This window comes from Thalia democratica, chromosome 4 (assembly GCF_965202585.1).
Source record: "Thalia democratica chromosome 4, ktThaDemo2.hap1.1, whole genome shotgun sequence".
In the NCBI taxonomy this organism is placed as follows: domain Eukaryota; kingdom Metazoa; phylum Chordata; class Thaliacea; order Salpida; family Salpidae; genus Thalia; species Thalia democratica.
The window spans coordinates 63,668,248-63,740,336 of record NC_139168.1 but is presented as its reverse complement, the minus strand read 5'-3'; the positions used below and the strand labels follow the sequence as shown (position 1 = coordinate 63,740,336).

Here is a 72,089-nt window from a genome sequence, read left to right as displayed (position 1 = left end):
ATTAACGAATATCATGTGTTTAGAAATAACTTAGAAAGTTTTTTATCATAAGTCTTGTTGTAAAGAAAAGCAAATGTTGTTGTTTAAGTTAATAAAGTATATACATATATCAAAAATCTTTTCGAGCTTAAATAACAAAAAAATTCTTAAATTTAAAACTATTTTGAAACAGCTTTTTAAAATTCAAAAATTCCTATTATTTTAAATTAAACTTGATTCTTATATTTATTCAGTACCATTTTTTTAATAAAAGCAAACTTTGTGTTCACACTTATCAACAATATTCTATACAAAGCACGCGGAACAAGGGTGCCCATCATCAACAGAACGCTCATCACTCACGCTTTCCCAAACAGCTCCGTCATCGACCAGCGTTTCGTTTTCAGCGAAACTCAAAGCCCTGACTTCGCTGCAAACTTCGCAATCGTCGTTGTAGTAAGAGTTGGCCAAGTAAACTTTGCCGCCTTTGCAGCTCGTATATTCCATCATGTTCCTTCTGTTCGGCGGGGACAAGGGCAGTATGTTGGCGTTGAAGTAGAAAAGGTCGTGTTTCAAATCGAACACCAGCACGAATTTGCCGAAACCGAAAGTTTTCACGTCGTAGCAGGTGGTTCTGATGAACAGCTTTTCTCGCTTTTCGCTGTAAAACATCTTTTCAAAGCTCAACATTTGTATCTTGCCCAGCTTCAAGACGTCCCAGTCAAGCCTCACGTTTTCAGCAGACAGTTTTCGGTTTTTCAGGACACGAAACGATTTGACGCAAATTACTAGCAAGTAAGTGTTATCAAACGTGTTCGAATTGGTCCAACTTTCCGATGTGTCGTAGAAAACGTAAAGTTTATCGTCGTGGCAATGTGAAACGCGAACGTTTATTTTACTCAAGCTCTGCGATTGGGTTGTTGTTGCTAAACTAAAAGTCTTAGCTTTACAAACTTTCAAACAGCCTTCTTTCCTGCGAAACAACGACAAGTGTAAAACAAGTTCATCATTCTCTGTTGCCTGGCTAAAAATGTAACAATGTTTAGCGTAAGTACAAATTGATGACGTAGCACTCAATTTGTCAAGCGCAACCTCGTATGCGTTTCCTGACAAAAGATCGTACTGAAGCAAAACAGTGTTTGACAAGTCCTTTTCTGAAGCTGTGAAACAAAGCATGTTATCAAAGCAGTGTAGTGGGCCAAACTTTTGTAAATCATTTTTTAGTGTTTTAAGCGCGTGAACGGATTCAGAGATTCTCGATTTGACTTTCAAGCACCACGCCTTTGTTGTGCTCTTTTGCTGCAAGAAATAAAAACCCGAAACCGACGGGTTGCCACTTTCTTTGAAAATCAAAGCTGTCTCTTTAAACTCTTTATCCAAGTAAGAGCGTTTTGCAATGAGGTCTAACTGTGACTGCAGAGTATTTCGGTTTAGGTTGAGGGTGAAATGGTCAAGACAAAGTTGTTGCAGGCAGTCTATTTGTAAAAACACTGCAAGGTGATACGTTTCAAATATCGAGTTGATATCAAGGGTAATTGTGTCATTACTAACTAGTTGCATCACATTGTTAAAGACTTCTTCTGACTCCGGAAAGTAAGCATCGATAAAGTCAGATTTATAATCTCCGTAGCACTCTTTAAACATTGCTTTAAAATAACCAGATTTCTGAAGCAGCTTTTGCCTATCAACTATAGCTTTTAGATGTTCATTATGATAAAATACAAAAGTGTTTTCTTTTTGGCGAACTCTTAAAATCATTTTTTAAATGCAAACTCTGTGATAAATTAATAGTTAAGTTTGTTCGTGTGACTTATTAGAATATACTAAAGCTATTACGAAATACAATTTTTAAATTTTTAAGTGGTTTTTACAAAAGGTTTATGTTAATAAAAGTTAAGTTGAAACATTAGAAGAAAAATCTTATCATGTATTCAACTATGGCACAATTAAGTACACTTAGTTACCATAAACCAGATAAGATTCGTTCAAAAAATTAGCTTAATTTTGTTTTTACTCTAAAAGACAATGATTAAATGAGGATAAAAAGGAAAATAATAATTCATTTATTTAAGCTTATGTGTAAAAATTTTGCTGAAGTAAAAAAAACTTATTTAACTAAACTTTAATATATTATTTTAAATTACTTCTGTACCTTTTTTTTTTAGTATTATCTTATTTGTTCTAAATATATCTTTTTTACTAAATACAACAGTCAAAATAAACCAAAAAAATTAAAGATAAGTGATTTCCAACCTATTATTAAACTTTAAATTTCTACGCTTTATACCACAAACTAAGTAAAAACTAAAATTTACAGTTAGTTTTTTTAGAGATATCTAAAGTTTAAAACTAAAAACTGTTCATATTGAACTTTTACTGAAATTCCAGTAATTTCTAATAGAAATTTTAATCGTTAGCTTTTGTAGTTTAAAACTAAAAACTGTTCATATTGAACTTTTACTGAAATTCCAGTAATTTCTAATAGAAATTTTAATCGTTAGCTTATAACTCAAAAAATAATTAGTTTTGATTTTATATAGCAAAAGTAACAAAAATATACTACTAAACAACTATAATTGTATCATTTTGTAAAAATGTTTTATATGTTTTAATAATAGTTTTCGATTAAAATCTTTAATAATCCTTTGTACATTTTTCATTGTATTAACAATTAAAAAAGTTTTTACTGTTCTTGGAACTTAAAAACACTTAGCATACTGTTTATACAAAGTTTAAAATAATTAACTACTGTGGTTTTAGTTTACATTAATTGATGATTATAACTAAACTGTAATTATAATTTATAAGGTTTACTGTTATTTTAAACTTTAAAATTTTTACTATGATATTTATTTTTGATACATTTATCAGTCTACATACAACAAATAATTTCATCGTTTAAAAAATAATTACCAATGCTATAATACACTTAATAACTGTTTTTAATTACTTATAGACTTTAAAGCCTTTAATGAATTTAAAAAAGTTTACTTGAATTGAAGTACTAAGATCAAGTTGATTTAGTATCCGAGTGTACAAACATTATTACGAGCGTATAAATATTGACTTGTTTATATATATATATATAAACATTTTGGTACAACAAAACTGTAAGTAACGCGAAATTTTTAAGTCATGAGTAACTGTGAAGTGGTTTGTGTTTGCGAAACAGTTTATTAATCAAGTAAGTTTCTTTCGTTTCGCAAACAAAATACGCCGGAGCGTTTTTATAATTGTAAAGATTCTGATTAATTTAGTGTACGTCGGGCGCTAACAGACTTACGTTTGGAATGTTAGGCTGTAAACCGGGACCTTCATATAGCTATTTAAAAACAGTTGGAGAAAATTTTCGACGTTAAGAAAGCTAACAGGTTGTAAAAGTTGATTTAGTTGGCAAGCTTATTACTTTTAAGTATTAGTACTTATTCGTAAATCAAAAAAAGGTAAAAATTTTATTTCGTTCAAATCATGAAATGAGTCTTTAAAAAATACTTAGCTATTTTTTAACCTCTGTCCTTCAAATGGGGATTGGTCGTGGTCAAGTTAGGGGGTTATTAGTTTGGGTTTTTTCGCGTGTCTGAGGTCGTGTTATTCTCTTATTATTATCTAACAACGAAAATCATTATTTAAACCTTTGATAAGAATATTATTGAAACAAATAACTGGGGAATTTATCGGAAGTTTTTTAGCTACTGATTTCATTAAAAAACAAAATATTTTTTTTTACATTTACGTATATAACTTTAAATTTTTTTTTGCCTGAAATTTTTATCTTTAAAAAGACCAGAAAAATTAAGTTAAAGTGTCCCATACTACGTTGTTTACAATTGACTTGATTCCGATTATAATGTTAAAGCTGAAAAATGGCAACTTGTTAGCCACATTACTGAACTGCTTGAACATTTTTACATAGTTACGCAGCAGTGTAGTAGAAACATCGCATTAGCTTCAAGTGTATTTCCGCATATAGAAATACTGATTTGTTTAATCTACATGCGAATTGTCCACCAGGTCAAAGGGATTCTACAACTTTAGTAACCTTGGCAGAAAATATAGAAGAGGCTTTCGAAAGAAGGTTGTATGCTACAAATAAAAGCTCATACTTAAACCTTCATGATAATAGCTTGTTGTTAGTCACAGCAGCTGTTGATCAACTTTACATTTTCCCTTCTTATCTCAAACAGGAGGTTATTAAGAAGTAAAAAAGCATAGTTATCGTGAATTTAATCAAAATAGTCACTTTCCTCTAGTAGTCACTTTCTTTAATCATCCTAAAACTTAAATGGTGTTCCAAATGATTTTGATCGTTCTAGTCCACGTTAGCAACAGAAACAATTACAGCCACTCACGAAAGCGAGCAACAAAGTTCAGTTGATCAAGAGATTCAGACAGATGCTATAGAATTTTTTTATTGCCGTAGAGAATTTACTTTAATAAATTAACGAAGCTGAAGTCTTATATAAGTGAAGGTTAAACATGAAAAGTTATCCAAAGATCTTCTACTTTTGAATGGAAGTATTTGTTGGCGCCTCAATTCTCTGTTCATTCTGAAAGGTCGTTCTCTGAAGCTGGTAAGTTGTCCGAGCAAAAGCAAAATTGATTGCTTCAAAAAACTGGCGATTTTTTTTAATTTCTTTGCCACATCTTTAAAAAGCTAGAATAGGTTTCTTTGTAGCTGAACAGCGTAAATATGAGTGAATTTATTTAATAAATTACTACATATATAAACAATTGCTAATGAAGTTACTTTTCATCTTTTAATTCAAAAATTTGTTTATAAAAGTTTAATTTAAGCTTATCGCATAAAAAGTTAACTAATGTTCGCTATTTCTAAAGCATTTTATCATTTAATTTCTTTTTATTTTATATCATACAAGGTACAAAACTAAAGTTTAATAGTTTAAGTAGCTTTAAATCATGTTTTAAATTCAATCTGAGGTTTCGTTAAGATAGAATTTTTTGTCTTGTTTTTACGACTCTTTACTTTTTTTTTGTTAGTGTTTGAAATGAAATATTTTAACAATAACATTGTGTATTTTTTTAAGATACAAGATTAGTTTCACTAAACTAGTGATAATATATCAGTTTTTATTTCTAATTTTGTTCTCTTTTAACACTACATAAAGCTTGAATATTTTTACCCGGATCTGGATAAAAATAAATTATGATAAAGTTAAAATTTCAGCTAAGTTTCGACATCTAAATAATATAATAAGTAACAGTAGTAAGAACCTGTATGTATTCTTTTATTAGTACTAATGTTGCTTTAAATTCCTGCGGACAACATTCAGTTCGGGTCCGCTCATGACAGGGGCGTGTCCGGACTTTTTTCAGCGCAATTTTTTGTTCAGTTATAGAACATTTCGTGTAGCAGCTTCAAATAATACATTTTAGAAAATTACATAAATGTCTAAAATTTCAGTTGTGCATAAAAATGTTTAAACTTTTTATGTTTGAAAATACCAGTAAAACAGAGTACAAAACCTTTATAAGTTTTCAAGTTCTTTTACTTTTAGTAAATTCCTTCAAATATAAACATATGTCTCGTTTTTATTGACAATGCAAAAAGATTGTATTACCTTGCAAATGCTAACATGAATAACGAAACATTTTTATACAAAAGAAAATAAAGACGAAGAACTAATCAAAATTATTAATTAAGTTGTCTTAATATTAGAAAAACATATTCAATGAAATGTATGTATACTGTTTAGTCAAACAGCTCCAGTTTAGATAATTTAGCTAAAAATCAAATTTAAATCAACAAATTGTGTTTTTAAAACTAATAGCAACCGTGACAAGTATTTTACAACTAAATTGAAAAAAGCAAACTGTAAAACTACTGTTTTTCATAGTTGTAAAAATGAAAACGGTATGAGAGTTGGCCAAAAGTTTCCAAAGTTAAAAATGAAACTTTTAGAGTTGTTAAATTATTCAAAAAATTTTGTTTGGCCGATTTTGATCGGAAAGCTTCCTTTATCAAAAAGTGCAATTTTTGTAGTTATAAAATTTTTATATAGATCAGGGTTTCACAAAGTGAGCCATATGGCTCCCTTGGGACCATTTCAAAGAAATAGGGGGCTAAAAGCTGCAAATGGACCTAAAGAAGCCGTGAGTAGTAAAAGTGTATATAAGGGTAACTTTTTGAGATACCTTGTCGGAGGAGTACATATAATTTTTATTTTTTCAAAGGTTGCCTCAAGAAAAAAAGTTTAGGAAACCCTGATAGAGACCGTAAATTTTTTTTATCAACAAAACTAAAAACTACGTCATTTTAGACGAAGTTCTTTTAGAAAACGGAACCTAACTTTACTTGATATCAAAAGTATAACATACAAAAGTGAATTTTTAGCAAAAAGTTTTAGAAAAAAAACATATTCAATCGCTTTTTTTTCAGGGGTCGCACAGGAAATTAGTCAAAACACGCTACTGGTTCATCATCATATATTTTTTTTAAATCATACTAAAAACACTAAGAGTTAGTACATTTCAAAACTTCGTATTAAATGCTCATTCTAAAACTTTGATTTTTACGTTTTATTGTTAAAAAAGTAAAATTTTTAAGTTTTGTAGCTCTTTTTTGTTGAAAACAGTATTTTAACTTAACTTTAAATTATTGACTATATGGAGTGTTTGGTCAATTTTTTTTTATAAAAACTACAACACTGTTCCCACAAGAAATGGTGACTATTGCTTTTGACAGTTTGCAAGTTTAAGCAAAATATTTATAGCTAGCCAATATAAAAAATTCAAATGTTTTCAACTATTGTCTTAACAACTTAACTCTCGAGAGATAATATCAGTTATACAGCAAAAAGTTGAATGTTTTAACGTGTTTTTTTTATGAATAATATGAAGTTTTAAGCTTAGTTTTTGAATTTTTTTTTAGCTTTTACGAAACAGTATATAGTCAAGGTTTACTAAAAGCTTAGATATTTTTGTAGTTTTATAAATTAAATCAAATAATTCGTACTTTTTACAGTTGTATAAAACTCAGCAATAAGTTAGCTTAAAATAAAATATGAAAATAAAGTAGTATTGGAAACCAAGTTAATAAACAATTCATATAAATTATAATGGAAAAATTGTTTTCTTATTAAAATTTAAGTAAATATGTAATAAAAACTATGATTTATCATTAATCCAAATGAAAAAAGTATTTTCTTTTAATTATTGGCTGCAATTACTGTGTATTTTGAATTTAAAATATTCTACTGTTTTTATTATGCTGATAGCTAAATTTTTAGATGTTTCAAACTAACCATTTTTAGGCGAGTAATAATTCTATGCTTTTCATTTTATGGTATTTAAATTATAACAAGTTAAGGTTTTTTTAAACATAAGTACACACTACACATATACCCTTTTTCAGAAAGTATACTACTTAATTTTAAACTAATTTGTTCTAAAGTAATAAGTTTATAAATATATATATTCAACATTAAAAAATGTATTGTTAATCATGGTTTTATTAAACCTAGTAACCATAAAAAACAACTGAAGTTAAAAATTTACTAATTAAAATTTTTTTCTGCAGTTGTAGGTTTTTTGACTGCAAATTTTCTGCAAAAATTATCCCTTGTACTAGTAAATCTAATGAAATACTTCTCTGATTTAAACATTACCAGTCAAGCTACTTTAGAATACGAAATGTTAACAAACTATATTAGAATTAGTTAGATATTGCTAGCTTAGAGTAGTGATAAGTCTTCACTGGTTTTACAGAAGTTAATAAACATAGACTAGCTTTCACTTTTTTAGTAGATATGCAAATGTTTTCTCTCTCTGAGTACATGCATTTTTTTAGATTAATTAAAAGCGTTTATAGCTATTATTTTCTAACTAGTAGTATTGAGTTAATTGATTTAAGTTAAGTTTTTTGTTTCAGTCTAAGGTTTTCATTCTAGAGTCAATTATGTTTTATATTTGTATTGAACCTATGTCATATCTAAATCAGTAAAACCTTTAATATTAAAAGTTTTTAAAACTTGTAAATTTTATTCTTGAAGAATTATTGAATATATATTTAATAAAGTTCTAAAAAACTTTGAAGTTTTACATAAATAAATTCTGTAACATACTTATCAAATTAAAGTACTGAGTACAACAAAGTTATAAATAAAATAGGAAAATAAGTGCACATACTTATAGTAGTAAAGTAAATAAATCAAGCTAATAGTTTTGAATTTAAAGTGATCAATAAAAAAACTAGTTTCAGCGCTCCTACCATTTACCAGATAAAATTTAAACAGATACTAGTTACAAACACATAACGACCATGGTCAAGCTCGAGTTTTTGTACATCATCTACATAGACAAGCGGTGGGTGCTCATGTCCACGAGGAGCGATCAGGAAATGAGTGGGGATCACGAGCTGCTGAAAATGGAAGGCAAAAGCGAAGGAGTGGTCAGCTTTCTCAAAAACAAGCACGCAACCAGGCTCAATCTCATAAACAACTGCTTGCAATACGAGGGCGCGAGGTTGTACGTTGCTGATCCCAGCCACTCCGACATGCATTATGCGGTTGCTGCTGATTTGACTGATTTGAGGGAGTTAGAGCTGAACGCCACTGCTGGAGAGGTTGTTGAGAGAAGCGATATTGCGTTTCTAACGACAACAAAGCCTCTGGTGATTCTGAAGTTATCTCATGCTTCAGCACAAAATTTCAGAGAATTTGAAAAGGTTATCTAAACTAGTTGTTGTTAATCGTTATTTCTTCGTGTTTCTTTGATTATAGTTATACGATTGTTTTTGACCCTTATTAGTTGACAGGTACTATTTGTTCTTATACTTTGATATAGACAAGCCACCCGCTAGCTACTGAGTTTGGTTTAAATACTAATATTTAGTCCAGTTTTTGTTTAATTTTGTGATGTGTAATTATTGAGTTTGTTTTAGTATATAAACTTGTTCAATAAATTTCCACAAGATACAGCCGTTATTTTCAGTTCTTACTTTGATTTTGCTAAATAGTGACATTCAAATTTTTGTAATTTAAGTAATGTATAAAAAAAGTGTTGAATATTATGGTAAACAACATATCTTGAATAAAAATAAAATTGCATAGTTGATACATCATTACATAGATGGTTAAAAACCTATATTATATATGTTGTTCCGCCTGTTTTCTTACAAGTAAGAATAGTTAATTGATGTGAAGAAAATTTTAACGAATAAGCCACGGTCTATTTTTATCAAATTACTAGGGCTACAACCGACTTTTTTATTTTAAAAAATTTAGCGATACAAAATAGTACGCTATGTGATCTTAAAAGCTCTTTTTAACATTATTAGCATACATTTTGTATTTTTTATATGGTAACTTCCTACGAGATTAAAATAAAACCACTCTAATTATATGAAAAACTATTTTTTATAGTTATGAAGTAACCATTTTTAGTAATAATTCTATGCTTCTAATTCTACGGTATCTAAATTGTAATAAATTAAAGAAATATCAATTTTGTAATAGTTTAAACTTATAATTTTAATTAAAAAAAAGTAAAACAATTTTGAAACATTTTTGAAATATTTCTTTATTTCAGTTTGAAAAAAATCACATTATATAAAAACCTAATATTATATGATTGTTGTATCAAGTGATATTATTTATTTTAAAAAAACTGCTGCTCGAGTTCAACTAAGACAAGGAAAAGTTCTAGGCCTGCGACTTATAAAACCCTCCAGACATTTGGTCTACAGATTTGCACAGAGTATAAAAACTATGATAAGTTATTTTCTTATACTCTCAAGAAAATTAAGTACTTATTGAAGGCGCTTAAAACCATGTTTTTTGCATAAGCGTTCTTACTTATTCATCATACATATAGTTTACCTTTGCTCGTGAACCTATTTCGGTTCGATTAATATTTTTGCTTTTCTCCTACGAGAATTTAAAAGATAAACACTTTTGTATGAAATTAGATTATTGACTACTCTCACACCACCTCAGTTCAGCTTAGATTGTTATCTTATAAGCTCAGGTCAGTCTGAACTTTTTTTCTAATCATCTCAATTAAGCTTTTTTGTTAATTTATGACATACATGTTATGGATAAGTATATATGGTGTTTTTAGTGGAGAGGCCTAGTTTATAAAATAACATGTAGCTATATAAAACTAGTGATGTACCGGACCCACAATTTCGGGTCCGGCCGGACCCGGATCCGGACTTTTTTTTCAAGTTAGAATCCGGCCGGAACCGGACCCGGACATTTTTTTCAAATTAGAATCCGGCCGGAACCGGATCCGGACTTTTTTTTCAATTTAAAATCCGGCCGGATCCGGATCCGGACTTTTTTTTCAAATTAGAATCCGGCCGGATCCGGATATCAGACAAAATGGCAATATCCGGCCGGACCCGGACCCGGATAGTTAGTCCGCTACATCACTAGTATAAACTAGCCTGAGTCAGAATGAGGTTTTTAAAAACTGAAAAAAAAAAAACTATAATATATTAATAAGTAGAACAGCTAGCCACAAGGTTTACAAATTTAGGTGTTATATACAATAAAAAATCTGAAATCAAGTTCTTGAACAAAATACACTAGAAAATTACTAAATATTGAAATCTGGATCAGCTACTCATTGAAAATTTAAAAGAAAACTAGCCTGAGTTTTTATAAAAAACTAAACTAGCCTGAGGCAATCCAAGAGTTTCTAAAATTCCCAAAAATTTTCAAACTAGCAGGGTTGCCACTGTTTAAGTCAATAAAACTAGCTAGAGTGAGTATAAACAAGCCTGAATCAGAATGAGGTTTTTAAAAACTGAAAAAATACTTTAATCTAATAATCAGTAGAGCAGCTAACAAAGGTTGACAGTTTGGTAGTAAAGTTGTGGACTGATTGTGGTACACTTAACTTATTAGCAATACTCATCATAATTAAATCCTTCCTTATTTAATTAACATCTAACAAATACTAAATTCTAACTGAGACTACTTTCTATAATCAGACACGACAGTTTTGAGTGATGAATCTTTTATATAAAACACAACAAGAAATACTAGCATATACAAAATTATTAATTACTATGGTAAGACTTTAAAAACTGAAAGCTATTTAAATCTATATCAAAAGACTTGAAACAATAAACTAAAAATTAAATAAAAATTTATAGTAAAGAAGAAACTGTAAAATTTTTGATAAATTATTCAACTATAAACCTGGCTTAAATATTTAAACAATTAAACGCCAGTTGAAAAATTCATTTTCAAAACAAAACACTACTTACAATAAGCATTCACAAAAAAGTTCAAGATAATTTGTTGCTTCAAGCTTCACACCAAACTAACTAACTGCTTACATACAAACTGCCTGTCATGTTCTGATGTTTTGTTGCATCAGTATTTAGTTTGAAACTTTTCGTCATATGATTCTCATTGGCTCGTACATTCAACCGTATTAACTCTAAATATTCTCTGAGCTCAACTTTAAACAATAAATAATGCAAGTATTCATTCCATAGTTTTCAATTTGTGTTGCATTTATGAAATGTTTATTTCTTAGTTTAAATGTAAACAAATGTAAATTAGTCCCGTGTACAAAATGAGCCAATCACGGTAGGTGTTAAATTTTAATTCACGAAAATGACTCTTATTAATCTACAAAGGGTTTGTTTTTGAAAAAAATACTTTTCAGTATGCTCCTTTACTAACTAGATCCGGGTCCGGCCGGATCTCTGTTAGGATCCGGCCGGACCCGGATCCGGACTTTTTTTTCAAATTAGAATCCGGCCGGAACCGGATCCGGACTTTTTTTTCAAATTAGAGTCCGGCCGGATCCGGATATCAGACAAAAATGGCAATATCCGGCCGGACCCGGACCCGGATAGTGAGTCCGGTACATCACTATATAAAACAACTTTGTTTGGTTAATATGACTTTCAGCAACCAAATATGTGTTATTTATTTTTTGTCTTAATGTGTAGTGAATGACTTGTGTTTAAATTTTTTTTTTCTGTTTATTTCATTTTTATTTATAACGTTATTTTGTCTTTTTTGGACCCTTATTTGTTATTGCGCCATAAGAGCCAAAATCGATATTAAGAGAGCAATACCGTCAACTAAAGAAAACCCTGTTTAAATATTTTGTTTCATTTGTTTATAAAAAACATGGATTTTGAAAAACAATAGTTTATATATTTAATGTTAAACAAACTACTACACAATAAACATTTTGTAGTCGTAATATCCAAAAAAAATTAAAATTAACTTTTTTATCAAAAGTTTTGCTCTAAAAAGCAGAATAAAAAATCCGAACTTAAAAAAAAAAATATTAATTTATCACCAACAGAAAACACCATTATAAGATATGGAAAATGCATAATAGTAATGTTATACCTAATGTAAAATCAAATCAAGCCGTATCCGGTTTACTTTGTTTACTAAAAGTCCTTTCATTCTGAATATCAAGAAAAATTTTTATTGTTTGTTTGTTCGAAATAAATTTTAATTTTAGTGCATGTGTATTGCTAGCTTTACATATAAGACTAAAATTCGGCTTAGGAAGCCAAATTTAGAAGTCTAAATAAACTTTTCAGTCAGCGACATGATTACAAGCTACAAAGCTACAAATTCATAAAAAGCTTTTTCCAGCTTTTTTCTAGCTAAAGTTTACGAAAAAAAAATATTGTTTTTCGATTAAACGGTGCTGTCTAGTTTATGTTCAATTCATTTCTTTATTACTTTATAAACTTTTAAATTTTAAAGCAAAACTTTTTTTAAATTTATTTTCTTGCAAAAGAAATTTTATTAGTAAATCTAGTCTGTTCCTCATATTAGGCTGCCGAGTGCTTAGTCCTACCAAGGCTAGACAAAATATTTGAAAATTTCAATTTATTCTAAATTTTGTAAGTTTAACGTTAAGTTTAATTTAATATGGTATAGTTTTTTTGTTTGTAAAAACACCGTATTTATTTTAAAATCAAATATTATCATCGAAGCTGTTTAAGCTGAGTTGATTTACAAAATCAACAATAAATAGTTGATAAGAATGGCAGTTTTATTTACACACAAAAATTAAAAAGTAAAGCATCACTCAGTTTAGTTATAAAAAGTGCTAAATAGCAAAACAATGATATTATTTATGTTACTATAAAATATTAATCTATTAAATTTTAAAAATAGCATTTAAGGAACATGCTTCAAAATGTTTTATGAAGAAAGTTTCGTAAAAATCTCTTAAAATTGTCTTTTAGTTTTTGTAGTTTAATGTTTTTTAGTACAAAGTATTGTATTTTTTATTTGTATTTTTAAAACCTTTGATTTTTATTCTCAAAATATAAAGAAATAAGAGGTTTTTATAATTGTTGTAAAACATTTGAGTAAAAAAAATAGTAAGATTTTGTAACTAGTTATAATTACTGAAAAAAATGTTTCTAGTTTTAAAATATATGTAACTTTTTTTTTTACTACACTTAGCTATCAACTTATAATTAAGTGAACTTGTTACCATGTTGAAGTACTTTTTATTTTAAACACCTTTGTTTTGTTTAATCATGTGTTTGGTATACATTAGTTTTTTTAGGAATTTTTCCTTAATGTTTTTATTTTTATAATTATTTTTTTATTTAAAGAAAATATTAACATAGATTGGTGGTCAAAGAAAATACTGCAGGCAAAATTACAAAAAAAAATTACTTTAGTATTTACATTATACTTTTGTTTTATTTACGGTAGAAAATGATTGTTTTCTAACAAACCAACTGTTTTTTTTTTGCACAAGCAATGTGAAATTTTGATTTATTGCTTCGCCAAATCAAAACAGAATGTGAATTGGGCTGGAAATTGTTTAGCAAGGTTAAAAACACAGACAAAATTTTACAGTCTGTCACACATCATGCGTTGTTTTTCACTCGATTTCGGTCTGTTCTTGTCTTCAAGCAACGTTCTTGACTGCATCAGTTGCAAATAAGTATAGCTTTACAAAATACTCTAATTTTCATCAAAATCGTTCTTTTTTTTGGCAAACGTTCAAGCTGCGAATCAAGTCAAAACTGAAAGTTCAAGCTTGAGACAAAATTTTATTTATTTTTTGACTCACTAATTTCAATTTTGAGATTCAAAGGCGTGATTTTAGGGTATAAAAACAGAGTGCATCTGCCAGCCTTCAAAAGAAAGATAAATCGATGATTTGTCGCGAAAATAATCGAGTTTCGTGTTTTGTAAACTTCGTTTGCAGCTGACTTTTCACTGCAAGCGTTTGTGCATGGCCTTTCGAAAAAGGCAAACTTTTCTGTTTGTAAATTAATTGACAGCTTCACATTGTCGTCGGGTTTTGTAGTTAACCTTCAAGAGGAAAAGTTTTAAAGTAGTAAAAGTCTAATGCAGACAACACAAGTAGCTGACTTATATGTAAAAAAAGTTTTCAACAAAATTTTATTAATTTAAAACAAGATTTATTAAACCTATATAGTAAGAGTAAAAAAGAATAGCTTTGTTTTTTATTAAATTTCTATCAGATTTTTCTGCTTCTATTTGTCCTAACAATGTTTTTAAGTTTACTATGTGAAAAAAAAATAATAACATTAATTTATACGTGATAAAAATATACTGTATTATATGGATGAAAAAAATAATAAATTTAGTTAATAAGTGTGTCACATGTTTTACTTTATAATTGATAATTATTTTCTAATTAAAATTGTTTCTTTACAGTGTATATTCATGATTGAGAAGTAAACAGATCTGTACTTGCGATAAAAATATTTTTGTTTTAAATTAAAGATTTTGCAAATTGATTTTTACAACTCAAAAGTAATAGTTAGGTGAAGGCGTTTATAAATACATCGATATCATAGATAAATAACCAAAATTCAAAGTACTTCAATGAAGTATTTCCGTAGCAAAAAGACTTTGGCGTTTGACAGGCAAACTTTATATCTGCAAGTCGCGCGCTTTTTAACTCAACTGTGTCAAATACGTATGTAATTTTAAGAAGAAATCAGTAAGTCGAAACTATTATGACACTTATAAAAAGTTGTTGATTCAAAAAACAAAATAAGTTTGTTCGAAATTTTAAGTAAGAGAAAAAAATATATGCTAAAATATTGTTTTTTTCGTTGTTTTCTTTTAAGTCGAAAAACTAGGTTTAGATAAAGTTTTGAGCTTAAATACATATTGAAAATTCAAAACTTTGTTATAGTTGATGATTGCATTAGTATTTTTTAATTTGAAACCCTACCAACTTTTACAGATAAAACTCTACAATTGTTCTTTTTAAATAAGTAAAGCAGAAAATGTATAATACTAAAACTAAAATCAACAAACTAAAGCTAAAAATGGTATATTCTTTATTTACTTGATCATAACTTATGACAAAAACGCTTAATAAACTTAAACAAAGTAAGATTTTATTTTCCCAAGTAAATACTGAAAAATTATTTATTAAAACTTTAATTTTTTTTTTTCAAATTTTTTCAAATTAAAAATAAATCGAAACCATACTAAATTATTTGAAGTTAGTAATTATATAATTATGTGTACTATATAAGTTTTAAATGTTCAAGGAAATACAATACATATTAAAAAACGTTGTGGGTTGAAAATAAACTAGATACAAAAATAAGTATACTTATGTATAAATACATAGATTAAATAAGTGCTAAAAACTTCTAACTTCTTTCATTGAATATGTTTTGTATTTATGATGAAAGTATTTTTTTTTGGAGTTTCTGCTTTCATTTGTAAACTTTAGTGGCCTCTAATATGTTTGTAGCTAATTAAAGATCAAAATTTCCTAGATACGCACTGCCGGTTAGGTACGCACTCACTTTTTAGATGTGTGCATAGTGCGTACCTAGTTGGAAGGTTACTATATACTGTTAAGATTTTTAAAAATTCCAGTTTCTTATATTCTTTAACAAGTTTTATTTTTTTTAAGATTTAGCAAATAAAATAAAAAATTAAAAACAAGTGGCAAACAAATGAGACTGGAAGCGATGCAGGAGTCGCAGCTGATTGTTTTCTGCGGGGTCCGGGGAGTTGGCAAGCGAACCCTGATGAAGCGGCTGAGGTGCGACGGTGGCAACGATTACGTCATAATGCCCCTGCACACCTCCGCCCCGCCCCAAACTGCGACCTCTCGCGGCGGGTTCTTTTTCGTGCACCACACGAAAGGAGAAATGCAAGAGGTCGTTTTTTTTTTTTATGCATGGTTTTTTCTTTCTGTTCAAATTTTAAATAGAAGTTTTTGTTTAAAAAAACATATAAATCTATTTTTAAATTTTAAAGGAGTAAAGAAAAATTTGAACAAAAAAAATTTCATGTTTATATTTACTTTTAGTATAAACTAGTTCTAGTGAGCTAAAAAAGTTTAACTGCTTTTAAGGAAAAGAATTAAATACTTTAATTTAAAAAGTTTAAGTATGTCTTGTATAAACATTAGGTTTAAGTAGAAATTTGCAACACCGCGCTAATATAATTTTTATTTTTCTACAGATTATGAAAGATGGTGACGAATTTTTGGCAAGTTGGAATTATGAAGGTCATTTGTACGCGGTGAACAGACATTTGCTAGCTTCATATCTAACATCTTGTAAAGTTTAATTGTTTTATTAAATTTAAAATTTGGAAAAAAATAAATTTAAACTTTTAATCATAAAAATAATAAGCTTTTTTTAAGTTATTTTGAAAACTTTTATAGGACATTTACAGCTACCAATACTTATACTAGTATATCAATAATAAAGCTAGTTTTGTGTCTCAATTTTTCATTTTCTTAATTCTAAAATAACTTACCTAAAAAACACTATTTTTCATATTATACTATATTTAAATTAATTTAATCAATTTAATAAAAAAAAAATTAAAATTTTGCAATAAAAGTTCAGAAAAGTTTCAACAAAAACCACAAAAACTACCAAAAAATCTAAACAAATCATTTAATTAACAAATAGAACATAAAACAAAATTTCATCAAAAAGGTTTGTCTTTTTGCTATCGACGGTGTTGAGGGGGTTTACCGGCTTCGAGAAAGTCGCATCAGGGCCACATTCGTCTACGTCTCGCCCCCCTCCACGGACACCTACCTCCGCCGCCTCCGCTTTTCAGGCATCTACCAACCCGTCGCTATGGAAGCGAAACTTCGGGAGGCGGTTGCCATGGAGGAATTGTACAATGACGAGGAGGACTGGTTCAGGTTGAAGGTGGTGAACAGGAGGATTCAGGAAGCCTACCTGAAAGTGAAAGGGGTGGTGGTGAAGAGCAGATCGTCCAGCATCGCGTTGCCGGTTACCATGGAAACTAGGAAGTTACACCAACATCATCATTCAGGAGAGTATTTAGATATTTGCCCTAATAAACATTAACTGTTTATAAATTTAAGATTTTTACAAAAATAAATTATATTTTTTGTTTTTTTTGCAATAGTTCTAACTTATTTTATTACTATGTTTGTTTTTTAAAAAACGACAAATTTTTTAGATTTTATTTATTTTTCATCGTAATCAAGCCATTTGATATAGAAATGTGTATAAAAAATTATTATTTCACATCTTTATATTTTTTAGTTTTGAGTTGATCAATATAATAATTTTAAAAGTGTAAAGCTTTTTTCAGTTTATTCACAGTTAACTATTGTTCTTTACAAGTTCAAAAAATGTAGTTAATTTTTATCATTTTTATATATTTTTTTAAATATTTCAATGCTATTGTTTGTAATGAAATTATAATTTCTTTTTAATTTTACGCTCGTAGAACTTAAAAATATATCTTATTTTTATCTATTTTAGTTAAATAAAAACACTAAGACTTAATTTATATATTTCTATGTTTTACAATATAAATTTTCAAAATTAAATAATTTTCATTTATTTGGGTTCTTAAAAGGTTTTTTTATTAATTCAATATGCATCACAAAAAAATAATTTTGCTTAAATGAGTAAAGAGAAAGTGAACATGTAAAACGTATCAATTAAACCAATGATTAAAAACTATAGTTTGTAATAAAAATATGTAACTTCCTAGCTTTTTTGTACTATTTATTTTTTATCAATAAAACAAATAAATTTTTATATCATAATACAATTCTTTAAAACTTTGAAGTTAAAATTATGTTCATTTGATTAGTAACTAGTTAAAAGTTATTATTATCTTTTGTATTTTACATTAAGTGAAATAAACTAAACTTAATGTCTCTGAATAAATCAAATAAAAACTTTTTTTGATTAATAAAATATAATACTAACATATGGCGAGTAGTAAAATGAGTAATTTAAATTTTTTTGGTATATTCTACCTAGCTAGAGTTAAGTTATTGTATAAATTGTGAATATTAAACTTGTATTAAAACTAATTTTACATTAGAATAAAATAAACTTAAGTGTCAAGATGAAGAGTAAAATTTGCACCTTAAATATACTGTTTTCTTAATAGTTTACCGATATTAGCACATATAACTGTTCCCAAAACTAAAAAATAGTTTACAAATTTACCAAGTTAGCAAAAAGGTATCTTTTGGCACCACCATCTTCTGTTTATTGTGAAATATTATTTTTAGAAGCTGGTAACTTGTACGAACAAATGCGGAATTGATTGCTTCCTAAAACCGTCGAAAAACTTTTATTTTTTCATCAAAATTTGAAAAAACAAGAATATGTTTCTTTGTAGCTTAATAGCGTTTATATGATTAAATGTTATATACTAAATTACTTACTTTTGTATTTCTAAACAGTTGCTAAAGTTATTGCTCGTAAAAGTCTAATGTAGAGCCTATCATAAAAAAAGTTCGTTATTTTTTTAAAGCATTTTAACATTTAGTTTAATTTTCTTTTATGTCATACAAGAACAAAATTCAAAATTAGTCGTATAAGTAGTTTGATATTTTACATTAAAACTGAGATTTCTTACAGGTTGATTTTTGTTATTCTACAACGTTCTTTCCCCTAGTGTTCAAATAAAAAATTTAGACAATAACACTGTGTTTTTTAAGAAAGTATTTGTATTAAACAATTTTTACGAAGTAATTTATAATGATTAAATTTTATTAGTTTGGTCTCTATTGAAATTGCATAAAACTTAAAACATTTAGTATCCGGATACGGAACTGGAACCGGCCGGATCTTAAACTAAAAAGTAGGTCCGAAACCGGATTTGGCCGAATCTTAATTTGAAACATTAGTTTAATCTTGAATTAGAAAAAATATCCGAAATCGGAATCGACTGGAACTTAAATAGCGGATCTGGTAGATCACTAGTGTTAAATTAGTCATCTACTGGATCCTGGCTGAAAAATAAGATCCAGATCCTAGCTGAGATTTGGCCAGACCCGGATTCAGTCTTTAGTGAAAAGACTTTGCTCTCAGTGATCAGTTTTTATACTTTGTTTTTAATTAAAAAACTTACATAAAAAGTTTTAATGCTCTGTGCCTTTTAAATGTGTAAAGAAATCAATTAAGGTTGTTGTTTTCGATTGTTTCAGAAGTAGTTATATATAACTTATAAGCATTTATTTGAAAGAATGATGAGTTATACGTAATGAAAATATAGATCAAGGACTTGTGTAAATAAAAAAAGAACGTATAGTATTAAGAATATTATTAATATTAAGAAACGTTGTTTTTTTTTTATTTACTGATTTTATTAGACACAAAAGTAATATAAATAGTTTTTAATTTCAAGTAAATAATCTTAAAATTAAATTTGATCTGAAAATTTTTACTTTGAAAAGACTAAACAAATGAAAGAAAGTGTCAATCCAGTTTTACGTTGCTAATAGTAAATTTCATTTTAATTTTAGTACTGCTGAAAAATGGAAACTTGTTAGTCTCATTTTTGAACTGCTCGAACCTTTTTATAAAATAACGCAGCAGTGTATTGAAAACAACGCATTGCTGTCAAGTGTATGTGCGCATGCTGAACTTTTTTTTAATGTTAAAGTGAATAGTCCAGCAGGTCAAAAAGATTTTACAAATTAAGCAACCTTGGAAGAAAATAAAGTGAGACTTACTAAAGAATCTATGTTGTCTACTACAAATAACAGCACACACTTAAACCTCTATGAAAACAGCTTGTTTTTAGTCACAACAGCTGTTTATCTGCGTCATCGAATTTACTTTTCCCCTCCTAATCTCAAACAGCTAGTGGCTGCTGAAATTAGAAGTAAAAAAAACATAGTTATCATGAGACTGGTCAAAGTTTTCATTTTCCTTTAGTATCGCTTAATAATCCTAAAACTCAATTATTTACATAAGACGTTCTCAATGAATTTTTGTCGTTCCACTACACGTTTCAAATTGAAAACAGCCACTCACGAAAGATAGCAACAAGATTCAGTTGATCAAGAGATTGAGACAAAAATTAAATAAAGTTGTTTGCTAAAAAAAGTTTATTTTAACAAACTAAAGAAGTAAATAAGTAAAGTTTTATTTTTTTAGAAGTCAAATAAGAAAATATAACCATGTCTCGCCATGTTTTCAAGGAAGTATCTTTCAGTACTTCCATCTCCTGATTATTCTGAAAGGTTATTTCCTGAAGCTAAAATAGATTTTTTTGTGTTTTTAAATTCGAAATCTTAAACACTTAAGTTTTATTTATTTCTTTTAAACTTAATTCAAAAACGTTTGATATAAATAAGAATCTATTTTCTGACAATTTAGTTTACTAATCAAATGTTATTTTTTTTTGCAGTCATTTAATAATTTATTCATTAAGCAGTTGGATAGCTTTAATTGTTGACAAAAATATGTTTTAGCGTATTTTTATCAATGTTTCTTATAAAGAATTTTAAAGTAATGTCTGTATTAAAGCTTTTTCAGCTATAAGTTTATTTCTACTTTAAAGATATATTTTACTGTTGTAACATTTACAACTTGTAAAAAAAATAGTTTAAATTTTTATTTATATACTTCTTAATATTTTTTTTTTAGCTTATAGTTTTTAATTGTTGCAGTCTCTATTTGAGCTGTTTTTTACATAAATTACTAAAAAATAACATGACTGAGTTTCTTTTTTTCAAAGAAATAATTGCAATTATAATTTTTTTTAATCATGTTAACTTATATTTAAATTAGTTGTTTCAAGTAGGTTAGTTTTAATATTTAAGAATTTTTTTAATGTCTTTGTTACTGTTGTTTTTTTTAAGAATGTAAAATTTGACTGCCTTTTTTTCCTCCTTTAGTTTTTATTCTAACATGTGGTGTATGACTTGATGACCGAGAAAAAATTTCTTACACCAGTAGTTCAAATTTATTTTTAGCATTTCCGTTTTGTTTAGTAAATTTTATTAGTTATAGTATATATAGCCGTAATTCTAGGCCATAAAAAAACCCAAATTTTTTATTTTCTAGAAGATTTATGCACTCTTTTTACAATCTGTAAAACAGACTGTTGAAATAAAATGTAAGTGTAAGAAAAAAAGAGTTCAAGGTTTTTGTTATAATAAGACATTTTCAATGAAATTACGGCTTATTATAATTTGAGCTCTACTGTCCTTACTCACAACTGCATCAAAAGTACTACTATAAACATAGCATGTAAACATTTTAAATTGATTTTTTTACAGCAACAATTAGGCCTACAATTCAGTTTGTCATCTTGCCGATTTAAAATTGATGGTGAAATTATTTTTAAAGTTACATATCTGTGCTCTTGTCAAGTTAAAAGATGAATTTCGAGCATAAAGTGTTTTGTTTTAAATTTTCAGCATGAGTAGTTTTGTTTTAAATACAATACAAGCTATTTCCTCTACCACAAAGATAATCAAGCTTCTCAGCAAAGATAATTAGTTTGTTTTAATTACTGCCTGAATATTGTGTAAAATAAATATCTAATATATTAGTTTTTTAACTTTAGCGCAGAATATTATACATTTAACAGTACTATTCAGAAATAAAGTATCTCATTCAAGTCAGTAAAAAACTAACAGAATTATAAATTTAACAAAATGTAGCTTTTTGGACGGAATATAGTCTTTATCCTAACAAATTTCAATTCTATTTTTTTAATTTTTCTATTTTGTATAAAAATCTATGTGAGATACTATACAAATTAAAAAATTTCAATTTTGTTTTAAAATTAAAAAAACTTTTACTTAACAGACAATTGCAATTGATAAGTTCTTTAAAACTTTCAAAAGCAAACAAACCTGTGTACCTGTTTTTGTTCATATATTTGTTTTTTAATCAATTTTTTAAGTTTTAATTTACATTGTGATTAGAAAGAAAGAAAGAAGAAAGAAAAAAGTGAACGCTCACAACTATGGTCAATAGATTGGTGTGGAGAAAGACTTTTCGGTCATCAAGCCTCACATCATATATGTGTAAATAACTTTGATAAGTTTTATTTAAAACTTTGATAAAATCTAATTTTAAATAAATGTATGATTTTTTTTTAAACTTAAACTAATCAGAGAAATTTATTCTTAAATTTATTCTTAAACAAAAAAAATGGTATGCACTCTTTTTTAAATCCATACTGCCAATATTAACCATATCATAGTCTACCATGGGACCACACTGTCCCCTCCCAAAGATTTTGATTTTTATGATCATGTACGTTCACATTTTTCTTGTTGCCCTCTCTACAAAAGCAACAATGAAAAAGGCAATAAAAAGGTCAATAAAAGGGAGAAGTGATGAAAATGCTATAACTAACATTTTTTTTTTAAACTAAATGTTTTTAAAAATAAAACCAAAAATAAGAAAAAACTTAATAACTGCTTAAGTTAATAAAAAATAGTTAATAAATCTCACTTAAGAATAAAGATAAACAAAATAAGTTTCAACTATACCTGTTCAAAAACCCTGTTACTCTAAAACAAATTCAACAATTTTTTTAATATTTTTTTTTTTAAATAATAAATAAATAAAAATAAAAATCATACTTAAATACAAACTCACATGAAAAAAAAAAGTTAAGTTAGTAAATAAAAACTGCTTGTTCAAAAACTATATCTAAGACCAAATCAACTCTGCTCACACCCAGCCAACACAGCTGCCATTGCTTTTAAAGAAAAAAAAATAGAGAGTAAAACCTGATAACTAAGAAATCATTTTATGTGATACTATTTAAAACAGAAAATTAAAATTGACTTTTGTCTGATTGATTTTATGTTGACTTTTGATTTTAATAAAAACAAATTGTACAGTAATCTTCCTTTACTGTACCAACATATGTTTCTGTTTGTTAACAAATCAACACACTTCAACTGGGTTGTTAATGGAAAGAAAAATCAAAGAAGACTTTTGATTTTATTGACTTTTGTCTGTACTACTTAACATGTTAGTTTACTAGGATTGTAATACGTTTACATTTTAGATTTGCCATATTTGAGATGACCAAACTGGTCTGATGCAAATTAGTTTCCCTAGATCAAAAATTTGTTAAAGAGTATTTATGTTTTTTATGTTTACTACACAGTTTTTTCTTTTAATTATTAATGATTATAAAACTGATCTTACTATATGTAGTTGAACTGTTTATTTAATAATAAAAAAGGCACTCAAAGTATTTGGCCTTAGGACCTGGTGCACAAAGAACCTTTTAGTTATTGAGTTTCACACCACAGGATACCTTTTAACGTCTTGTCCAGGACATAAGGTATAAGTATTTTTTATAATCAAAAATAATTAAAATATAATGTAATGCTTATTTAGTCGGCTAATAAAGATTTGCCTAAAAATTATACCAAATAAAGTTTTAATAGCTAAATCATATTGTTCAAAAGCTGTATGATTTATGCAATTTTCTAGTATAATAATTAAAACATACGCAACTTTACAGTCATTGAATAGCTAATAGCAGTGGATATTCACCTTAACAATTAGTTATCAAGTCAGTATTTAAACTAAATTGACAATCTATATTAATCTTTTCTTTTACCAATTTTAAGTGTGCTAAATTAAAAAACTGTACATTTGTTATTATGAACAGAGAATAACTTTTGCCTCCTGAAAAAAAGAATTAATTGAACAAAAATAATCAGATTTATTAAGAATTTATTAACTTTTTTTTGACATAAATTCATGTATTTAAAATACAAGATTAATGGGATATCACAAAAATCTGTTGAAATTTGAGGAATGAAAATATTATAATACTACTACTATTACAAAAAGATAATATGCAATAAAGTGTATTTTGAAAGTATAATTTTGTTTAACTTTTTAGTTTTACTTGTTGTATAAGTTACTTTTTTAAACAATGTAATCTTGCACTAAGAGCAGCTAAAAGTTTAATAAAATATATCTTATACTCAAAACTTTTAAAAAACTTTTACATTTTGAAAAAGAGCTGTTTAAAGCTGTTGTGTTTACAGCCTAATTATGTTTTTAAAATAACTATTTGATTATTTTCATTGATATTTGATATATATAAACTGTTATCAAAACAAGTTATTCAAAAGAATACAAAGTAAAATATCATCAGTCTATCTAATCAAAAAAAGTTTGTATAATTTTTCTAGATAAAAAGTTTTTAGTAACAAAATTAAAAAAAAATGGCTTCCACTAGTAGAGAAGCATATTTAGAAGTTCCAACAGGTTTGTTTGAGCCGTTTTACAGTTTTTTTTAATAAAAAAGTCCTAAAGATGTTTTAAAAAAATATTTAGCAAGTTAAAATTTATGGAGTAAAGTATGTCAAATAAAATGATACTTTCTTTTAAACTATAAACAAGATTTTAAATATTCTTGATATTGAGATGTTTAACAAATAATAACATATGAAATTATGTGTTTATAGATATTAATACTATTTGTTACTAGTTTTAGGAAATAATGTATTTTTATGAATTTTATTGTTTACATAATAATTTTAGTTGGGAGAGCATCACAAATTCATTCACAACTTCCAAGGTATTTTTAACAAATAGTGTTTATTATTATTATTTCGTAATTTTTTTTATTTGTCTATTAATTTAGATATTAGATTTTATCTACCACCTAAATATATTTTTATCATTTTTCTTAATACAAATATTTAGTTTATATTAGTTCTTTGAATAAATAGTCATTTCTACTCCACTTTTTTCACTATATTTTTTCATGTATTTTATCATACTTTGTGTTTTATAGTTTTAAAAATGATTGAGAAATTATTGTTTTTTAAATTATACAGTAACAGTATAAGTTTCTTCACATATGTATACTAAACTCTATATTTTTTCCAATGGAAGTATAGAAACACAATTGGAAGAGTTATTAAAACAACTAAACAATTTATTATTATATTTTTAATTTATCATCTTATTTTTTTGTGTTTTATCTGTAACTTTTTAGTATAAAAGCAATGCATGCTTTTGGAGGAACAACTTTAGCAAGGAAAAGAAAAAAGTATAACAAGCAAATGACAGGAGAAGTAAATAGTGCTCTTGATAGAGATGAAAACATTTTGGTTTGTTTATTATTATTTTTGTGTTCGCACATAGGATTAGGAGCTTTTGATGTATTTTGGGTTATGTTTTATTCGATACTCTATTTTAAAACTTAATAGATGCCATCTGGAAACACAGAAAATAAAGAAGCAGATTTATTAAACACCTTGGATATTAAAGATGTTGAAACGATTAAATCTCTGCCTTGCACTATGAAAGAAAAACGAAAAATAAGGTTAAAATAAAGATTTAATTTTTTTTTTTAATAATTTTGAAACGATAAAAACTCTGCTTTGCACTATGAAGGAAAAGCAAACAATAAGGTTAAAACGTAGATTAAAAAATTTTTTTAATAATTTTTTAAACAACAGTTTTTTTTTAGAAAGTATTTACACCAAAAAGGAATGGATAGTACACAGCCTGGAAAAAAGAAAACAAAAAAGAAGCCCTCAGTAAGTTAAAATTGATTTTCAATCAACAACTGACAAGTAGTGTGTTATAAACTTTAAGTAGTTTTACAAATTATTTATTTTCCCCATTCTTATAATTTTTAGTTATTATTACAAAAACAGTTATATCAAAATAAGTTTTTAAGTTTTCTGCTGTTTGTAGTGAATTTAATTTGTAAAAATAAAAACATTGTGTAATTAAATACTATTTGTATTTGAAGTTTTGTACATAGGAGACAAGTTAGTCAAACAAAGTGCACTAAATAAGTTTTTACTTTCTATTCACATATCCTTTGAGATCTATAATGGAAAGTATATACTTTTGCAATTTTTACAATAGTTTGTAATAATATAATGTTAATATTTTGTTTGTAGAAAAACAGTTGATTTTAAAATAAACTTATACAATATGATTTTAAACAATTTAGTTGCAGATATAAAGTAAGTAGCACTAAACGTTTGTATATTTGTGTTGGTTATAAGTGTAGGTTCTAGCTTTTATACTTTAATATGTGGTTATTAAACAAAAGTTTATTTGAGTAATTTTACACAATGATATACATTTACAAATATGCAATAGTTCCCAGTTCTGAAGATTAAAAGTATATTTTAGCTTTTATGTTTATAGATAAATACTCTTATCAAAAAAATTAGTAAAATTTATTTGGCTCGTTAAAATGTGTGACGTCAACTTTAACAATAAACTAATAACTTTATTTTTTTTTTTCATAGCCCCTAATTTAGTGGTAATTAGTATACTTTATTTTAGTCTCAAGTGCGAAAATTTAATGATTCTAGTTTGGAGTTTTTATATGGATTAAGGTTGTGGGAAAAATCTATTTATGAGATTGAAGGTTGGTTAAGCATTTCTTAAATTTTTTTTTATGTTTTAAAGTTAATTTAGTTTTTAATTGTGTACCTTTTATAATCCAGCTATTTATTTATTTCTAACTACAACTTTTCTATCTAGATGATTAATTTAAAGCATATTTGCTTACAAAATAACTAACTTCTGTTTTTGTAAAGTCTTACAAATCTTATATATCACTAAACTGGCGTGTTAAAAAACTAGGCTGTTTTCTTGGTTTTATTACAAACATACACGTCTGAATTTGAATGAAGTGTAGAATGTAGAGTTTTATATTCTTCTTAAAGGCAGGTTTGGCAGCGCGGTGCGAAGTTACTTTGCCTTTCTTAGGTTTCTCTTCTACGTCAACCTGTTGGTGTTTGTCATTGTATTTTCGTTTATTGTTGTTCCTTCAATTGTTCAAACTGAATTCGGTTTTCAGCAGGACACCAATGAAACTGGTTGGTTTTAAAAGATGTGACAACTTGGTTTGATAGTAACTAACTATGTAAGAAATGTTTTGAATTTGTTTTATACTATGTTTTACATGAAAGAATTTGTACTTTTTATTTTTAACTTAAGTTTTTAGTTTTTTTAAGTTCAAGGTTTCTTAACTCTATGTTTGTAGTTTAAAATATTAAAACTGCTTAATTTTTTTTCATAACCTTAATTTAATACTCAAATCAGTGCTTTCCAAAGTTTGCACTTTTTAACTATGGGTGTGCGTAGAAGTTTATTTACTTAGTACAATAGATTTCATATGTAGCAAAATATTTATAACAACTATTTTTTTTGTTTTAAATTTTTTTGAAAAGTATTTTCATTAGTTTTTAATAATATACAGTAGATTTGTGCTATCAAAGCAGGTAAAATGAAGTTAAAGTAGTTTTTGAAATGAAAAAATGCATACAAAATAATCAACTGTGCACTGTGCCTAGATTATTTTTATTGATAATTTACTGTATATGCTTTTGTAAAGTGGGAGAAAAACTGATATAAAATAATATTTTTACTGTGGAATAATTTTGTATTGCTTATTTTTATAGTTGCTTATGTTGGCAAAGTTTTAAGTGTTTACCCATATTTTATAGTGAAATAATCATATTTGTTTACCAACACACATCAGCTCAAACTTTTTATTAGACTGTGATTACGACCCATATGATCCAAATGAAATAAATTCTTTTGTTCAATACATTATTTGGTGGTTTACTGGTCAGGTAAATTCTTATTTTATGTATACCTTTCTTAATATTGTTTAAACTTATAAAAAATCAAAAAAAAATTAAAAAAATTGTTGTTTACATGCTGTTAAAGTAAACAAAAAATTCTGAACTTTTTAATGAAGCATTGTAAAAAGATTAAAACCATTTTTAAAAAACCATTTTATAAACTTCTTAAAAACCCAAATTTAGATATTAACAAATCTAAGATAAATTTTAACAACTGTTCCAGGGATTCATGGAGAAAACATACTTGTTCATGGGATTCTACAAGAACAGTGACCAGATACAGATAAGCGAGGACAATTACGTGAATTACAGCATACCACTCGCGTACGTGTTCATCGCCTTCTTCTACTTCATTGTCAGCCTCATCGCGCTCGTATCCAGGTTTTAAGCAAGTTGTTAGTTTTGCCAAACAAGGGCATAGGGAGGGCGGGGAGTAAAACAATTTTTTTTACATGTTAATCTTACTTTAAAGATCTTTCACTTGGCTAACAGTGACTTTTTACCGTTTTGTAAAATTCCAATTAGTTTTTGAGATATGAGGTTGGTTACCAAATCCAAAAAAGCTCAATAGGTTCATAATGGACCAAAGTAAAAGTGCAAAAAAAGACTATGTCATTAAAAATTTATCTTCCCTACAGTTTTTTAGCAACCTTTCTGAAAGTTTATCAGTTCAATTCTAACTAAACAATAAACATTTAATTTTTTTTTATAGTTTATAAATAAATTTTTCTATTAACGAAAGGAACAATTCCTGAAAAGTTGAGGCTAGTTGAACAAAAAAATGAAGAAGAAGATAAACTTATACTAAATTTTTCAAAATTCCGATAAATTCAGTAATGAAAACTTTTCCTTTATACGCTTGTATTGGAAACTTTTCACACAACTGATAGTATTTCGAAAATGGAGAAATATCTTTTTATTCTGTGAAAAGTATCTTATACTATATATAGTTAGAGCATTTATATAAGGTAATCTTAATTTTTATTAAAAAATAGTCTTGGACCTCCGTATGCCCTCAAGAAATTAGTTTTGGATTACTAATATTTTCTTTTTTCAGCGTTGTTTTGTTGGATTTTGTTTTAACTTTCAAAGTAAAATATATGTTGAAGGTATATTGTACGGCTTGCTTTCTTTGAATTTTATAACAATTGCTAGTGTTTGTTTAAAAGTGCCCGGAAATAAGAAATATAATTTTTCTATACTAATTGTGTATAAACTAATTATGGTGTGAAATTAAAACATAAAAGCTTTTATATAGTTTTTGTTTTTAACTTGTTTTTGTTTAATTTTTTTTGCTTATAATTTTAAAGTATACCGAATTTAACTAATTATTTTTAATAGATCCATTGTATTTTGTATGTGAATAAAATAGTTTTATTTTCATAAACTGCTTTTTTCCGCTACAATTATGTCAACTTTTCAATTTTTAACTTTTATGTTTAAACACAGTTGAAAAATACTCGTTTAATAACGTATACAGTAAAAGGTTTACTGATTGCAAAAATAACACTAAAATAAACGCAATAAAATCGCCACAAACTTGACAGGGCGTCGCGAGGCTTGCGTGAGTCGGTGGTGACGGACGAGAACAGGTTCTATTCTTACTGCAACAAGGTGTTTGCCGGGTGGGATTACTGCATTGTGGACGGCGGCGCCGCCCTCATCAAGCATCAAAGCTTGTTCAACGAAATGAGGGTTCGAATGTTTTAATAGTTGAATGTGTTTTTAGTATAAGGTTAAGACTAGTTTGTACTAGTTGGTTCACTCTCTCAAGTGACTACAGTTGTAGTGGTAAGAAAAATCGGGGAAACTTTATTTTTGTTATGATTGACTAATTAAACAAGTCTAACTTAAAAACAACTATTTTTGCTGCTAAGTTGTAAATAACTTTCTAATTATTTGTTTTATTTAGTTGTTTTCTTTTTTGAGATTTTTCAACATGTGGTTTGTGGTTGTTAAAAAAATAGTTTTATCTATTTCACAGTAATGCAAACAACAAAAAATTAGACAAAGTTTAAAATTATATATAAATTTTTTCTGATAATTTTTTTTTTGAAATTATAAAATTGTAACATCTAACAACATACCTTAGTTAATCATAATTAATTATTCAGGCAGACATAGCAGACGAGAAGTTGCGTGAGTCGCAAGCCAACAGGAGCACGCAGCAGAAAGTGAGGTTGTACCTGAAGAGGTTCTTCATCAACATCATATGCTTGCTAGTACTAGCCGGCTCCTTCACTGCCATCTTCTTCACTGCTGATTTCGCCGTTAAAGTTTGTTTCGTTGTTGACTTAATTATTTTCCCATATTTAATAAGAAGTAAAGCAAAATTTGTTTTGAAAATATCTTTTCTTCACTGCTGATTTCGCCATTAAGTTTGGTTTGTTGATTTTTAAAGTAAATTTCGTTTTAAAAATTGTAGTTGTAGAGGTCTAGAAGTTCAGAAAAAACTAACATAAGTTATTTTTATAAATTATAAAACGTCCTAAAATTTTAGGAATTTTTTATCAATTATAAAATCATATTGAGGCAATTTTCTACTTACCATTTTTATCAAAGTAATAAAAATAAATTTCTATATTTAATTTTTAGTGAGGCAAGTTTAAATCCGATATTACTGCTAAAATAAAAATACTGAGTAATATAAACCAGAATTATATATATTTTTTAATTAAAAAATAGTTTTTACACAACTTAAACTTAAATTAAATTTCGTTCAGAACAAACTGTAAAAATCTTAAAGGTTCTAGTGGAAGATATATTTAACCATCTTATTTTTTACCTTCTATTGAAAGCTTGTTAAACTCCTAACTTTGATGTCTAATACCTTAAAAGCTTTTTCTAATTTCTTTAAGTTATAAAAAAAAATCTAGTAGTCTACTACACAAGACTAACTTAAGTAGGACTTCCATGACCTTGCTTTATAATTCTCATGATAAGTTGCATTTAAATGTTTTTTTTCGAATAAAATACTAATTAGGCCATTAAAAAAAGTTTTCAAATGTATAAAATTTATGTTTTATAAATATATGTTTTAAAAACATACTTTATAAACTTCTCAACTAGTTTTAAAAGTTTTTATCTGGTCTGATAAAAGTATAATTTAAACTGTTAAAGGCTGTTTTTTTTTAATAACTTGTTTTTTTCCAAATCAAGGCTTAATTTTACTAAACATGAGCTTTGTTGATTTATTTTTTGACTAGCAATAGCTTATGTTATCCATAAAAATTATATGAAGTTTATTTTATAGATCATTATTATAAATATATGTATATTTGTTTTAATTTAACTTGTTAAAGAGCCAAACTTGTTGCTACTAAGTTATTAGTCTTTGATTTTCGTAAAGTTAACTTCAATTTTAAAGTTACTTGTAAAGTAACTATTTTCAAGTTACAAACAGTTTTTTGAACAAGAAGAAATGTTTTAAATTTTACATTTTGGCCTTATTTTTCCTATAACAATCAGAACACAGGAAAGTTTAAAGATGAGTCGTACATACTAGACTTGGTCGTGACGTATCTGGTCACCATAGTGATCACTTTCATCAACTTCATGGCGCCCCTTGTATTCAATTTCCTCATTAAACAAGAGGAATACTCTCCAGTGTTCACAATAAAATTCACTTTAATCAGGTTTTGTTTTGGTGTTGTTTGTTTAAAAAAAATAAGTTTTGTGTAAGTTTTAATATTATTCGAGTAGCTCATAGTTGAGTTGCTTAACAATGTAAAACATTAACGTAAATACTCCGAAAGAGATTTAACTAATTCAGATTTAATAGTTTGTTTCTACTAATCAAATATGTGTTTACCTAAGTTTAAAACCTTAATTTTATAACTGTTTGAAAATACCTAATGTGTATATAAAAATTTTACTTGATAATGAAGTACAAAAACATTTCACTTCAAAACTACAAACAAATTAACCTTTAAAGTATAAATGCTTTTTAAAGTATTTTAAGCAAGTGAATTAATGGAACTTATTATTTTTTAAAGACATATTAAAAATATTAAATTTAAAAATTATTTGATAAAAGATAATGAGATTAGAGATTACGTAATACATAATAAAAGCTGTCAAAATTATATTTGTGTTACAAAATTTACCTAAACTAGTATTAAAAAATTTACATTAAAAAAAAAATTTTTTAAGAAACAAATTGTGTACAAATATCGAATATACCTTTGAATACTTTCTCCTAAGCATGTTTTGTTTTAAGAATTCTCTAATCTTAAAACTAGAATCTTAAGCTAAATAAATTTGTCTTTAGAACTGAATTACTTATCCATGCTTGTTATATAAATTAAACAACACTGTTTGGTTACATGACAGTTCAAATTCGGTCAATTTTAGAACTTTTGTGGTCATATCTCAAAAAGTAATATATGTTTGAAATAGGTTAAAAAGTGGTTAAAGATTCAATTATTTACATTGAGATAGTAAAACAAAATATGTGAAAAAATATACTTGTTAAAAAAGAAATTAAAATTTACTTTATAATTACTTAAGTTGTATCTCAAAAATCTTTAAAATTTTGAAAAAAATAATTTGTAGGTAGCTGAAAAGATTACAACCGATTTTTTAATTTTTGCAAATATTTATTAGTTTTTGAGAAATGGCCTCTTGTATATTTTTTAAGAATTTGGATTGTCCAAATTCGAATAGTCGTGCACCCACACTGTCTGTATAACTATGTAATTTTTAAAATTTGTTATAATATTTTATATAATAAAAAACGTCTTTTTAATAAAGTTTAAAATTTTTTTAACTTTTTGGTTTTTACAGTTATACTACTTAACTCCGAATTAGTTTGTGAATTTAGTGTGGACCAAAACAAATTGTTCTAACAGGACGGTGTCACTGCGGCTAGCCTCTATAATATTTTTGTACGTGGTCATATACTTGCAGGTGAATTGCGAACCAGACGAACAAGTTAATCCCGGTGGAGTTTGCGCGTACTGTCCCGGCGTGCAAGTCAGTTGTCATGATATTTTGTTCGCATATTTGTAAAATTAGGTTGAAACAGTTTAATAATTTTTGATAATTTACTAATTTTATTAACGAAAAACAATGTTTTTTTTTAATAATTTTTAGTTTGTATCGTTTATATACTGTCCAGGCGTGCAAGTCAGTTGTTATGATATTCTATTCGTATATTTGTGAGTTCGGTTGAAACAGTTTGTTTTTCGTCAATAAAAAGTAGTCAACTATTAAAAACTAATTATGTACTTTTTTTATTAAATTTTAGTTTGTAACTTTTATACATAGTTTATTTTTTATACACTGCCTTGGCCCTGAAACTTAGTTGTTTTGAAACTTTGTTTACATATTTGTAGAGTTCGGTTGAAACAGTCTATTGTTTTTTATAGTTGAATCAAAATAAATAGTTTTAGTTTTGATTACGGAAGTTAAACGCTAGAGTGATTTTTGACATACACATTAAACTTTAAAAAAATTGCTAAGATTTAATGTACTGTGTAGCTTCTCAATGCTTTTTTAAAAGTTAGTTAATAGTTTTAACTTTTAAACAATGCTTAATTTTATTGGCGAAAAACTATATCATTACCGTGTATAAAAATTTACTAGTGTTTTTTACCAATTGTAGTTTGTAATTTTTCGTAAAACAACTTGAGCTAATGAAGTTTTTTTTTTTTTGCCAAAAATTTATAATGCTTCAGTAATTTTTGTTGATTTTATCTAGTGAAGCTTAAAGTCAGCAGTACATTTTGACCTAATTTTAGCTCAAAAGTATTAGCTCACGCGTTTCTTTAATTCAACCGTCATTTCATTCCAATTTACGCACGGCTGATGTATCTAAGACTATAACACTTAATATTAGTTAATAATTAATGTGATGCAGTGATGTAGACCATGAGATACATTTTCACCATGTACAAACACAAAATGGTTGTAGGAACTACAAAAGTATTTTCAAGTTCGTTTACGACTTCCATTTTCATGTTTTGTTTCATTAGCAATTCATTCTTGTTTGCCAAGGTCGTAAAACTGCCTACTCACAATTCAAACTTGGCTGTTATCGCTTTGTTGTCGTCGTTTACTCAACACTTGTTTTGTAAACACGAGTAAACAAAGAACATATCGTCTTACTACTTAGATTTTACTGCTAGAAACCAAAAGTTGTATATTTTTCTTACCAGTTATTAGAATGAATTATAAGTTTTTGAAGTTTTAATTTGTAATGTATAATGAATTTTCTTTTGATACATGGCTTAGAAAAACTTACTGAATTTTGTAAAATATGGTAGTTTACCAGTTTAACTGATTCTGTGAAGATAGTTATGTCGAATTCAAAGCAATTTGGAAAAAGAATAAAAGAACATATTCCAAAAAGTATTGATGAATTTTGTAAAACGAGTAATTAAGAAAATAGATCTATAAGATTAGTAAATGCTTCAAAAAGATCTGCTATTGCAGAACACCTAGTTAATAACCCTGATTGTGCAAGTAATTATAACTTGAAAATATTTAAAATTATTCAAAATTGTTTTAACTTTTTTGATTTAATTAAACTTGAGGCTATGTGTATTTCAATAAGAAAACGTAAATTGTGTAAACATAAAGACTTTGATTATACTGTTTCTTTATTTTCATAAGTTATTTTATAAGTTGTTACGTTTGTTTTATTAATTTTTTAGTTGCATTGTAGTTAGAAGTACTTATGTATTGTAAATTACCCTTTGCTCTATAATTATTACTATTACATTGATTACATTTCACTATGTAAGCTAGATTTAAAACTTTATTTTTATTGCTTAGTAAACAACTGATGAGTTAAGCATGAAATATATATTGTTATGAAATTTTAGTCTTGTGTAGTATATGAAATAAATTGCTGTCAAATAAATGTTTAATACAAGATAAATTAAAGTAAGAATATAAGATTTTATTGTTTTCAACTAATTACTAACTAATTCACTTAATGTTTTTTTGCAGTGTTGGGAAACTTACATTGGTCAGGAAATGTACAAACTGACAATCCTTGACTTTTTCATCGGTGTTGGAGTCACATTATTCGTAGAATTTCCTAGAAAGTAAGCTTTTATATATCTTTATATTGTTAACACTAGAAATTAGAATTTTGGTTTTACCTCTTGGTTTTTTAGCAACGCAGTACTTGAAGTGTTTCTTATGATTCTTTAAAAAGTATCTTTAATTATTTAATTAAAATGTCCTAAGGTTCCATATTTAAAAAAGACACTTGTTTAAAAAACATCATAAAAAATACAGTGTTTACTTTTGTTTACATTTTCTGTTGTTTGTTTATGCTAAATATTAGCGATTTACAAAAACTATTAGGTAATTTTTTTTTTGCTCTTAGTCCTTGTTTTATAAGGTTTCCAAACACTTTTTTACAATTAATGATTTTTAAAACTAAAATATGACAAATTTTATGCTATAAACAACTATTCTAAAAACAATGTTTTAGATTTTTAAGTTTTTTATCAACTAAAATAAAACTTTAAGGAATACTAAAAACAACAGCTCACAAATATGTTAGTAGTTTTTTACAAATGTTTAATATTAGGCGGTTTAATATACTAAAGTTGAACAAAAAATGCAAGTACTTTTTATTTTACAAAAGTTTTGACAAAACAAAAGAATTTACTCGTCTATAATATTTTGCTTTGTCTATGTTATTGGTAATGTATGCAGTGTATTTCCATAGAAAACATGTTATTCGTTAATTGCAAAAACTTTTTTTTTCAATTAAATAGTTTTATTCATAAGTATTTTAATTTTTAGCAAACTTAAAACATCTAACTAATTTTTTTCAAATATTTTTGACTATATACAATATACAATATGACTATATACAAATCCCAAAAATGGTAGAGACCAGACTTTCTAATAATTCAAGTAACAAAAACCTATTCAACAACATAAAAAAAGACTATAATGATGCTTTAAAGGTAAACGGATACAATTATGAAATTAACTATACAGAAGAATTTAAAGATAAAAAAAGAAACAGGAAAAGCGAATAAAATATACAATTTGCATAAATCTATTTAAATAAGCTCTTTACATCCCAGTAAATTGACTATATACAAAAAACAATTCAAATTTAACTTTATATTATATTTATGCAGTACATGCTCGAATAACTCATAAAAACACAGTTTGTAAAATAAACAACTAGAAAATTCACTTTAATACTTTTGATTTTTTTTTTTACTACTTACAACTTTGTGTTAAGTAAGTTTGATTGTTATATATATATATATATATATATACTCTATTGAAATGGCGATTTTAAAAATTCTGGAACATATGTTTCATAAAGACAAAGAAGATTGTCTCTAATCTTCAGCCAGTTCAAATTTAAAATTTTAATTTAAACTTTTAAATTTGAACTGGCTGAAGATTAGAGACAATCTTCTTTGTCTTTATGAAACATATGTTCCAGAATTTTTAAAATCGCCATTTCAATAAATTATTTAAAAGTCCTTCAAGTGGGCTCAGTAGAAGGTGTTTAAGTTTAAACATTAACCTTATTTTATATATATATATATATACTTTATATAAATTATATACCGTATATAAATTTGTTTAGTACAGTGCTTTGTATTTTGAATTTAACTGGCTGATGATCAGAGCTTTATGAAAAATTAAAGCTTTGTGAAACATATGTTCCAGAATTTTTAAAATCGCCATTTGAATAAATTATATATATATATATATATATAAAATAAAGGTTTATTTCAAGATGTAAAACTTGAAGACCTCGAGTTTCGTGCTTATGCACTCATCAGCTTCAAAACAAGTTCATCTTGAAATAAACCTTTTTATTAATAAACCCCATAAGGTGAGCTCAGTGTGAAGATTTGATTAATCAAGTCAAATAACTTAATTCTAAATAATATATATATGTATATAATTAAAAAAACAAACACACAAAGACTGATAGTGACGCACTGCGCGTGCTCGCTCTCCGACAAGATCGGCGTGCAGGAGTTCAATCTTCCGGCGAAGGTCCTCGACATCGTCTACGCTCAGACCATTTGCTGGTAAGTGCGCTTGCGCAGTCACCCGACAATGCTGGGGTTTTCAATCAAAGCTTCAATGATAATTTGCAACTAACAATGCACACCGGATTGTAATTTGCTTTAACTCATTAGGCTTTAGTTTTGTTTTGACTGGTGAAATTTTTTCTTTTTTATTTAACTTGGTTGTTTTTTATTTATTTCAATATTTATCACAACTTGTTTCTTTTGGATTCTTTTATTTCATTTCTGCAATATGATGGTGACCGATTTTTAATTAATATATGTGTATAATTAAAAAGATGCTTCTTTAAATTAATAACAACCGAAATGCTAATTACAATTAAAACGTACAATTGATACATGTTTTTAATTTAAATATACATGTATCAATTATCTAGCTAAGATTCTTTCGAAGTATATATGTATATATAATTTTTAAGGTTTTGAAAAAATATATTTAGCTTTACAGATAAACATAATTGTTTGCTTTATATGTTAATTTTATTTAATGACAAATTTATTTTCAATTAGAATATCAATGACCTGTATGTGTTTCCACCTTGGGAAAATTATATATCAAGCAGAAATATCCAGTACGCGGCACTTATTATATAAAAGACAATCGAAATAAAGCTTTTTCGTTAAATGATTTTAATTTTATAAGTTTTAAAAGCTTGTTTTATACTACTTGAATACTATTTCTACTCTCGATAGTTTTAAAATTGTTTGATGCATTTATACTTGAAAAGACCGCCAGCCCTGCCTTATACACTTATGTGCAGTTGAACTTGCTTCTTATTTCAACAAACCCAACACAATTTTTTATTTGCTTAATTTTTATAAGCAATTTCTTTCTATTATCAAAAACAAACAAAGGCGTGCGATTGCCAGAAATAATTGCAATCTGCTTTGCACGATATATTCCCGATATGAATCTTGTGCAAGAGTATAATGCTATTTCAAAATTTGTAATGAAAATATTACAAAACTTTTTACTTTTATTTTTCGACTCAAGCTTATTTTCTTATTTAACCAATCACTTGATTTTAATTTTTGCTGAATCACTGTAGCATGATAACTGCATGTAGCATGTGTAATAGATTGATGGTGGACTATTTTAACAACAAGCTGTTCCGAATGATCGGCTACCAGAACTTTAACGTGATCAGAAAGGTGCTAGATTGTGTGTACGCGCAAGTAGTCTCATGGTAGTTTAGTTGCTTTTTTGTTTTAGAGCATTAAAATGTGTACCTCGATTATATGTGCAATTTTGATTATGATTAACAATATTTTACCATCAAGTATAATTGTTTGCGTCAAAATTATAGTTTCACTGATAATTTTTAGTTTTAGCAACTTTAGTTGTTTTAAGTTCAGTACAGATTGTTTTAAAACTAATATTTAATTAGTGCAAATACATTATAGGTCGTTGATTTTTATTTTTAAAGAAGAAAATTTTTCGTCCACACTTTAGAAATTCTACTCGAAGTATATTATTAATTGTTAAGTTTTAGTATAAAATCTTAATTTTCTTAAACAAATTCCTAAACACGGTTTTTATATTAATATATAAATATTTTTTATTATATAAATTTATACTTATTAGTACAAGTGTTTTTTTAAACAAAAATTAATTAACTTAACAAAGGTTTTCTAAAAAAAGTTAATATTTAACTTTAATTTTCTTAAGTTTTCTAAATTTATATTAGTTTGAATTGCTTTTCTCTCAATTAAAAGGCATGCAAGTTAAGCACGCAAGTGTTTAGTGAATCATTCAAATTTTTGTTAAACTTGAAGTTTTTTTAACCTGTTTTTACAGCTAATGAGTTTGTAATAAAAACAATTTTTGAAGTACTTTGTTTATTAAAACCAACGACGTTTGTCTTGATTAAGTTATGAACAAAGTCTGACGGAGGTTTTTAAGGTTGATAATATAAATTAGTATTGTATGTTTGTTTTAAAAATTAAACACATATCTTAACCTTATCTATACTCAATTTTTACTAAATAAAATAACTTTTATTTTTAAAATTTGTACTTTAGGTGTAAAATTTTAAACGATTTCTTTACTTTACTTTATGTAATAAAAACTAATTCTAATGGTATATTTGCAATTATTTTATTATAAATATTTTTCAAAATAACTTTGTCAAAATAGTTCTATCTATAAGGTTAAGCAATTTTTATAAGATTAAATTTAGACAAATTATTTACAAGTAAAATACTTTATATGTTAATTTCAAACTGCTACTAATTTTGAAAGTTTTTTATAATATACATAACTTTATTTAACCAATAAGAAACTTAGATTGAAATAGTTATGACGTTGTTATACATATTTAGTTTAGCTGAGTTCTTTAAGAATTAATTTATTTGAATCAAAAAATTATAAGTTTAATATAAAAAAGATAAGTTAGATTTATTTTTACTAGTCTTTCAATAATTACAAAGTCTGTAGCACTTAATTTTTCACATACAAAACAATAAAATGTTTTTAATTTTAAATAAATAAAACAGGTAAAAATAAATAACTATTTATCAACAGTCTCGTTGTGAATTAACTAATATAAAAAAGCTTAAAACTTTTTTATATCAAAACGCATTTTTATTTTTAGCAAAGTCTAATACCGTTGTACTTCGCTGTTTAAACTGTCTCACATCATAAAACTAGTAGCTTTATTCTCGGCGCTTCAGTCACAACTTCCACTTTGAAACCCACAGGATCGGCGCGTTCTACTGCCCGCTGCTGCCCGGCATAGTGCTGATCAAGTTCTTCATATTCTTCTACCTGCAAAAGGTCTCGCTCATGCACAACTGCCAGCCGAGCAAGAACCCGTTCAGGTCTTCGCGCACCGGAACCTTCTTCTTCTACATCCTGCTCGTGGGCTTCATGGTGGCCATCGTTCCCGTCATTGTCGGCGTCAGCGTGTTAGTATCTCGAATCTGAGTTGAACTTTTGGTTGAACCGTTGGCAGCAACAGTCGCTTTTTTCGGTTAAATTAATGGTTTTAACTGTTTTTGGTGCTTTTGAACATGTGAATACGTATAACAGTATAAATAATTGGTTATGACGTTTTTCCCATTCTTGAAGACAACTGTATCTATTAAAGATAATTTGTTGTTCTGGTATACTAATAACTTTCATAATATTTAAAAAAAGTTTCATAAAACTGGCAATTAAAAACGCATTTTTAAAAGTAAACTAAATGTTAAATAATAAAGTAAATAATATCAAAAACTTAAGCATTTGTTAGATAAACTCATTAACTAACTTTTCACGATTCTCAACAAATACGACGGCAGATTGAAACCGAGTGCGGCTTGCGGGCCGTTCAGGGGCGAGGACAAGATGTTCGACACGATCACCCAGCTGATACTGCAGACGCCGACACCCGTGCGAAACGCGTTCTGGTTCATCGGTTCCGCGCCATTTATTCTCATCGTCGCGCTCATACTGTTGTTAGTTTTTGTAATTTTTTAAATAGAACCTTAAAAAAGTTTGGAGTCATGAAAAGGATGTCAAATGGTTGCTCAAAAATTATTACAACTAACGTCTTTCAGTTTGTAAGTGATAATTTATTAATAATATTTTTTTAAATGTTAAATTTTTTTATGTATCATGATTAAGTTGGCATAATTATTATAATTTACAAAACCTTTCAATCCTTTTTTTTACAGCATAACTATATACTACTTCCGGGCGCTGGATGCCGCATACAAAAACATGATAAAAGTGCTCCGGGATCAATTAATACTGGTTAGTGTTTGTTTTAAAAAGAAAGACAACGGCGTGTTTGTTTTAACTGCTTTCGTTGGCAAAAGGTCGTCAAATGTTTTTGAAATGATGCAACTGTTTATACAATCGTGCTTCGTGTATTTTGAGGAAGCAGTATTCGCTGAAAAGTGATTTTCTCTGTTTGTTTATCTAATTTGCAAAAATGCGTTCATGTGTTTGAACAATGGCAAATAAAATGTGTTTTAACACAGTTTTTCTTTTTAGTTTTAAATTTGATTGTTGTTTATGATTCAAAGTGTATATATCAGTTTATGCAACTTAAATTGCATTGTTACCAAAAATTACTCTAATACTTTATTCTGACATAAGAAAAAAATTAGACAAAAAGTATGAATTTAAATTGTTTTAGACTTTAGAGTATAAAAATATCAGTATTTTTTTAAAGATTATGTTGTTTAAACCATATACTTATATAAGTCATGTATTTAATAATACCTAGTTATCCTTAATATAAAGTTATGCTGTTTTTAGTCAGTCTTAAGAGTTTTTAAATCTTTTAAATAAAATTAAAACTATCATGCTCAGACTACTCATAATAACTCACAAGACTCTACTAACGTTTTTTAAAGTTTAAAGGTAATTTTTTATAAGTATTACCTATACAAAACCTCAAAGAGTAAGAAAGATTCGTCAACTAGTATTATAATTTGTCATAAAAAAGTTCAAGTTTTGTTGTTTTATACAGGAGGGAAAAGACAAGCAATTTTTGCTGAAAAGAGCCATTCAGATGAATGAACACCTCGTCAAAAACGGATTAAAGTAAGCTGTAGTTTTTGTGTACGGTTAACCATTTGTATGGATGGATAAGGCAGTTGCTATTTTGTTTTGTATTAAATTAAGCTGTTACTATGTGCAAGTTATTAAAAATAATACTCACAAAAATTTTATTTTACATGTGATGTTGTTTTACTAAAAGTTGTTTATTTTCTTCGTTTAAGCAACTTTTTGCAGATAACAGAGCGTCAATTATCACTGTCATCTGTTAATTTTTCAGAAATGGCAACATTAAGTTTACATATACTTTAGTTTTATTCATTGAAAATAATATCATTTAGTTTTATTACTTCTTGAAACTATTAATCATTATTAGCTAATGAAAATCCAAAGTTAAGAATTATTTTTATTTTTTTAAGGCTTTATTACTTTTATCAATGATAAATAAAAATGAAATAAATGAACAGCATAGCAGATCTAAATTTGGAAGATGAAACGAGAAAGAATTACAACAATTATTTAAATGTTTGTTTTGTTTTTATTTACTTGCGTATAGAAGTATTCGGTTACAAAACTTTGTTCTTTAGCTAATCGATTTTATATTCATAGATTAAAAAAATTTGAACTTAACAATTTTTTTGTATTGATTCAATGGCCTTGGAAAGAGGTCTCACCATAAGAATATTCACAAAACATTTTGAAAAACAAATAGTGCTGTTCCTTATATAATAAAACCTTTTTGAAATAAAAATAGTGATTATTTTATGTCATATAAATATTTGGGTAATTCCCTAGGATGATTTCGCACCAATATCAAAGTGAAAATATACTATATTTGATGTCTTTTTTAACCATATTTTTAGGCTAAAAACTTGTATTTTATAAATTTATAAATGAAATTAAAAGTATTTATCATAAACTAATAAAACTTAAATATTTAATCGCTTTTATTTGACAGTATAAAGCGATTATATCACTACATTAATTTATATTGATTACGATATCGTAAAATAAAGTCGATTCAATATTTTAGTTTATCATAATTAATTTTAATTCTTACTATGTATTTATAAAGCTTGTTTGAAAAAAAAATATCTTTATAGATTAAACATATTAGAATAAACAATTTATTTTTATCTTAAAATCATGGTTAAAAAGACATTGAATATTATACAGTTTCAGTTTCATATTGGTGCGATATAATGCTGGGTAATTACCAATTTTTGTTTACGTGTTTAACATCTAATTGAGTAGAAGTATATTCACTTGGTTAGCCCTTGGGTGAAACTAAGTATTGTGAAAAAATATCGAAAAAATATATGAATGCCTCCTAATCGTTTAGCTTTGAAACCCAATACTACGTGCTTAATTAAGAATTCTTTTCACCGTTTGGAATAAATATAGTTTGTTTTTTTAAGCTTGCCCAATAGGTAATCATTAAAAAAAATCAATTAAAACCAAAATTGATTAATTTTCCGAGTGCGCTTAATCAAAATTGAAATGCATTTACAGTCGGAAAGTACGTTGGAAAGCGGGAGGAGCTCGAAAACAGACTCGGTGGAGATGGAAGAGTTTAGGAAAACCAAAGCGAGCAACTTGCCCAGAGTGGACAGCACCGACTATTTCCACAAGAACCACTACTACGACGAGCACAAGTTTGACTGAGACATCGTGCGGAAGTAGAATCCGTTGTTTCTGTCCGAGTGTTAAAAAAAAATTTGACTCGGAGGTCCTTGTTGAAGTTTTTAGCAGTAAGATAACAATAATTCTTCATAACAGCTCATCTAAATTTAAATGTTTAAGACACGGTTTAGTATTATATTCTTAATATAATATTTTTGTTTGAAAACTTTTTTTGGTCTTTCTATTTTAGTCCTTTGAATAAAATTTTTGAGTTTTTTATTAATTCTTTCAAAATAATTCATGTTAAGTTTTCTTTACTAAGTTTTTTTTATTAATATGCAAAAGAAAAGTCCTAAATTTCGTCGGTTCAGTTTCAAACTACTATGCTGTTTTGTGTCTTTTAAAAGATGCCTCTATTTTCAATATAAATTAGTTCTTTCACTGTGCTTTATATAATTATTTTTCAAAAACATTTTATAAGCTTAAAAAGTGCATTTATTTTTTACTTTATCAACTTGCTTTAGGAGAGCTTATTTTCGAAACTTTTGATTAATACAAAATGATTTTTATGAATTTTTTTAGCTAAGTTTCTGAAGTACTCAACTTTGTATTCCTAATTTTTTTTGAAATTAGTTGCTTATATTGTTTATTTTGAGTGTCTCAAATTTATCTATATGAACCTATCTGATTTAGTTCATGTTTTAGTTTCCGTACCGACTTCCTTTGTGCTAAATGTGCGTTTTTGTAAAGTAACATATACTTTGTTAAGCGTCTGATAGTTGTCCCGTTTTAGAATTTGTATCAAACATTCAAACTTGAGACATTTATTTTCGGTAGTTTTTTGACAAAACATTTCTAATCATATAGATTCACCAAACGTTGCTGTAATATGACAAAAGCTCTGTTATATATCATAATGTTTCAACATGTACTCATTGCAGTGGAATTTATTCGAAGCTTATTTATTGTACATGTTCTTTTGTATTTGATTTTAGAATTAAACTTTTAGTTTGTGTTATTTGAAAAAACTATATATTTCAAGTGTATTTTTTTAAACGTGAACTTTCTATCTAACACAAAGCTTCTCTGAATTACAGTGGGTTGTAACTCAAGTATATATAAACTTAAAAGTAGTAACTAAAATAGGCAAGCCTCTTCAATGATTTTTAAATTCATTATATAAAGTTAGCATATTGTTGCAATGTTTTTGTTACTTAAGTAGTAAGTAACAAAACTTATTATAGTACGGAAATCATGACTATTGAGAAATAATTCACAAGTGAAGTACTTTTTACATTAGTTAGTTTTCTTCTATCGGTTGTTAGAATATGTTATTTTGATAACTAAATGTATGTCTTTTATGCAATTAAATCAAATGTTTCATAGAGTTTTTTTTTTACTCTACAATTTGTATACTTAACAATGCATAAATATTGTACATATGCTACAATATCTTATAACTCAGTCAAATTGTCGGGAACTGTATCATCAATTTAGTTAAAAAACTCATGCTACTTATATACAATCTACTTTTAATGGTATTGAGTCCAACCTGTTTTAAAAAGGCTATTTCAGCTATATTGTATCATTAAATTCTATGATTAAGTAACAGTTTCCAGGACGTTATAAAAATTTTACCTGGATTTCAAAAAACATTTAGTTTTTATCTGCAGTTAAAAAGTCATCAAGGTTGCAGAAGTTATGCATCTTTATTATTTGTTTAATATTACCTAAAACTGCTAAAGTTTATAATATATAACTTAAAAACTTTTCTTTAACTTGTTCTTCGCTTGCTTAAATTCAAGATTTTATTAATAAACATAATGCTAGTCTTATAAACGAGTAAAAATGATTAATTTATGCATTATGTTTTGTATTTCTGTGACGCTTATCAAAAGCAGACTAAATATAGTTTCATTTTATACAAGACTGTTGAAACTTTGTACATATCTAATAGTGTTCTTAAATTAAGCGACATCATATATAATTATCTGTTAAAATATTATACCTCAAGTCTACAAATTTTTTTTCAGTTTAAGCATTACATTTATACTTATTAGTTTCAATACTATAAGACTTCTTAAATTTGACTAGACTAAACCTGAAAAAGAGTTTAATTTTGTAACTAGTAGTGATTCAAAACTTTAGCACTAGCTTTTTTTGATAAATAAAAATTTTAGAAGAAATAAAGTTTTATAAACTTTTAAGCTAACAGTTCATTTAAACAAATAACATTTTAATCAAAATATTTCCAAAAACTTTAAAGAATGTGTGCTTCGATTTGTGTTCTTGTTTTATTGTTTGAAACAGAGTTACAAGTCACATTCATCTTTCTAATACTTTAAACTGAATACATTTAAATGCGTGACGTGTGTGTAATTTTTTTAAATTTTCAATTAGTATTCATCTAAAATACATTACAAATGTGAAATTCTACATCAACAAAACAGAATAAGCTAAAACTTTATCAAAACAAGTCTTTTACAGCATTTGTAAATTTTTGATTAAGGTAATTTAAGTACTTTTTGTATTCGTATGTTTTAAAATCTTTTTCAAAAATTAAAGATTTATTTTCTTATAAGTGTACTTATATTTTCAAATTAAGATTGCGACCTTATTTTTCAACCAGCTTTAAGCATTGACAAATTTTTGTTTGAAATCTATACATACTTATCTATTTAGCTTTTAAAGTTAAGTTTAGTTGTGTTATATTGTAGAATTTTATCTATTTTTTTTTTATTTTAAAGCTCAAAAGCCTATTAGATTAATAGGTGTATAAATAATTTTTTTTGCAATTTATGACTCTAACGTTTTTAAATAGTTAAGTACTTAAACTCACTTAGGTAACCTTTATTTAAGATTAGTAAGTATTGTTAAGTAAATAATCACAATGAATTACTAACCATTAAGTCTTTAAAAAATAAGTTTTAGAACACAACGTAAATAAAAACTAATTTTAGTGCATTGTTTGTTTATATATTAAATCTATTTTTTTAAGGTTTACTAATAATTTAAGCTTATCATAACAAAAATAAACAACATTTAATCTAATATTTCAAGTATAAATTTATACCTATTAGTAAACTTTAGTAACATACTAAGTTACGTTCAGGCAGTGTTATCTCTAAAATTTGAAAATATAAAGTATTTAAATAACTAGGTTGTTAGTTTTTTTTTTAGTTGCATTGTCGATAAACACTTGATTTTAAATTTAGTATAAACATTTTCTCATTTTTTTATTATTAATGTAGATAAAGCCTTTTAGAAAAAAAAGTACCTTCAACATTTTTATGTTTAGATAAAAGATATATATATATATATATATATATAATATATTTTTTGCTAATTTTTGATAATCAAATGTTAAGTCATCAGAGCGCTTGGTGAAGTTACACATGATGTAACATCTTTGGTTAGCTATCGTTAAAGAAAAATTTTCTAATTATCTATCTATCCACTAACAACCAAATAATTTTAATTAAATTTCTAAGAAGTGTTGATATTTGTTTATTCAAGATAAACTAGATCTTAAAAATTTTAACTTTACTTCATGGCTTTAAAGTTAAAAAATTAAACATTTCAAAGAGTGAAGAAATATCAAATTTTAACAAATAGTTTAGACAAAGATATTAACAGCGGTTTTTAAATTTAGCTTGTTTAGCTTCGTACCTAAGCTTTACAAATATAGATTTAAGTTTTTGATGAGTAAATACGAATACTTTTAGATGCTTAGTTACAATGATTAAACCAAAGTTTTTAGAAAAAATCCTACAAAACAATACTTTAAATATTAAATTTTTAAATGTTTGAATAAGATGAAGTATTACAAAAATATTTTAAGTAAATATTTAACATTTTTTATACATATATTATTCCTAAAAAGTAATTAATGTCAATAAAATTAAAAATATTGTTTAGTTTACTAACTATAAAAATAAGCGCTAAATATTTAAGTTTTGTTATACTTTAAAACTTTATATATTAAAAAAAAATACTGTTTATTTTTACACGTTTTCTAGTAAGTCATATATAATACAAAACATAATGGATGCTTTGCCAGCCGACTACAATCTTGGTAGCCAGAGTTCTAATCCAAAAAGTAAAGTTATGCTTGCGAGTTTCAACCAAAAATGCACTACATTTGCAACAGCTACTAGTACTGGTTACTATTTGTATGATGTGAAGAACTTTAATAAAAACAGCTTAGTTTCAAGTACTTATACGGGTAATTACACAGATTTGTGCATATTTGAAAGTTATTTTTCAACTTCGTTGGTTGCTTTTGTAAGCTCAAGTTCACCGAAAATACTGACAGTTTTAAATGTAAAAAGAGGTAAAAAAATTTGTAACCTGGATTTTTCAGGCTCAGTAATGTCTGTGAAATTCAGCAAATTGCACCTTGCTGTTGTTATTGAACACTCAATTCTAATATACAACGTTGCAGAAATGAAACTTCTGTTTTCAATCGACAACATACCACAAAACCGTCAAGGACTTTGCTGCCTTAGTTTGAATAATGACAGTTTGTACTTAGCTTATCCAGCAAGTAGTACTTCAGGATATGTCCAACTGTATAATATAAGTGAAAGCAGCAATACTAATTTAATTGTAGCTCATGCAAGTGCTCTAGCTGCTATGGAATTTGACCCAACTGCTAAAATGATAGCCACTACCTCTGTAAAATCTCACAGTACCTCTTCTAAATTGAAAAAGTTCCTGACGGTCAAAAACTTTTTCAATTTAGAAGAGGTACTGTGAGATATGTCTCTGTAGGAACGTTAGCTTTTAGTCAAGACTCAAGCTTACTCTTAATGTCAAGTAATACTAAGACTGTTCACATATTTAAACTTGATAATGCAAACAACACAACTTCACACCAATCAAAACAATTAACAGAAGCCAATTCAAACAACTTTTACTCACCTTGGACCCAGTGGGCGTCCACGTTTGCGCCTGCAGTCGTCCCTGATATTTTGAGCCAGGAACGCGATTTTGCTACCATTAAACTTCCATTTGCAAACGAAAAGAATGTTTGCGCGTTCATAACTATAAATAAGGTTTTGCATGTTGCTGTTATCGACGAAACTGGAAGCTTGTACGTTTACGATTTACCAAAAGAGGGTGGAGAGTGCACTGATTGTTCAAAATATACTTTGTGTTGAACCACATGGAAAATTTACAGCACGTACTTGAACTGGAAGTTGATTGCTAAGATGGCTGATCGAACTGTTTTTAAGTCCTTTGTTTCGTTTATTTTGAACGCCCATGAACATCAAAGCTTTAAATAAACCACAAATATCCATCAACATACTTTAATTAAAGTTCTTTAGTTATCTCTATATAAAAATACCTATTACTTTTATTTTTGGAAAACATATTTATACGCTTTGTAACACGTTATTTCAATAAAATGTAACCTTAAATTTCTACAGTTTTGTTTTTTCAAAGTGAAAAAAGTTTAAACTAATACCTTCATAAAGAAAAAGTGTTAACAAAACTCATAGTATGGATTTTTTCAAATAAAAGTTGTTAACCACGGTTATATATAATTACTATTTAGTTTAAACTTTTACGGGCAACTGTTATATATATATATATACGAAAAATAAGTATAATTAAAAAAACGGATGTAAATTGTGCAATGCGGAAAAAATCGAAATTTTAAAAGTTAAAAAATCTGAATCTCTAAACAAAAGAAACGAATTACAAACTGGCTGCATACATTATCGAAAGCAATTTATCTAAAAACTCTGTTAATAATTTTGTCAAAAATTAACTATCTATTCTATTATTACGTAATACCTAATTTTGAATAATTTTATTGCTGTACTTACAAGTTTGTTTTTCATTGAATAAAACTTGGCTGAAGACGCGTATTAAACGCAGAAACAGCTGTCCCAAGCAAAAGTTTATTTTGTGTATTTTAGTTCTATATATATATATATATGAAATAAAATTAATATCTGCTTTAGAAAGGTTTGATTTTGTATATTAGTTTTGATTTTGTTAAATTAACTTAGATTTTTTTCACTGGTGAAACATAACCACTTTTCAAATGTGTTTTATATGCTTATGTTACATAACAGTAAACATTTTATTTCAAGTAATATGTTCAAAACAAAAAGGGGTAAACAGGTTTAAATTAGCGACCTACTAGACTCTTGAAATCGGACTTTTTCATTTAGATCCAAATTCGGCTATATATTAATTATTGTACTTTTGTTTTTACTGCTAGTCTTATATAATAACAAAAGAAGAGAATTTTCAATTATCTCGGTTTAATAACAAAAGAATTCAATACATTCGAACATTTTCTGAACTAAGTTAGAACACTTTTATGTTAAATGTTAAATTTGTTTAGATTTCCAGGTTTTTCGTATAGATGCAGTTTAAAACACCATCATTTATCTTTAATTATTATGATATTTCAACGCCATTTTAAAACTGCTAAAACTTTCATGGTGAACAACGTACATTTTAGTTAAACATAGTTTTTAGTGGTTAATTGCATCATAATGAAAAATTTATATTCATTGTTTATATAAACAAAAATTATAAAGTTGTTTAATTTATACATATAAAAGAGTAAAAACTGAAGTTTCGCTTGAGAGCACAGCATAAAAAGCGTACCTAACTAAAAGTGAACTTCTAAAAAAATATGTACTCAAAATATTTCAGTTGGGTTGCGCAATTTTTTTTTGTTCAATAGTAGAGTTTTTTGTGAACTAGCTCCTTGTAATAAATTTTTGAAACTTACATAAGTTTCTATTACATAACTTTTTAGAATTTCTCATGTACATAAAAATGTTTAAACTTTAAAATAGTTTGAAAATACTACTAAAAGAGAGTACAGAATTTCAATAAGTGATTCAGTTCTTTACTTTTTTATAAAATATTTAAATATAAACTTAAGTCCTGTTTTTATTGACAATATGAAGACTTTGTCTTACATTGTAAAGCTACGATGGATAACGAAATATGTTTTACTCAAGAAACTACAAACGAAAAATTTATCGAAGTTAGTAATTAGCTTGTCTTACTAACTATAGACATATCTAATGATATGTAAGCGGTAATTAAAGAGGAAATTAAACAACAAAACCTAAAATAACAAATCTAGAGATCAATTCACAATTTCAACAAAACTAGTACTTTGGTTAACTTAATGTAAAAACATTACAAACATAATTAAATTTAAGCTTTTGAAAGTTTATATTAAAACTAAAATCCAAACTTGTTTTTGCAACAAAAAACAGTTTTGAACTTAAGAGTTTTCTTTTAAATTATTTATCAGTATTTTTTTCAATTTAGTCGTCTACAAAAAGCGTACGACTATTTTAAACATTGTAGATCAGGGTTTCCCAAACTCATTTACTAAATTGCCCCCTTTTCAGAAATTAAAAAAAAATCGCCCCCCCCCCCACGATTTTATAAAGATTTTTTTTCCTTGAGTACGCACTTTTGAGACAAAAAAGTTGTATTAGAAATGTAATTTAGTCTGGAACTCCTTATGCACGCATTTTTGGGCTGTGTTCAAAGTAATTTACAGGGCTTGAAAAAATAATTTACAGTTATTTTTTTATAAGCCCATGTATTAAAATACTTAAATACTAAAAAGCCATTTGTAATCTGTTTATTTGTAATATCAAATCTGTTTAAATATGAATTGTTATGAAACTAATAAAACCTTTAGGTTAGTTGGGCACAACTTTTGTAGTCAGCAAGTCATTTTTACTAAAAACCCTTTCTTGTGTCGACTTGTTAAAAAAAAATACTTGCGGGCTGCATATTTTAAAATACTAACATATAAGAAAATTATAAAACTGGAACAAAATTGTAATAAATTGGTTTACTATTATTGTGATCTAGAAAGTACTCTTGTGAACTGAAAACCAAATTGGAAGCGTATTTCAAAGTATTAAGTATCAAAAAGCTAAATTTTATTTGATTTTCACTAGTAGTTTCAAGTTACTTAGCGGGCCGAAATTTGACTGGATCTGGACCATACGTTACTCATCTAAAATCTTAACTGAAACCAGACATTATAATAATCTTTTATATAACGAAATTTTGACATTTAGAAGTGAATGCTAAGTAACTTATTTAAGTCGCACAATATACTTAAATTATTTTATAAATAGGCATATTCTAAAATTACTTTACCATAGAGTAAAAAAAACTACAAATAAATAAATAGTTTATTTTAAACATAATGAAATAAATATTAAAACATAATTGCTGATCTAGTTTTAGAAAGTTTGACCAACTGGTTGGTTATCTAACATAAAAAGTGGTTTTATTAATAGCTTCTATTAATGCAGAAAAACAAAAAATTTCAATGCTGAAAGATATTATAAGCAAGTTAGTTGTAAAGTTAACAATTTAATTTTTAACATTTTAAACTATATGTTTCGTAGTAGAATACCATTAAACAGTATTTGACTTGGAATAACCTTTAAAAAATTATACCTTAATCCTAGCAATGTTTTATTTTCTTTATTTAAATTAAAAAATAAAAATAAAGGTTTTACAGTTAATTTTGTGAACAGAAGAAAGCAATAAATTTAAAAAAAATTTATTAGATAAAAATTTTGTTTTGTAACTGTAGCAGTCTTTTCGATGGCTTATTTAACTCTGTTCAAAAATGAATTTGTTTTCTAGCTATCAAGCTATACTAATTAAACAGAGAAAAATAGTGAAAAATTAAAAGCTGGGGTTGAAATGTTAAAATAAACACCATATTTTAATTGTCAAAATATTTTGAATTAAGATAAAACAAAAAACAGTTGTACTAATAGTTCGAAATTCATTAATATACAGATTTTTTAACAATAATAAATCAAGTTAGAAAATAAAACTGACTTTAAGAATCTGTTTAGTGAAATAGTTTAAGTCATTTCAAATAGGGACCTCAAATCTATACTCTTTTAAAGCCAAAATATATTTTTTGAAACAAAAACTTTTAATGGTTTACAATTTTTTTTTACTTATAAAGACTAAACTTGTAAATTTTTCTATACCTGGTTCTAAATCATTCAAATAAAGCCTCAAGCTCCTTTACAAATATATAGATTATATCTTTTGTTCAAGATGTTGATAGCTGATCTGAAAGCTTTATAAACAACATAGCTAAAAGGAAAAGCTATAAATAACAATCTAACCTCCTCAAAAATGATTGAATACTTTTGCCTTAGTTTTTGTTAAGTCCAAAAGCTTTGATATCGTTCTTTCGTAAAATGTACTTGAAGTTCAAGGTCAGTTTGTAAGTCTGAAAAAGGTTCCTGTAAGTCAACGTTTACTTCAAAACGATCTGCTTCGAAGGGACCTATAAACCACTTCGTGACGTTTAATTGAAAAACGTCAGTAAACCGTTTATCAATATCACATTTAAGCTGTTCCAGGTGAGATAAAAAACTTTTACTTCACCTTCACTTATTTGAAGCTTTAAGTTTTCAAAACTTATAAATTGTGAAATCTGACTATTTTTGAAATTTTTTCCATACAGTTCAAGTTTGTTTCTGAAACTGGCTTTCTTACTTTTGACTTTCACAAGGTTCAAGTTTTTATCTTGTAAAGTTTTGTTCAGATTGTTGATTTTACCATATAAGTCTGACATGTAAGCAATGTCTATTTTTCTTTTAACAAGATTGTCTGCCAATACCTTATCCTTTTCAGAAAAAAAAATCATTAAGTGAATTAAAAACAGCCAAAATTTTTCTAAACAGTTTTCTTTTGATAACCATTTCACTTATGTATACGTTATCAACTTATCGAAAACCTCACCATTGTCATTGCACAGCTGTTTAAACAGACGACTTTGTAAAGTATACCATTTTATTTCGTTGACAGCTTTTATCACAAAGTATAATGTGTCATTTAAACGGACGCTCAAATTTTTTGCAACTAAATGTTGGCGATGTATATCGCAATGAATAGTAAACATATCAAGGTTTAACTCTTTGTAGTATGTGATTAAATCACGATAATTTCCTATCATAGACGGAGCACCATCTGTTGCAATTCCTATATGATTTTTTGAAGATATTTTATTTACTTCAAAATATTTTTTTTATTTTTCAAACAAAAACCTTCCTGTGCTATGCGTTTCCATTAGTTGGGAGAACGCTAGTTCTTCGTATGTTGTATCATCAACTATTAAACGCACACAAACAAAAAAAAAACATTTATTTTCCGGCAAAGTAGACTCGTCAACCTGCATAAAAAAAAAATATTGCAGCACATCATTCGAGCTAACTTTTGTTCAACACACTCTGACATTTCATCTATACGTCTTTTCACAGTGTTGTTGCTTAAAGGAATAGAACGTAAAACACTACTTGTGTTTTTATAATGAATGACTTTTTCCAGAACTGTTTTTAAGTTAGGAGTAAACGTTTTTTCCCCCATGGTGTCAGGCAGTCCATGTTTAGCAACTATGAGAGACAGATAATATGAAGCTAATTGTCCATCTTCAATACTCTGTGTAGATTTCTCGAACATGTTTGTGATTTAACTAGTGATGTACCGGACTCACTATCCGGGTCCGGGTCCGGCCGGATATTGCCATTTTTGTCTGATATCCGGATCCGGCCGGACTCTAATTTGAAAAAAAAGTCCGGATCCGGTTCCGGCCGGATTCTAATTTGAAAAAAAAGTCCGGATCCGGGTCCGGCCGGATCCTAACAGATATCCGGCCGGACCCGGATCTAGTTAGTAAAAAAGAGCATACTGAAAAGTATTTTTTCAAAAACAAACCCTGTGAAAATTAATAAGAGTCATTTTCGTCAGTTAAAATTAAACAACTACCGTGATTGGCTCATTTTTTACACGTGACTAACTTTCATTTGTTTACATTTAAACTATAAATAAACATTTCATGAAATGCAACTCTTTACATATGTTGTAAAATTGAAAACTTTGGAATGAATACTTGTATTATTTATTGTTTAAAGTTGAGCTCAGAGAATATTTAGAGTTAATACGGTTGAATATACGAGCCAATGAGAATCATATGACGAAATGTTTCAAACTAAATACTGATGCAACAAAACATCAGAACATGACAGGCAGTTTATATGTAAGCAGTTAGTTAGTTTGGTGTGTAGCTTGAAGGAACAAAATATCTAGAACGTTTTTGTGAATGCTTATTGTAAGTAGTGTTTTGTCTTAAAAGTGAATACTTCAACAGGTGTTTAATTGTTTAAATATATAAGCCAGGTTTATAGTTTAATAGTTTATTAAAAATTTTACAGTTTCTTGTTTACTAAAAGTTTTATTTAATTTTTAGTTTTTAGTTTTAAGTCTTTTGATATAGATTTAAATAGCTTCCAGTTTTTAAAGTGTTACCAAAGTAATTAATAATTTTGTATATGATAGTATTTCTTGTTGTGTTTTATATAAAAGATTCATCACTTAAAACTGTCGTGTCTGATTATAGAAAGAAGTCTCAGTTAGGATTTAGTATTTGTTAGATATTAATTAAATAAGGTAGGATTTAATTATGATGGGTAGTACTAATAAGTTAAGTGTACCACAATCAGTCCACAACTTTACTACCAAATTGTCAACCTTTGCTAGCTGTTCTACTGATTATTAGGTTAAAGTAATTTTTCAGTTTTTAAAAACCTCATTCTGACTCAGGCTTGTTTATACTCACTCTAGCTAGTTTTATTGACTTAAACAGTGGCAACCCTGCTAGTTTGAAAGTTTTTGGGAATTTTAGAAAATCTTGGACTGCCTCAGGCTAGTTTAGTTTTTTATAAAAACTAAGACTAGTTTTCTTTAAGATTTTGAATGAGTTTGAGCTGATCCAGTTTTCAATATTTTTTAATTTTCTAGTGTATTTTGTTCAAGAACTTGATTTCAGATTTTTAATTGTAAATAACACCTAAATTTGTAAACCTAGTGGCTAGCTGTTCTACTTATTATTAGATTAAAGTTCTTTTTTTTTTCAGTTTTTAAAAACCTCATTCTGACTCAGGCTAGTTTATTCTAGTGATGTACCGGACTCACTATCCGGGTCCGGCCGGATATTGCCATTTTTGTCTGATATCCGGGTCCGGCCGGATTCTAATTTGAAAAAAAAGTCCGGATCCGGTTCCGGCCGGACTCTAATTTGAAAAAAAAGTCCGGATCCGGTTCCGGCCGGATTCTAATTTGAAAAAAAAGTCCGGATCCGGTTCCGGCCGGATTCTAGTTTAAAAAAAAAGTCCGGATCCGGGTCCGGCCGGACCCGAAATTGTGGGTCCGGTACATCACTAGATTTAACACTGTTTATTTTCTCATCTCGATGTATTCTGAAAAACTTTACATTCTTATCTATATGTTCGGAATGAAATATATACTTTACGTAAACAAAATGGACTTCTTTTGTTAAAGTTTTACCTCAGGGTCAAATACTTAATGGCAAGCTAAAACTAGTAAAATAACAAGATAAAAAGTAAAAATTTTAAGACTGCCTAAAGTTATAAAACCGCCCCCATTCGCCCTTTTACTAGTTATCGCCCCCAAAGTTACTAAAATCTCCCCCAGGGGGGCGATATCGCCCACTTTGGGAAACCCTGTTGTAGATTGTACATCTTGATGTAATGTTGGGCTTATTCGAAAAAGTACAAAATAGTTATTTATTTCTAAGAACGCTAAAATCAAAAGATATTACGTAACAATAGATAAGTTTGGTGGTTTTTTGAAGACACTTTTTTATATGGCAGAGTTGAATGATAGGGCTTGAGTTGACATTATATGTATTGAAAGTAACATGTTAAGGCTTCAGAGAACTGCTATCTTGTAAATACTGTTTATCTCTCTTTATTATCTTTAATTGCAAGTTTACATTTCTAATTTGTTTAATAATAAAATTTAGTAAAAACTAGTTGTTTATAATATACTAGTGATTTATTTAGTGTATTAGTGGTAGTTTAAGTTATCTTTATTTATATATAATAATTTAGAATTATTAGATTCTGTAAAATGCTCATATTATTAGTAGTATTTGTTATTGTTATTGATTCCATATATTTATATTCCCTATGTTGATATGCATATTTGATATTCTGATATTCTAATATTGCCTAGTATTGTAAGTAACAGTATTTTAAGATGATTTCAAGTTACTCAGAGGCAGTATTTGTTCTGTCGTGGCTGCCAGGCCCTGCGAGCGGACATTGATAACATTGTTAGTTAAACGAGTTCTATTTACTACATAATTTATTAGATTTCAAATCAATCTTATAACTATCAAAATTTTTAGTACTGGATGATCAAATTAAATTAAACTATACAGAGCTTTAAAAATAAGAACAAATATAAACGAAAGGCTATTAAAGAAACGGCAGTTCAAGTTGTTATTTAAAAATGTTGCCTTGTAAGAAAAGTAACACAAACTAAGTTTGAATAAGAAGCTCTAAGAAAAAAGAAAACTATAGTTTGAAATTTTATTTTAAAGTTATAAACTTTTTTGTTAAATTATGTTTAGAATATACAACTAGTATTAGTAAAACTATTTTACAAAAAATAAGAGACCTTACTTTATTTTGTAAAAATACTCGTTTTTTTAAGTACAAAAATTGATATTTTAGCTAATTATTTTTATCTCAGTTTTCTAGATATTAAAAGTTTTATTTTCAAATAAATATTAAGTTTATTGTTTCATTAATCATTTCATTTTATTGTTCCAATAAAAAATGTTGTAGCTTCAAATCTAAAACCTAATTTTTATTTCCTTAAATAAACTAAAGTTTTAAAACCTACAAAACGGTTAGTGAAGTTATAAACTAAACTACAAAGTTTTATAACCTCAAGACAGCACTTATCTATATATCTACAAAATATCTTATGACTTATAAAAAGTAAAACACTTTTAACTTAAATGAACAAAAAGAGGTTATAAACTTTTATTTTCATATTTTGTATAACTAGCTGATTCTTTAAAAAAAAATCGACTAAAACTTTCCTAAAAATAACATTAAGCTGACAGCTTTATAAAAGTAACAAAGTAAAATAATACTGTAGTTACACTTTTTAAAATCTATCATCAAACTAACTAAAATCACAACATTTTTTGTGAAGTTTGACGGTCGACCTATATTTCAACTTTGATTGAAATTAAATTGTTTAAATATTTAATAGTATGCAAGTTAGGCTTAAACATAACTTTTGCATTTCTAAAATACAAATTATTCCATAAATAATTACAAAAAAAAACGTTTCTTTATTCTGAAAAATGTTATAGGTAACAAAGTTATAAAACACTATAACTACATTTTAAATATCAATCATAAAACTGGCTGAAACCACAATATTAATTTGTAATGTTTGACAGTTAGACCTACATTTCAACTTTGATTGAAAGTATTAAATCGTAAAACTTTAATTTGCGGCCACCGATTTATAAAACACTTAAGAAAAACGTTTATTTATTTGAAAAGTAAGAGAAAAGTACATCCAATACCAAAAAAGCGGACGATTAAATTCAGTACTAAACCACCGATAATCGTGTAATAAATGTTTCAAAAATAATTTGTACTGGTTTCTTGTAGTGGTTTTTTTTATGTAAAATGTGTTCTGATTTTATCAAAAAAGTTTTTCTCCTATAGTAAGATAACATTAAAAGGAAGAAAAAGTTTAAAATATATATTCACCGCTAAAGCTTCAAGATAATGTTATTTAGCGAGAACAAAACATGGAGCTTTTTAAAGTAACATTTACAAAGAATAATTTAGAAAAGTTTTACATTCAGAAAAACTTTGACAAATTACCTTTCTAATTTTTTAAAGTTTGTAGAAAACATGAGTTTTTTCTATTTAGTCAAGCCTTTTTAGTGTTTTGCATTGTAAGAAAAGTTTTTATTTTATTTTTGTTTAGTTTAAATTAATAAGGTGTTTTAAATTACTAATTTTTGCTTTTATTTCAGCAAATTGTACTTTTAGAGCAATTTTTTTTCAAAATTTAAGGTTTTTTAACTTATAAAGAAACTTTTTAACAGTTTCAGTCATTTGCTGTAGCAATAATTTTACTTTAGTTCTTTTTTTCTCATATACTTTTTTTACTTAAATTTATTATGATATTTCAATTCAAAAAGTTTAAACATAAATCGTCTTTGTAGTAATTTATATTTGTAATTAATATTTTGTTGGATGCTTCTTTATTTTTGAATTTCCTATATTTATACAGTGGAGAAATTTTATGATTAGTTTTTAACATTTTTAAGTTTGAACGTAATATGAAGTTTATCACAATAATGGTTTTGGTCAGCTTTCTAGTAACTGGAAAATCTGTGCTGTCTGAAACAACGTATACTTGGGGTAAAATTGTTTTGTAGTATAAAACATAACTGTAATAAGATTTTATAGATTTGTAGATTATTTTTATTTCGATGCATTCCTTAATGTTTAATTTTTTTAAATCCTAACTTATTTTGGTCTATTTGACCACTTAAAGACTTTTTTTTAACGTGCAAAAAAATTAACAAAATCAATGTATCAAAACGGTTTTTGGCATACATAAAACAACTAAAAACTAAGCATGAAAATAAAATAGTTCACAAAACTAATTTTTGCGTTTTTTGTTCGGTTTGAGGTTAAAACTTTTTAATTTAATTGAGTTACAACGTTTTGTGTATATTTAAACGATAAGATTTTTAGTGATAAATTGTTATTTCTAAATTCATAAAAAACTGTAAAGCTACTAAAAAAAAAATTATAAAAGTTAGTCAAACGATTTTTTTATAACGAATTTTTCTAATATAGTAGGTAGAAAAATATTTCAGCCTTAAAATTATTTAGCAGATATTTAAACCGTTTAAATAATTTTTGTTAGTTTTATTGAAAACAATACAAATAAAAGGCTATCTATATGGAATTCACTAAATGTAAAAAGAATTTCTTTAAGATAAGAAGTTTGTAACATACAGTTTCTTATTAATATAGGTTTTTGTAATTACTTTAAGTATTGTTTAGAAACAGTTTTTTGTCTTTATTTCACCAACAACAGTAACTATTTATTAATAATAACTTACATCAGACAGTTCCTTACTAAAACAGTTTTTAATTTAAAGTTTATATCAGAAAAGTGGTCGTTTTTATATTCATTTCATTTGGATTTACTTATACATACAAAATTATTAATGTAAATAATAGTAATTAATAAATTAGAATTAATGTAAAAAATCATCTAGCTTTCACAAATTTGGTTTTATACACAGTTTTGAATTACTACGTCATGATATATGTTTTCATTTTTATTTACTTAGTTGCATGAATGTGTTTCAGTTCTTTTAGTTTTTTATAAATTCACTGCAGACGGACTGTTGTCTGAAAGCGTTTTGAACTAAATTAGTATGCATTAAATTTGTATATTTTTTAAACCATCGTTTGATTTTATGTAAATGTAAAAAGAATTAAACTTTTACGATAAAATTAATTTGTTAGCATAAAGTACAACATTTCTGACATTGTCAACATTTATATATATGTTTTTTAACCATATATTTCGTTTCTTAGCTCAATTACAAAAAAGACTATTCAACACATGTATATCATTTTTTTTACTTTTTAACTTTACCACCACAAAAAACAAGTGAATCATTTCAGAATACCCTCAGCTAGAAACAACGAATTCTTCAACCAATGCAACTGCAGTCCAGTTTGACATTTTTTGGCAAGCAAACTCAACAGCAAACGGAACAAGGTACGATGAAATCTCGCAAAGCTACGTGTCAGCCTACGTGCTGAACGTTGACGAAACTTTCGCCGAAATGGTGATACACCACAGCCCTGATGTTTACAGTTTGCAGCTGCGGATCTACTCCGAGGAAGAGTCCGCTCAAATCGTAGACGTCGGGATGTTTGGGGATGATTGGGGAGTGAAAAATATAACTAATTTGCAACCTGGTAAGTTTTATAATCTTATTAGACAAAAATGAATGAATGTTTTTTTTATAAAGTACTATATTTAAGTTCACGATTGTTGTACTGCTAACTTTTTTGTATTAAAGTTAATTTTTATCAGTTTTTTATTAATAAAAAATACTTTTTTCGTCAATGCTGTTTTGTAATAAAAGAGTTGCATAAAAAAATAATTTGAAATAAAAAATTGAATGGCAAAACATCTAAGTTGTTTACAAAATGTTTAAATTGACTTATTATTAACTTTGAACAAAAAGGTAATAAAAATTTTAAGATAAGACTTTAGCTTTTATCATAGCTATGAAAAATTATTTTATTTATTTATTAAATATATATTAAAGTATTGAAAAAAAAATTATACTTAGTTTAGTACACCCTTAACATAAAATTAATTGGCAGCGAAACGAAAACTTATAAATATTCAGTAAGAAAAATTAAAAGAATTTTTTAGAACATAGGTTTGATATTTATTTATGAAGTTATTACTAATTATACAGGAACAAACTACGAAATTGAAGTATCTGGCTTTAATGATATGGATTATGGAATGCATGGAGAAACTGTTGCCACCGAAAATATCAATTTTAAAACAATAGGTGTTTAATTAATATACTTCTTAAGTATGTACAAACATATAAATTGTACTTGAACAACTTTAATCGATTGTTAGTAAAAGTATATTAAATTGAAAAAAAAAATCACATTACGTTTTACACACACTACTAAAGCTATATGTTCGGCATTTTGAAAAAAAAATAATAATGTAAACGTGCAACAAATATGTTCATACTGTATACTAAAACTATTATTCAGTAGTTTTTTACTGTATATAGCTTTTGAGTTAAGAAATGAAATTAGTTTTAGGATTTTAATAAAATAAGAAAATATTTTAAACTATGAAATTTTATTTTAGTGTTTATAGTTAAATGTGTAGTTACTACTTTTTACTGTAACTAAAAAAAATCTAAAACGGCAACTCGCTTATGTTTTGTAATTACAAACTATATTTACTTTAAGCTGATTATCACTACGAAAAGTTGTATTTCTAAACTAAAACTTCATCAAGACGACTACTCAAATGTAGTTATAACTTTTATTTGTTTTTTGAAAGCTTTGTTCCAAAACATGTTGAAAATTGTTAACTATTCAAAACTGCAGGCGAAAAACCAATAAAGACGACTGCTCAACCAACCACCAAACCAGTTGAAAACGCAACTGAACCGGACCCAGGAAATCACATGCAAGTTTTCATTGACAAAGTTGGGCATAACAGCACTGAGCTCATTATATTCTCCGGTGACAACATACTGAGCTTTCAGCTTTTTGTTTACCAAGAAAACGACCAGGGCACGGACTACATGGATTGGGGTTATGTTGACGTTCACAAGGATACCGGTTTGACGTGGACAGAAATTTCATCTTTGCAGTCAGGTATAAATTATAATTATAAAAGCTTTTTTTTTTCAGAAAAAATAACTGTCCTCTTTTTATGTTATTACAAAAGAGGTGTTGACATTTAAAACGCTAGAATTAATTAGTACAATGGCACTTGAATATAAAAAAAACAGCGAAAAATTTAATATTAAGCTTAACAATTACTAGTTTACTGAATCGAGTCGAACTTTTTTACTTGCAGCAACAAAGTACTCTGTCGGTGTTTACGGTTTCGATGATATGGATTTCGGAATGCATGGTGAAACTGTAGCAACTCAATGGATAAGATTTGAAACTGAAGATGCTTTGTGAATTTTTTTAGCGTTACAATAACAATTAGAACATGTGATTATAACTTTATAAAAAAATATTTTACAGTCAAACTGTTACTAAATATTTAACTCTTGACTTGTTTATTTGTGATAAAGCTTATCACTAATGTTTGAAAAACAGAATATTAACACAAATTTTTCTTTTTAAAAGTTATCTTGATATAGTTTTTTGTAACTGGAATATATCAAAAAAACAAACAGTTAATCAAATTGTAACTAATGTCAAAATATTTTTTAATGTTTTCGTTAAATGTTTTGTTTAATTCAATCCCTATTGGTATTAAGCAATTTTTTTTTCTTAATTGTCACTATTTAGTTCATTTAAAAGTTAGACAATTACAGTATCTTAGTTAAAACTAAAATGTTAGTTTTTAAATGTTCTAAGATGCAAGATAAGTACTTTGCAACACTTTATAACTTAAACATTTTAACTATATAAACTTTAAAAACTACAAAAACTACAAAATATATTTTTGTTTTTAGTATTCCCCTAAATGACTTTTTAGTTTAAAAAGTTTTACTTTTAATTTAATACTTACTGTGTAACAGTTAGTATTAAAACTTACAAAAAAACAGCTAATTAGTTTATAAAACTACCTAAAAACTTTGATAGAGCAAAATTTCTATATAGTCAGTTTTTTGATGTTTGTTATCAAATAAAAACTAATTATAAAATAAAAGTTTTAATAAATATTAACTATGTGTTTTCACACAAAATTGTAACTTTTAGCATAAGATTTTAGTTTTCAGCGGCAAAAGTTATTAAAAAAACTAAAGAAAAAATCCTGCATATACACGTACCTTTTTAATAAAAAATATTTAAGTATATATTTCTTATATACTACAAAAAAAATAATCAGTCAATCTGATACGTGCTGTTTTTTCAAAACTCATTATGCTAATTTGTGAAAACTTGTAAGTCTACTCGGTTACCGAAAGGTATTTCTACACATCAAATTATTTGACCACACTTTTTAGCTTCGGTCACTTTATCGTGTTTAATAGACTATAATGTACAAATAGAAAAAAATATATTAAGACGTTTCATGTTCACGTTTAATTTGTTTAAGAGTATTTAAAATGTTACACATAGTTTAAATAACCCAAAAATCATATGACAACTATATTTTAACTTTTAAAATTCTACTATATAATGTGTTTGAAATTTGGCTATATATTAAGATTAAAGTTTTAATTATAAAAATGGTTTATTTTTGTACAACTTTAAACTTGAAAGGATAAGCTCAAATTATAAGTTAAATCTTATTACTTTCAAGCAACTATATAAACTTTAACGTAAATTTGCTAATAAATGTATGTAGGGTTTTTTATTTTTTGCTAATTCTTACTACAGAAATATTTTTTATTAGCAATAAAACAAATCAAAAGTTCTTAAAAACTTTTGTGGTGTTTTATAGCGCTCAATAGTTTTATTATTTGTGTACAATATATGTAGTTAGATGCTTTAAAGTTAAATAAGTTTTAGTGAAATTGTTTTATGTTAAATTAGGTAAAGCGGATTTTAAAAAACTAATAAACAAAAGATAAGAAAGTTAAGATTAAAAACTAAAGAAGCTATTATTTTTACCTCAATTATTCATAACTTTAATCAGTTTAAGTGTTGTGTACAATCAATTAAAAGGGATGTTTAATAACTTGAAAAATTTTATTCGAAGTCTTGAGAATTCATGCAAATAAGGCTGATTTTCACAAAAATACTTATCTTAGTCTTTTCTAAAATTTAATGCTCAAAAAATTGGTTGCTTTAATTTTAGCTACTATACAAAGTATAAAGTTGTGTCAAATTCCACTGCGGCCCCAGCGTATCTCGATTAATAGTTTGTTAAACTAATAGATGGTTATAAATACTAAATAAGTTTTGTTTAAATTTTAAATCTTTATATATATTACGTAAAACTTTATTCTAACTAATATAGGTTCATCTTAAGTCATTAAAAAATATGTAATGTAACCGTAAATAAAAGTAAAATATGTTAGAATATAAATTATTTTTATTAATCATTGTAAAGTTGAAGAGTTTTGAAAAAATATAAAATACAAAAATTTTATTTCAAAGAAATACCTTAATATACTTGACCTTAAAAATGAACACATTAGTTAATGAATTTTCTAAGTAAATTTATTTATTACAAGTCAGGACTTTCCTGACTTATTTTCAAAAGCACCCATTGTGTTAGATTTCGACTTTATTATGGTTAATTTAATTTTTTTTTTTCCTTTTGTAGTTTTGCTTACTTTGAGAAACCAGTATTCAAAACAGAATTATAATCCAAAAAAACACAATAATTTTATATACTAATAATTAAAATTAAATTTTTTATAATATATTTTATATAAGTTATTGATAACTGAAAGGTTTTTGTCAAAACCACTTATATTCATTTTTGTATTTTGACAAAGTTTGTTAGAAAATCTAAGTAAATAAAAAAGATTTAAACTTTGTAAAAAGATAGTTTATGAACTTTAGTTGTGATTAAATGTATAATGTTCTTATATTACGTAATAAAAACCACAATTTTTATTCTGAATTTAATTTAGCCGCAAATTGTTATTTGACAATCTAATTTATAAACCATAAGCAATACTTAAACTTCTTCTTTTTTTCATTCTTTAATTAAGTTAATTTTTTTCATTCGTTTTATCATCATACAACAAAATAAAATATTAATGATAAAAACCTTAAAATTACTATAAACATTAAAAAATTGAAAATTTGACGCTTACAGTACGTTAAATTTATGCTATTCTAAAAATTTATTATATAAAACTAAAAATGTATTAAAGTAGTTGTGGAAAAATGGGCCAAAATTAAATATAATTGGTAATACGTTTTCTAGGTTTTTTGTAACTATGAAAAGTTTATTTTTATATTGCAATTTCAAGCTTAAACGTTTTCTAAGTAATAAAAGCATATAAGTTTTAAGCTGTTCAAGGAACTATATTTTAATGTATGAAACACGTTAGTATAGTTTTTAGTTTTTGTGGATGTTTATTTTTAAATTAGAAGAATGTGGCTAATTATTTATGCTATAAAAAAAATATTTCACTTTTGATTTTAAATTTGTTTAACTAAGTATATTGTCTTTGCAAATACTAATGTACTACTTTTATTATCACAATTTCTAAAAACATTGTTTTACTAAATTTGTTTTAAACTTGAACATAGTAACTCTAGTAAAGTTATGTTTTGATTAACCTTTGTTATGTAATATTATTTTATTCTTAAGTTACGTTTTAAAGAAAGCTGTAATGAAACATTTTTTGATAATTTGTTTACCGTTTTCAAACATAAAGTTAGATTTAAAATATTTCTCGCTAGTATTTCCGTACTACCAGTTGTAAGAGTGAGGTACAAATTTGTAAAGTAAGTACCTTAGCTGCTATATAATATATATTTTTTTACGGCTCACGTTTACAGACCTGTCAAACATATAACTTCTACCCGCGACTAATGTTGTTTTTTTTTTACACTACCAAAAAAAATTAAGCAATAAACATTTACCAACCTGCTTTTAACTTAGTTTTAAGTAAGCATTTGCTAAAAAAGGTTACATATCGTGTTTTTAGTTTTTTTTTTCTAATCTAGTACTTGTTCTGTTTTTTGATTAAGCGGCTCGCGAAAAAATAGTCTTATTAAGTTCGGTATGTTACTTAACAAAAGTACTCTTGTTGAAACGTCAAGGTGTTTCCCCTAATATTTGCTTTTTGATAAATAGCTCTTTTTCATGTGTTTTTATTTGGTTTTAGTTATAAAATAAACTTTTTGGTTAATTTTTAAAATGTTTGGATAAGGTGGGTTAGGGACAAGGGTATAAATAAAAATAAAAAAAGCTTTAAAAAAATTTCTGACTCAACAAATATTAGAAAAAACACCTTAACGATTTAATCGGACCATAAAAAAAAACTACCGAAACTGGCTTAATGTTAATTTGAGATAATAAGTATAACACAAAGTATTAAAAGCTAATTTTCTTGCTTTTTTCAAGTAAAACACGTAATATCCGAAAAAAATCAAGATGAAAACTAAGTTTTATATTTTGTTAGAAACTTTTCTGTTGATAACAATAAAATTGTTCTTTATAATGAACCACAATTTTAAAATGTTAGTTTTACGACCTGTTTACAAACAATAACTCCTTTCGGTTATGCCTTATTTTCTAAAACTGTCTTTTATTAATTTAAAACTTTATTTGAAAAGTTTTATTTAAATGCACACATTAAATATAACATTAACTTTACTAATATTAAAAATCCTTTAGCTGTTAAAATTAAACAATTTAGTATATTTATATGTATTAGCATTTAATAGTTATTTTTTTTATAAGTCTACGGGGTATTCTTATTTATTTGAACCAATTATGAACCAGTTACAAAGTGTACTCATTAACAACACATTATTAGATCCTCTGAACATTCATAGCGGATTACCACAAGGTGGAGTTATTGGTCATCTTCAATTTTTAGTTTACATCAACGACATTACTTTAAATACTCCTATCAATGCGAAATAAAATCTATTTACAGATGACGCAAAAAGTATTTAGCAAGCCAGAAACTTCCTTACAATTAACATTAAATAATATTCACGAATGGCTAAAAACAAGAAAACTTGATTTAAATCTAAAAAAATGCCAAGTTCTAACCATCAATAAAAATAAACCCTTCCCTATTAACCTTTTAATTTATGAAACTAAAATATCAGCAAAAAAAATTTTTTTTAATACTTAGGAAGTATATATATCCCAAATTCTAAAATGGAACGAACATGTGAATTATTTATATAAAACTGTATCAAACACTTAAAAGTTTTAAGACCAGTTCTGCTAGTATTCTTACTAAATTATTTAAAATCTACGTTCGCACTATACTCGAATACAATACCCCAATATGGTCCCCCTATTTCAAAAGAGATTATTAGTATTTGTGCAGAGAAATTTCACCCGTTTTGTTTGTAATAGATGCAAAATTTCAAATACCTCATACAAAGATTGATTTGTTAAGCTCGGATTGGAGTATCTAGAATATAGAAAATGGCAGTTTGATTTGATAACACTTTTTTAAATTATTAATGGTATATATAAAGAAATTTTCAATCAGTTTTTTGTTTTTTCTCAGACCAGTTATACTTTGAGAGGAAATGAGAAAAAAATAAAATGTAAATATAACTTTTTTAATAGTCAGTGGCAAATTTCGTTTTTCTGCAGAGCAATAAATATGTGGAATAAGTTACCGCAGGATGTAATTTCGTGTAGGAGGATGGAACATTTTAGATTAAAACTAAAAAAAAAGATTTAAATAATATAACCCTCAGTAAAATACTGTGATTATCGATTATAAATTCATTATAATGATGGTTTGAAGTAATTTTTATTTACTTATTTTAAAGTATTAGTATCACTAGGAATAATTTTTCTTCCCTACGCCTTCCTCTTATAAATTACAAATTGTTATATATAATTTATGTAGTTGTGTAATCTTTTATAGTCAATACATAGGTTTATATATGGAAATTTATTTTGTTTTGTTTTGCATACTAAGTTATATTTGATCATACCGGAATATTTGTTTGTAATTTTATATTTTTTACTTTGTTATGTTTAGTTTTTTAATTTTCGTTGAAGGTAATTTGTTTGTTTCTTTTTTCGTGTGTATTGTTTAAGCGGCTCAGGTTTTAATGCCCGAGTCCATTTTCGCACAATAAACTCCAATAATAATAATAAATGAAGGTTTGAAATTAGTTTTTAGTAAAAATATGTATAACTTAAACAAAAAAAGTTACAAGTTTAGTGTTTTTTTGATTAAAAATAATTAATTCTGAATTTATAAACAATTGTCTCGACTTTTTACTTTACAAAAGTCTAGTTTGAGTATATTTTTTTATCGATTATTTAGTATTTAGTTAGTTATCTAAAACAGATAATATATTGATAGTTTAATTTGCTTTCAATGGCTTTTAAACGCACTTATTTGGACGCTGTATTACCTTATATAACCAGAACGGTATTTTTAATATTTAAGTCTGGTATTTTGTGGTATATAATCATAATTGAACTAAATTTTCAAGTATAGCACTGGGGTAAAGTTTGAAAAGCAATTTAATCATACAACTTTCTTTGATTACAAAATAAACTGTTATATTTATTGTTAAGCAAACATTTATTTTTCAAAGAAAGTTTTCTCAAAAAACCTGAATATTCTGATCATTACATCATAACAAATATATTCATACTTGCTTTTTTTGTTTATGTTTATTTGTAATCTTTCACATATATCATATTTAAAACCGTGTATGAGTACTAAAAAAAGAGATTTAAATGACATTTGGTGCAATTTATATTTGTTTTAAAATATAAACTGATGACAAATTTTTTTGTGCGTAGTGAAACAACCCATTCACACTACTTTGCACAGTTTTACTGAAATAGAGCAATATTAACAAAAGTGTATTACTCTCGTTGTAGTTCTAAATATAGTCGATTGATTTTGTGTAACCAAGTACATTTCGTATGTCTAGTCTGAATTAAAATAAAAGCGTGATATTTGAAAGTTTGATACTGCTTATCTTCTGTATATTTTGACTTGAAACATTTATTAGTTTCTAGCTACAGCCTAAAGGCAAGCTTTAAGATACTAAGGTTTTTGATGAAACTTGAGAATAGTAAGTGAATCATAAGTATGTAACTAACTGGTTTTGTTTAGAAAAAAAATACTATGCTTATAGTTTAAAATCGATTAATCTACTATACTAAACGTAATGATTTAACAGTTTTAAAACTTTTGTAAAGAAGACTAATGAACATGATCACTACTTATTTAAATAGCTTTTTCAAGTAGCGATTGTGAAATCTATTATATGCTTATACTCCATTAAAAGCAAACATTTATAACATAGTTTGTAGGTTAAACTGTTAATAAAATAACGAGTACTAATTTTTTTCGATAATTTTTTTAGTATTTTTTTAACTAAAAATTAATATTCAACTTGTTCAATTAAAAAAAAACGTTTTAAGACTAAATTTCTAATGAAATAACAGTGGATAAAAATTTCTTAGTTTAAAAAATCACAAAAGTATTTTGGTAATTGATTATTAATTGTACTTAAACCATCGTTGAAGATATTTGATTAGAACTACTTATTTAGAGAAAGGTCATAGTTCAATTTTTTTGGAAATTCTACAAGCATTTTATAAAACATTATGTTACAAAACAAATAAATTAAAAATATAGTTCAATAGTTCTTAAAAAAGGAAAAGTTTAATGATTTTAATAAATAAGTTACCTTATGTAATAAAGAAACTTTATAAAAGATTTCAACTGAAAATATTTCTATAGTTTTTGTAAAACTAAGATAACTTGGTAACTTAGATAACCCATTGTAAGAGGATATAAAATTGTATACATTTTATAACTGTTTTGATATAATGGAAAGTTTTTAGAAAGCTCTTGTTCGTCCAAGTGTTTAAAAGAAAATGAGTCTGATGAAACTTTTCATGTTCAACCGAATATAAATACTTATCAGCAGGTGCAGGAACTCATTCTAGGTCACCTTGCTGTTGCTAACATGTAGTTCATCTAGACTAGGGTTTCCCAAACTTTTTTTTTCTAAAAGCTCCCTTTAAAAAAAATAATATATGGCCCTCTTCAACAAAATTTATCAAAAAACCACCATTAAAACCGCATAAGACCTTTTTTTCTTCATCATCAACTCAAGAATAGCTAGTGTAAGTTTCAAATTACGGCCTTGTAGTTAGCCCTTTTACGCCTTGTGGCCCCCTATTTCTTAAATTGTTTCCATGAAATCTAGTAAAAGTTTCGAAACTACCATAAAAAACGCCTTAGACATTGTTTTGCTTTTCATCATCAACCCCAGAATACCTAGTGTAAGTTTCAAATTATGACCTCATGCCCCCCCCCTGTGGCCCCTTTGCTGCTCATATTCCCCAGTTTGGGAAAACTTGAATAAGACACTTGTACTATTTGATGTTTTTTGTAAAGTTCTTTTTTAAACTATGTTATTCCTTATAAGTAGTTTTTATTTAAATTCTAAGTAGTTGAATATTACTTCATACATTCTTAAATATCTTTCTCTTAGATTTAAAAATTTTTAAAGGTTTTAACAGCAACCGAAATAATTTCTAGTGCTTAAAATTTTTTTTAATATTTTACATTGTTTTATATATTTTTTTGTGTTTGAAATTGTTCTTTTTTACATTATGTTCATTCATGTCATGCCTAGTTTTATAAAGAGTATTTATAGTATTACTATTAGATAAGTAAATGTTATTATTTACATATAAGTTTTTTTTAAGTAACCCACATTCTTATGTCGGTTATAACTTTAAAAGATTTAATAAAAAGTCACTAATATTACTTAGTGTACAACATTTTTAATAAAATAATTACTACTCGTAACTTTGTTTTTTTTCTTAATAATGATAAAAAACTTTAATATACTTTATGTTGCTTTCAATTTTTAATTAAACTTTAAAGCTCTATCTTAATCCCTAAAAACAGTTTAGTTCAAAAAGTTAAGTAATCTTTAAAATTCTTAAAACAAAATAAGCACATATTTTGTATAGTCAACCTTTTTTTTGTCATATACAGTTCGTTTTACGTAAAAATGTAGACAACTTGAATTATTCTTTATTTTCACAAACTTTTAGTAGTAGTTTTTTAATGGTTATAGATGTTTTATGTTACCTAGATTTTGTTCTGCTTTCTATACTTACTAGATAATGGGATTTTTGACAGAAGTTTTATTTTGTTTAGAAAAAGTTTTATTGCTTAAGTTTTTATTAAGTTTATCAAGAGTTTAAAATGTAATGTTAACTAAATGTAAGTTAATAGTAATTTGTATATTACGTACTTTCTTGATAAGAATTTTTACTGAAATTAAGTATTTCCAATGAAAAATTTATAACCATTTATTTAATTTATCATGTTTAATTGTAAAACCAAGTAAAAAACAAGTATTTTTATGAATATCAATTCTTGAAGTTTTATTTAAACATTTAGACATAAGTCAACCATTTTTCTAATTTTATTGATATATACATCTAGCTTCTCATCAAATAAGTATTGCTGAACAATGAAGTCCCAATTTTTCTTTTAATTTCTAGAAGGTATAAACTAGGAGTGGGCGACGTGCAGCCCGCAGAGTGAAAATGACCAGCCCGTCATTGTTTAGTTAAATAAGTGAAATCCGGCCTACAAAAGGTAAAACTGCGGCCCGCGAGCGTGTAAATCCAACCCACTAAACCAAATTTTAAAACTTATACTAGACCAGAAGCAGACTTGGTAAAATTTAGTTAGAAAATAATTTAGTTTAATTTAAAAAAATTGGCAATAGGGGTTGAATGAATCAAAATATTAGTTTGAAGCCTTCTGCCGGGGATTTTTTAACATTAAATAAACTGCAAATGATCAAATCTGATCAGGAGTCGGAAAACTGCAATCTATGAAGATTGCGGCTCTTGAAAGGTACATTTGCGGTCCGCGAAAAAAATCTTTGAAATTTACAATAGATTTTCTGAAGTTTGAAGTGACCAGCAAAAAAAGTCATTCAAAATAAAGTTTAATAGATTTTTTATGTCAAATGGCATCAACTTTTTATATTTAAACAAAGATAAGTTTTAATGTCAAACAAAATATTTATTTAGTTTAAACGTAATTAAACATCTACTCAATAAACTGGTAATCGTAAATTGATTTTTCTGGTGACTATAAAATTTAAGTAAGTGTTTTACAGAGTTCGATGAAGCTCGACTCTTTTTGAGCAGACGAAATTAAAAAGTAATAAACATAAATTAAGTAAAACATAATAAATTAAACACTTCTTGATTATTAAGATTTATTTAATGTCTATGCAATTTTAAAGTTCATGATACTTTAGTAAATATTTTCAAAACTAAATTAACTAATGAAGTTTAAAAGTTAGTAATATATCTAATATTTTTATAAATAATGTCCATTATAATATACACTAGTTTTATAACATTATTTAACTGGTATTTATTTCGGCCATCATCAACAAAGTTTAGATGTTTTTCGCCATCGATAATAAAAAATGAACTTCACCGCACGATCAACAACATCAACAGCATCCGAGACAACCTATGAGTTGTCGTAGGTTGTCTCGGATGTTGTTGTTGATCGTGCAGTGAAGTTCATTGTTAAGATTAATTTAAAAATAAACTTCGACAATAAAATATTTTATTTAGTTTGTAAGGTTTTAAGCATATAACTTCAAAACTAAATTATATCAAAGTTCTTTTTATACAAACTCTCAATAACAAACATCTCAAAGCTAAAAGCCTTGAAAACAGATAAGATTGAAAAATTAATTTGACTTTTATGCAAGTTTTTCTGCAACTGTCTATCTTAGTTATACAATTTCGAGAAACTCAAGATGAAAAGGTAGAAATAAAATAGCACCAACTAA

At 26.6% G+C, this 72,089-nt stretch overlaps 5 protein-coding genes across 5 annotated transcripts in view; 4 read left to right on the top strand and 1 right to left on the bottom strand.

Annotated features, from left to right (window-relative positions):
- Nucleotides 1-15,904: 15,904 nt before the first annotated feature.
- On the top strand, nt 15,905-17,287 carry LOC145833532 (guanylate kinase-like). Its single transcript, XM_082940703.1, has 3 exons — nt 15,905-16,111; nt 16,419-16,520; nt 16,904-17,287. Exons 1-3 carry the CDS (start codon nt 15,905-15,907, stop codon nt 17,285-17,287), a joined length of 693 nt encoding a protein of 230 aa, XP_082796829.1.
- Nucleotides 17,288-24,384: 7,097 nt separating this feature from the next.
- LOC145832921 (transmembrane channel-like protein 7) lies at nt 24,385-43,975 on the top strand. Its single transcript, XM_082940122.1, has 21 exons — nt 24,385-24,457; nt 24,734-24,770; nt 25,194-25,308; nt 25,408-25,523; nt 25,671-25,740; nt 26,507-26,591; nt 26,893-27,045; nt 27,728-27,804; nt 28,040-28,197; nt 29,364-29,511; nt 29,931-30,092; nt 31,285-31,451; nt 32,667-32,790; nt 34,771-34,868; nt 36,738-36,845; nt 39,546-39,752; nt 40,128-40,283; nt 40,503-40,581; nt 41,306-41,379; nt 41,802-41,859; nt 42,847-43,975. The coding sequence occupies exons 1-21, from the start codon at nt 24,415-24,417 to the stop codon at nt 42,997-42,999; spliced, it is 2,388 nt and encodes a 795-aa protein (XP_082796248.1). The 5' UTR covers nt 24,385-24,414; the 3' UTR covers nt 43,000-43,975.
- A 3,026-nt stretch (nt 43,976-47,001) lies between these two features.
- On the top strand, nt 47,002-48,119 carry LOC145833531 (WD repeat domain phosphoinositide-interacting protein 2-like). The gene is made up of 3 exons (XM_082940702.1): nt 47,002-47,182; nt 47,402-47,647; nt 47,854-48,119. Exons 1-3 carry the CDS (start codon nt 47,002-47,004, stop codon nt 48,117-48,119), a joined length of 693 nt encoding a protein of 230 aa, XP_082796828.1.
- Nucleotides 48,120-58,126: 10,007 nt separating this feature from the next.
- LOC145834845 (uncharacterized) lies at nt 58,127-61,826 on the top strand. Its single transcript, XM_082942362.1, has 5 exons — nt 58,127-58,259; nt 59,547-59,846; nt 60,359-60,457; nt 61,020-61,292; nt 61,498-61,826. The coding sequence occupies exons 1-5, from the start codon at nt 58,178-58,180 to the stop codon at nt 61,605-61,607; spliced, it is 864 nt and encodes a 287-aa protein (XP_082798488.1). The 5' UTR covers nt 58,127-58,177; the 3' UTR covers nt 61,608-61,826.
- A 9,955-nt stretch (nt 61,827-71,781) lies between these two features.
- The window catches only part of LOC145834813 (uncharacterized), a 9,619-nt gene continuing 9,311 nt past the window's right edge, over nt 71,782-72,089 (bottom strand). Inside the window, exon 10 of the mRNA XM_082942324.1 lies at nt 71,782-72,089. This exon is cut by the window's right edge and continues 343 nt beyond it. The gene's annotated coding sequence lies outside the window, so the exon portion shown is untranslated.

Bases quoted from the DNA above. Each gene is read 5' to 3' on its own strand.
- LOC145833532 (XM_082940703.1), top strand. From the start codon at position 15,905: ATGAGACTGGAAGCGATGCAGGAGTCGCAGCTGATTGTTTTCTGCGGG. The intron at 16,112-16,418 runs GTCGTTTTTTTT...ATTTTTCTACAG, and splicing joins CGAAAGGAGAAATGCAAGAG to ATTATGAAAGATGGTGACGA. The intron at 16,521-16,903 runs GTTTAATTGTTT...TTCATCAAAAAG, and splicing joins CATATCTAACATCTTGTAAA to GTTTGTCTTTTTGCTATCGA.
- LOC145832921 (XM_082940122.1), top strand. From the start codon at position 24,415: ATGGCTTCCACTAGTAGAGAAGCATATTTAGAAGTTCCAACAG. The intron at 26,592-26,892 runs GTTGGTTAAGCA...TTCTTCTTAAAG, and splicing joins ATCTATTTATGAGATTGAAG to GCAGGTTTGGCAGCGCGGTG. The intron at 30,093-31,284 runs GTTTGTTTCGTT...TATAACAATCAG, and splicing joins CTGCTGATTTCGCCGTTAAA to AACACAGGAAAGTTTAAAGA.
- LOC145833531 (XM_082940702.1), top strand. From the start codon at position 47,002: ATGGATGCTTTGCCAGCCGACTACAATCTTGGTAGCCAGAGTTCTAAT. The intron at 47,183-47,401 runs GTAATTACACAG...ACAACGTTGCAG, and splicing joins AGTTTCAAGTACTTATACGG to AAATGAAACTTCTGTTTTCA. The intron at 47,648-47,853 runs GTACCTCTTCTA...AACAATTAACAG, and splicing joins TACCTCTGTAAAATCTCACA to AAGCCAATTCAAACAACTTT.
- LOC145834845 (XM_082942362.1), top strand. From the start codon at position 58,178: ATGAAGTTTATCACAATAATGGTTTTGGTCAGCTTTCTAGTAACTGGA. The intron at 60,458-61,019 runs GTGTTTAATTAA...TCAAAACTGCAG, and splicing joins TATCAATTTTAAAACAATAG to GCGAAAAACCAATAAAGACG. The intron at 61,293-61,497 runs GTATAAATTATA...TTTTACTTGCAG, and splicing joins AATTTCATCTTTGCAGTCAG to CAACAAAGTACTCTGTCGGT.